At 30.0% G+C, this 72,089-nt stretch overlaps 2 protein-coding genes across 15 annotated transcripts; one reads left to right on the top strand and one right to left on the bottom strand.

Annotated features, from left to right (window-relative positions):
* The first annotated feature begins 10,171 nt into the window (after positions 1 to 10,171).
* Positions 10,172 to 19,135, top strand: LOC111278799 (protein TOPLESS-like). 2 transcript variants are annotated; one of them, XM_022865436.2, is made up of 26 exons: positions 10,172 to 10,332; positions 10,684 to 10,826; positions 10,973 to 11,152; positions 11,255 to 11,368; positions 11,455 to 11,613; positions 12,065 to 12,242; positions 12,329 to 12,452; positions 12,589 to 12,698; positions 12,826 to 12,991; positions 13,109 to 13,218; positions 13,294 to 13,363; positions 13,476 to 13,549; positions 13,641 to 13,736; positions 13,807 to 13,902; positions 14,020 to 14,147; positions 14,272 to 14,506; positions 14,586 to 14,744; positions 14,848 to 14,946; positions 15,098 to 15,244; positions 16,552 to 16,662; positions 16,777 to 16,956; positions 17,107 to 17,235; positions 17,323 to 17,418; positions 17,764 to 17,952; positions 18,034 to 18,200; positions 18,621 to 19,135. In XM_022865436.2, exons 2-26 carry the CDS (start codon positions 10,747 to 10,749, stop codon positions 18,829 to 18,831), a joined length of 3,408 nt encoding a protein of 1,135 aa, XP_022721171.1. In that variant the 5' UTR covers positions 10,172 to 10,332; positions 10,684 to 10,746; the 3' UTR covers positions 18,832 to 19,135. The 2 variants fall into 2 exon arrangements, with proteins under 2 accessions (XP_022721171.1, XP_089620726.1); XM_089764600.1 differs by having other exon boundaries at positions 14,586 to 14,747.
* A 2,245-nt stretch (positions 19,136 to 21,380) lies between these two features.
* On the bottom strand, positions 21,381 to 30,181 carry LOC111278800 (uncharacterized). 13 transcript variants are annotated; one of them, XR_016343990.1, is made up of 16 exons: positions 30,082 to 30,181; positions 28,723 to 29,017; positions 28,512 to 28,640; positions 28,192 to 28,399; positions 27,739 to 27,885; positions 27,195 to 27,269; positions 26,421 to 26,492; positions 25,646 to 25,717; positions 25,219 to 25,290; positions 25,056 to 25,127; positions 24,712 to 24,783; positions 23,986 to 24,057; positions 23,157 to 23,300; positions 22,591 to 22,808; positions 22,155 to 22,301; positions 21,381 to 21,990 (listed from the first exon to the last, which is right to left on the bottom strand). XR_016343990.1 is itself a non-coding variant. In XM_022865439.2 (16 exons), exons 2-16 carry the CDS (start codon positions 28,918 to 28,920, stop codon positions 21,806 to 21,808), a joined length of 1,752 nt encoding a protein of 583 aa, XP_022721174.2. In that variant the 5' UTR covers positions 28,921 to 29,017; positions 30,082 to 30,181; the 3' UTR covers positions 21,381 to 21,805. The 13 variants fall into 13 exon arrangements, 12 of the variants coding, with proteins under 12 accessions (XP_022721174.2, XP_022721178.2, XP_022721176.2 ...); XM_022865439.2 differs by having other exon boundaries at positions 22,722 to 22,808; XM_022865443.2 differs by having other exon boundaries at positions 22,737 to 22,808.
* Between the last annotated feature and the right edge of the window lie 41,908 nt (positions 30,182 to 72,089).

Below are 72,089 nucleotides of genomic sequence, written 5' to 3'. Positions count from 1 at the left end.
CAAGAATTGATACATGTAGTTAAGAGAAAAATAGATAGAATAGATTATATGGTAGTTAAGCTAGAACTTAATAAGGTTTATTATTCAATGAAATAGAGCTTCATCAGTAAAATCCTCACATTTTTTAACCTACCACAGCCTTAGATTTCACTTATAATGAGTTGCATATCTTTATCATCAATATCTATCTCAATGAATGGTGGATTGTTGAAAAAGTTCAACTATCCAGAGGTATAAGATAAAGGGGATCCCTTCTCTTGTACATGTTCATTACGCGTATGGAATTTTTTAGCTTAAGGATCTCCGAAGCTAGTAAAGACAAAAAGTGATTTCCATGTAGAGCTTTTTGTAATGGCTCAATCATTTTTCATATTATATTTGCTAATGACATCATGTTATTTAAGAGAGTTGATAAGGAAATAACAATGTCCATGAAGATTATGCTGACATCATGATATTGCTAACCTACTAGAGATATGAGAGATTAAAAATATGGGCAAACATTTAAGTTTCCTTCTCTATAAAGGTAAATTCAGTAAACATGATTACACCTTCATTATTGATAAGATAAGAGCTAGCTATTTGAATGGAAAGCCAATCTACTATCATTAGCAAATAGACTAACCCTAATAAACTCATCATGGAATCTATACTTGTATATTATATGCAATGTAAAGCCCTACCTACCAGTATTTGTAATAAGCTAAACATGATAACTAAAAGCTTTTTATGAGCAGACACTAAGTAGAAGAAGAAAATCCATTTGTTAAATTGGCAAAAAGTCATATGGTGCAAGAATGATGGTAGCTGGGTGTGAAAGAAACTAAACTCTAAAACCAAAACCATATGGCAAAACTAGTTTAACGATTCATCCATGAGAAAGACAGATTATGGGTCAAAACATTACAAACTAAATATCTCCAATAAGGAAACACCACCAAGATAAGCTCTACTATTTTGATAACTTGAAAAGCTATAAGAAAGGTTGGTGGGATTGTAGAGAAAGAAATGGGTTGGATAATTAGGGATGGCTTAACCACGGCATTTTGGCAAGATAATTAAACTGAGTTGAAATGTATAAGGTCTCTTATCCAAGGGCATTTGAACATCAATAAAGAGATTAAGTAGGCTATTTATTAGGCTACATCTAAAAGTGGAAAGTTTATCATTCAATTTAATTACGATATATTAAAAAAACCTCAACCAATCATAGAGAGATTAAGTAAGACTAGATTTGGAAACTTAGAACTCTTTCTAAGCTTTAATTCTTTATTTGGGAATGCATGCATGAGATCTTTCCAATGCGATCATTTTTTATCAATAGAGGGCTTAACATATAGGATAGGGGTAAGTAGATATCGGGTTAAACCAATTTGGTCAATCGAAATTAATGAAATATGGTCATTTCAATTTAGTCTAGTCGATTTTCGATTATAGTCGATTTTGGGAGTGATTAAATTGGTTAAATCGATCGGTTATCATTTTTCAAAATTGATAATCGAATTAACCGATCTTATAATAACTAAGGATAAATATGTATATTCCCCTTAAAAAAACCTTAAATTTAACTTACTTTTTTTAACCCACCCCACCTATATCGTGCTCATTTTTTGTTATTTGACTCTCTCTCAGTCTTTTGTATCTTTGCCTTCTTCTTAGTCTTTTGCTTGACTGTTTCTCTCTTAGTCTCTTGCTCCATCTAATTTACTGTGCAAGATTTACACAAGATCAGACAGTTGTAGAGATTTTCTTTTGTTGCATAAAACTTAAAACCATCATAAGTTCTTGAATCTTGATAACCTTTATTTTTTTTTTACCATAATACTATAACAGTTGCCAAGATAGGATAAATTTCTTCTTGCTTCTTGAAGCTAGTGAGGAGTAGGCAAAAGTTTTTTCATACATGTCCTTATTTAGAGCTATATTCTTTCTGTCTGGTCTAAGCTAAAGCATAAAAGCAAGAGGTGCCAACCTAAACCCTAGGGTGTGCCCATAAAAGGTCAAATTGAATTAAATAAAAGCCTCATTTTCTTTATTGGTGCTCTTCAGCACTTTTGGCAGAATGAAATAAAAGCCCCATTTTCTTTACTAGTCTTTTTAGCCTCTTTGGCAAACCTCAAATGTCTCGACTTGCTTCATTGGTTTGGGTATTCTTTTCTCTTTTGAGTGAGATCTCTTAGGAATTATAGTTCCCAGTAGTGATTGTCATCAAAGCATAAAATAAACTCTTGAAAAATACCATACTCCTCAAATTCCTCAAAATATATTTCCATTTTTTCATACCTTTTTAATTTTGACATAATTTTCAAAAATTTACTTTTTATTTATATTTAAAGTTATCATAATTTAAATTTAAATCAGTGAAATTAATAATATTTCATTTTTTTTATATAAATGAATTGAAATGTTGAATTTTTTAGTGACATAAATGCAACTACCACAATTCACAACAATTAATGATTAATATAGAGCTTATGAATCATTTAAATCAAACTTTGAATGGTTAAAAATTATAATCCCTACAAATTACTAGTAATATCCAAAGTCATTGAATTCTGAGTTGTCAATAATGGACATAATAAAGAGTTTTTGACTTCTTATTTCTTACCTATACTTTTTTGCCTTAAACATTGAATACTAAGTTATCATAAAAGCTAAAACAAGCAACTAATTAATTTAAATTGTGCTAGATACTTAAATTAAAGGCTAAAATAAATTAACCTAAACTATGCTAGATACTTAAATTGTTCGTTGATAAAACAAGCAATTAATATATAGTTTGATCAACATAGTATTTCATTATTTGAATATCTAATGTGTTTAATAATTGTGTGACCACTACTTTATTATTGTTTCATTATTTGAATATAGTTTTATTTTTATTATTATTTGAATATAATTTAATTATTTATTTTTTATTGTTTGGATATAATTTGATCACTTGTTTTTTTTTTTTTTTTGAAGATGTCAAATGAAGTGAATGATATGACTTTGAATTTTACACTTAATCAAATACAATCAGCCTCTCAATTTTTTGCACATAATGAAGTAATAAAAAGTGAAACTGTAAATTCTAAATTGATGATATGAGCATCTAAGCCATGGTCAGATGTATAGGATCATTTTACTAAATTTGTTAACAATGAAGGTAATTGTAAAGTTAGGTGTAATTATTGTGATATAGAATTTTTTGCTTATCCTAAAAAGAATGGAACCACTGCTTTAAAGAATCATATGAATTCTTGTAAAAAGCTTTCTCGTGTTAGTGGGGATGATGGTACTCAAATGGAATCTGTGTTGCTATCAGGAGGAGCGAAATCTTTAGGCACATTGAAATTTAATTAAGATGCTATTAGAAAAGGTATAGCTAAAATGATCATTTTAAATGAGTTATACTTTAGCTTTATGGAGTCAGAAGGATTTAAGTATTGCATATCAGTTGCATGTTTTAGATTTTTTGTACCATCACGATCGACAGTTGCTAGGGATTATTATCAACTTTATATTGATGAAAAGATTCATTTGAAGCAATTCATGAAATCATTTGAAGCAATTCATGAAATCATCTTCTACAAGAGTATCTCTTACCATTGACATATAAACCTCATTACAAATGGTCAATTATATATGTTTTACGGCTCATTTCATAGACAAATATTGGAAACTAAATAAAAAGATATTAAATTTTTATCCCATTTCTAATCACAAAAGTGAAGTTATTGGTAAGACGGTTGAAAAACGTTAGTGTGATTGGGGGATTGATAAGATTTTTAATGTTACACTTGATAATGCTAGTTCTAATGATGTTGTAATTGCATATTTGAGAAAAAATTTTAACAATGTTGGAACTAGTATTTTGGGAGGTAAATATCTTCATTTGAGATGCATTGCACGTACTGTTAATCTTATTGTTTGTGATGGATTGAAGGAAATGAATGAAACAATTGCTCGTGTTAGAGAGGCAATAAGATATGTGAGACAATCACCTTCTAGGTTAGCTAAGTTTAAAGAATGTGTTGTGAATGAATATATTTAGAGTAAAAGTTTATTCTGTTTGAAAGTTAGCATTAGATGGAATTCTACTTATTTGATGGTGGATGCAACTTAAAAGTTTGAAAAGACATTTGATACATTTGATGATGTTGATCCTTATTATAGAGATGAGCTTTTGATAGGAGATTTGGTGCCCGATCAAAATGATTAGGTAATTGTTAGAAAGTTTTATCTTTTTTTACAACAATTTTATGATTTCATCGTGAAAGTTTCAGGTACTTTTTATGTCACATCTAATACTTTTCTTGATGATATATATGATATTTATTTCACTTTGCGAGAATGGCAATTAAATCCTGATGTTGAGTTGAATCCAATGGCAAAGAAAATGAAGGATAAATATGATAAGTATTGGAGAAATATAAAAAAGATGAATATGTTGGTTTATATTGCTTCTCTTCTTGATCCTTAAAAAAAGTTTTCTTTTATTGAATATTACTTCATGAAAATGTTTTCTTCTGATGAAGCTTCATTGATGATTAAAAAAGTATAACCAATAATAGAAGACTTGTTTAATGAATACAAAAAAAATGTTAGAACCTCAATCTGAGCAAGTTGGTGAAAGTAGTCAAGTAAGCCAAATATCACAGCCCACCGATGATGAAAGTGGAAATGGAATGACAAAAAAGAAGCAAAGCTTTAAGTCAAAGTACAAGAGGTATATGATTGAGCATGGCAAAGATGAACATAAATCAAAATTGCCTAAATATTTGAGTGAGAAGCTTGATGATGATAGTGATGACTTTGATGTTTTAACTTAGTGAAAACTGAATAGCCATAGGTTTCTTATCATTTCCCATCTAGCTCGTGATGTATTGGCGATTCCTATATCCACAGTTGCTTCTGAATCTGCTTTTAGCACTAGTGGTCGTGTACTTGATGCATATAGAAGCTTTTTAACTCCTAAAATTATGCAAGCCCTTATTTGTGCTCAAGATTGGTTACGTAGATCTTTTAATCTTGATTCATTTCAACCTGAAGATGATTTGACACAGCTTGACAAAATGGATTTGGGTAACATTTTATTTATATCATCATTTATTTTTTAAGTATTATTATTTTTTATTTGTTTAAAGCTTATTTTTGTTATTTTTTGTTTATATTTTTAGATTTTTCAAAAATTGCTTTAGATCCAGTAATTGATTAAGAAAAAGGTGCATAAAGCATTTGAGGTAATTTCATTATTAATTTCTATGAATATTTGCATTTAGAAAATATTTATTTTATTCTTTGACAAATAATTAAGGTTTTGATCTCTTTAACATCTTAGGAAATAATGAAGGATGTGCACTGAAGCTATGGGGTTCATGTATGAAGAATGTTGTTAGAACTTGGAATGTTATTTAATTAGCTTGTTTTATGTTTTTTATGAACTTTTATATCTATTTGCCAACGCGGAGTGTCTTTAGTTTGTTTATGTTTTGTATGAGCTATTAGCTCAATTTGCCGACTTAAAATATCTTTTATGTTTTGCATCAAAGTTATGAAAACTATATTTACTTGATTTGCATTTTTAAGTTGGCATGTTGACCCTTGAAAACTTGTTTATGTGTTGAAATGACAATTATTAGGTATTGATGGCTTTGTTTTTTATTTGATATATGTTAGAGTAATACTTTTTAAAACTTATTGTTTAATTTATTTTGATTAAACAAGTTTAAATGAGTATTTATTTATCTTTTTTCTTGCAAAATATTGTAGAAATTATTAAATTCTTTAGTGATTTAGTTTGAATGGTATGTGAATTTAAGTTTATTGGATTGAATTTGTAGCTAAATAATTATTCAAAATAAGAAAAAATGATAAAAAAAAATTCGGTTATTTAATCGAATTAATCGAACCGAACCGATTTTTGGTCGGTTCAATTAAATCGATTATTTAAAATTTTATTGGTCGGTTCGGTTACTGGTAGAATAAAAATCGATTAATTCGGTTATTAATTTTTTTAGATCGAACTGACCAAATTGATCGACTACTCACCTCTAAATTATAGGATATATAAGAGGGATTAACATATAGGATGTATGCATGTGCCTTTTGTAATCAACATTTAGAGGATATCAAACATATTTTCATGGAGTGTCGGTGGATCAGGAACATTTGGAATGGTTTGAGAGAAGTAGGACACCTTGTTACCACCCCTGATCTAGATGTGGGAACTTGGGTTAGAGAAATGCATCATGCAAACATGGATTTTGCCATAATGGGATCCTTTGGGACTTGAAATTCATACTTTATGGGAAATTTGGAAGGAATGAAATAATATAATTTTTAAAGGCACTATGAGCAAAACAAACATTATTTGGAAAGTGTCCGAGAGTGCAGGAAAGTACTTTGCCATGAATCAAAAAGATGTTAGGATCACTTCTAACTCTTTTGTTCCCATCTGATGGGTTTCTGCAAGAGTCCGTTGGTGTAAGTTAAATACTAATAGGTCTTCTTTCGGGAATCCTAGTAAAGCTGATGCTAACGTCCTTATTTAAGATCATAATGAGAAGTGGATTGGGGATCTTTTAGATTTATTGGTTTCGGAACCAATATCCTAGCCGAGACATGGGCATGTAAGGATGGCTTACTCTTAGTCAAGAACCTTAACATCCAAAACCTTGAAATTTAACTTGATGCTTCTGTTATCATCTCTATGGTTAAAAGTCAGAGTTTGCTTAACCCTATGTTTCAACTTCTTATCTTTAATTGCGACAGCTCCTGAAGGAGCTTGGTAACCAGAAGGTTCTCTATGTCTTTAGGGAGAGCAATAAATGTGCGAATGCTCTTGTTGTGTTTAGTAGTTAAGTTTGTAATAGTTTAATTGGCAATGAAGCCACTTTGTTACTTTTGTGAAACCTCCTAACTTTGTTAAAGACTTGTTTTATGTTGATGCAACGGACACTTTTATGTACCGTATGATGTTTTAATATTTCTTTATTTTAATACCTTTAACTTTATCAACTCATGCATGTCCTTTTCTTTTTATGTTGTTTTGTTTTGGTTGGAGATTTCTATATGACCTTTATGCATTGAAAGGAAAATATTTTTTTGGAGAATAACTTTAACAGATGCTAGTGCCTTGCTTTTGATTTTTTTTTTTTTAAATTTCTTTTAACATTTACTATCCATTAGGCATTAGCTATGGTGACTAAGGTGAGATAAATATAGCAAATAAACAATATTTTTATAACTAAGTATTTTGCGGACAAATTTCCTAAATATTTTTTAAGATTATTGCACTAAGTAATATCTTCAATTAATGAGTTGAAAATAATTATAAAAATTGTCAACTCTTATATTTCATGCTAGTACCTTAACAAATGTTTTCAAAATACTCTAGAAGTGTTTATAAGTTGAATTGGATAGGAGTCGATTGGCACCTCAAAATGCTCGTCTATGACCTTATCCAATTTGCCTATTAAAATTCATTTAATTTAAATTTATTTATTAAAATATTAAACTACTTTTATTTTAATATTTTAATAATTTTAAATATATATTTAAATTAACATAAATAATATTAATTATTTTATGAATTGAATCAACCCAAACTTAAAAATTCGACTCTATTTGTATAAAAAAATGATTTCCAAAAATAAATTTTACATTTTTTATATTTGTTTAACAAAAAATTGACTAATCAATGAAAAATTATTTATTGGTCAATAGAAAATGAAGCTAATTTTCTGAAAATTATTTCTTATTTAAAAAAAAAAGATAATTTTCGAAAACGAATTGTTTATGAGTAGGACCATATATCAAACTTATAAGCATAGTTTAATTTAAGTTTGACCTTAAAAATGATTTTTTAAGCTTGGACTTAATTTGATTCGTTCTAAAATATTATTTTATTAACAAAAATATTCTATTTAATTTTAATTAAGAAATTATTATTTTTTAAATATTAAAAGTCTTTTAATATTTTAATTTTAATTTTTTTTTAGTTTTAATCAAGCTGAACTTTGGATATGATTGTTTAAACTCGAAATTAATTTGATTTGGCTCAAAATAATATTATATTAATAAAAAGTAATTTTATTTTATTTAAATTAAAAATCAAAATATTAATATTAATATTTAAAGGTTGCTAATATTTTAATTTGAAATATTTACATTTTGTATATTATTAAACATAAATATTTTTAATATTTCAATAATAAATATTATCATATTATTATTTTAGTACTAAATAATAAATTTTATATAGTAAATGATTTCTTATTTGTTTAATATAATAATATTATTTTACTATTATGACTATTTTAAATCATTTTTTAATATTTTTAATTTAAAATATATTATTTCCATATTCTATTGACAAATGTATTTATATTACTATTTTAATAATAAATAAAATAAATAATACTTTAATTATAAATTAATAATAAACATTTTCAATATAAAATATATCTATTTTAATAGTAAATATTTTTATTATTTAAATAATAACTAATAATATTAAAATATTATTATACTAATAGAAACAATTTTTCAAGAAAAGTAATTCTATTTTAAATATTTTAAAATATTAATACAAATAATAATTTAATAATTTAATATTAAATATTATTATTAAAATAAATAATAAATTTAATAATAAATGATTTCAATATTTTAATAATATATAATTTCGAATATTTTAATATTTATGTTAATATTATTTAAATGAAAAGCATTTTTTTGTGTAGGCTCATTATGATTATTGTAGATTTATTATGTCTAAGAATAATATTAACTATTTTGTAAACCTAAAAACTATTTTATTTAGATAAAATCTTACCATTTATATTATTGTAGACATGCTTTGTAACTTTTGTAAGATTATTTTTTGTGTAAGAATAATATATAAATTATTTTATTATATTTTAAATTTGTAAGATTTTATTACAATGATTTTATTGTGTTGTATTTTTTAATTATGAACTATTATTTTATATTTATAACATTTATTATTATTATTATGGATAAATGTAAAAATATTAAATTTAAAAAAAAAATCTATCTTTTAAAATTTATTTTCAAAAAATTATTTTCAATAAAACAAACAAGCTGCATGTCCAAAATTGGTTCAAACCAGGCCGAGCTGGCATTTGTTGGGCAATGATGATTTTAACTTTGGATGATGGAAAAGAGTTACGAGACAAACAAATTTCAAAGGATTAATTTCCATAAAAAGGAAGTGTTATTCACAAATACAAGTGAAATATAGTAAAATAATGGAATTCCAACGGCAAATGGACATTGGATTGAATTATTTTGGTGGAATAATTGATTTTTTGCCATAAATAAACTAAAGTCATCTTTATGGTTATATTGTTTTTCCATGTTAGAACCAATCAAGGGTAGACTTTTTTACTCCTCTGATTATGAAACCAACCTAAACTTTTTTCTTGTGAGAAAATTATCTCATTTTAAGATTATAATATATCTAAGATTTCAACAAAAAAAATAATATTAAATTTCCATATTTTCTATCAAAGAAATTATTAGCAGTCGAAATTAAACCTAACTCTTCGAAAAAAGGTGTATGACTCTTATCGGTTCAATTAAATCCCATTTGTTTGAACAATATTCAATGAATTAATTATTGTTTGCTTTCCAAAAGCAACTTCTCGCTCCGATATCTCACGATAAATTCATGATTGACATGATAAAAAATCAGTGTTTTCAACTTTCACGTGATATTTTAAGTACCACATTTTTTTGTTTTTCCATTCTTCCGTTGAAATGGCAGGTTCCGTAATACTAACCAACATCTAGGGTCAAACTTCCTGGGCCCCCCTCAGAAAAAAAAGGCTGTCGCTTCTTTAGGATTGAGAAAAATATCGCTTTCCTAGTTCTTTCCCCCTACTGCTCACCCTTACCTTCATCTTTATTATTACCGTTCGATCAAAATCCGAGAAAAAATATTTTTAATCGACGGTTTGAAAGAAAACTGGAAGTGAAATAGCCTCTCATTCCGCGCCGGCTAAGTGGGGTCATCTTTTCCACTGTATTTGTAATAAGCCATAATGGTTATCACTGGACTTATAGTTTTCAATAAGCGCTCATCTGATAAGCACGTTGACTTATCATCTTCTTTACATAGTCTCCTCTTTCCTATAAAAAATCACCACTTCTACAAGCATCTAAGTTGGGTAATATATGAAAGGAATATAATTTTCTAGACAAGAAAGACAATCTCTGGCAGCCTGGTTTTTTTTAATGGAAGGGTTATTTTTTTAACCCAGAGAGAGGAAGCTTGTTCTTTTTTCTTTCTTTGTCTGAAAATGGATCTTTTCAAAGTATAAGGTAAGTTTCTAAAAAAATCTTGTGTTTTTTTATTCTCCTATTTTGCTTTAACATGTTTTTTTATTAATTTTTTTACTTTAATTTTTATTGTGAAAAATTGCATCTTGCATTTCTGGTATAAGAGTTATGTGTTTTTTCGTTTTTTGTCTCTTTGATTAAAAAAAACCCTAGAATTTACCTCTTTCTTGTTTATTTCAAAGTTTTCTTTTAGAGCTGAAGATGGTTGAATGAACTAGTTTCATGTGAAAATTTTAACTTTTAGGTTTTTTTTTTTTTTTTTTTTGAATTTTATGGGATTTTAAAGGTGTTTTTGACTGATACTTTTTTGTATTTTTTGGAATTCTTTTGCAGATCAAGTGTTTATATTTGGTGATTTTTGTTTCATCGTTGGAAATTGAAGACGGGGCGGCTACGATGTCATCTCTCAGTAGAGAGCTTGTGTTCTTGATCTTACAGTTTCTAGATGAGGAAAAGTTTAAAGAGACTGTTCACAAGTAAGTTTTTTTTTTTAAAGGGAAAATAGCATGTTAATTTTATTAGTTTTTAAAACTTACTGAGATTTAGAATTTGTTGTTAACTGATAAATTGAAATGTAATGATTTCTGCTTATAAATGGTTTTTATTATTTGAATTTAAATAGGCTTGAACAGGAATCTGGGTTTTTCTTTAATATGAAATATTTTGAGGATGAGGTGCATAATGGAAATTGGGATGAGGTTGAAAAATACCTCTCTGGTTTCACCAAGGTAGATGATAATCGATATTCCATGAAAATCTTTTTCGAGATAAGAAAGCAGAAATATCTTGAGGCATTGGATAAGTAAGCTTTTGCATACTTTTCAATTTTGATTTGTTTTTATTAATCATTGAAAATTTGTAAAGTTTCACTAATTCAGTGACAATTGGAATAAATCTTATTTAGGCATGATCGGTCCAAGGCTGTGGAGATATTAGTAAAGGATTTGAAAGTTTTTGCTACATTTAATGAGGAACTTTTTAAGGAAATCACTCAGCTTTTGACGTTGGAGAATTTCAGGTATGGGGCTTTTGTTTAATTGTTCAAGTCTTGATGTAAAATAAATAACAGTGAATGTACTGAAGACTGCATTACTTTCATAACAGAGAGAATGAACAGTTGTCAAAATATGGAGATACAAAGTCTGCTAGAGCAATCATGTTAGTTGAACTCAAGAAGCTTATCGAAGCAAATCCTTTATTCCGTGACAAATTGCAGTTCCCTAACCTTAAAAATTCAAGGTTACGCACTCTCATTAATCAGAGGTAATTTTTCTTCTATTGTTAGATCTTTATCATCGATGTGTTAGCTGCTTTGAAGAGATTGGGGGGTGGGGGGAGGGGAACTTCTAGTTTTCATGTAAATTTTATTTATGCAATGAACTCACATATATGGCATGACATTTAAGGTTAGTTTTTTATTGCCTCAGCTTTTGCATTTAAACTTTTTACCTTTTTTTGAGGGGGGGTGGGGAAGGTGGGGGGCCTTCTATTTTGCAATTTACATTTTACTTATGCAATTAATTCACACGTATGGCATGTCATTCAAATTACTTTCCTATTGCCTGTGCTTTTATTGCTGTTCTCTCAAAAAAAGTCAAACTTTTATTGCTGCTCTTCTTGAGTTCTTAGTTCTTACTGGCACTGATGTTTTTAATAAGGCCAAGTTATTATAGTTGTGGCTTTAGGGGACAGCTGATTTCTTGTGCGATTACAGCTTGAATTGGCAGCATCAACTTTGTAAAAACCCCAGGCCAAATCCGGATATAAAAACTCTCTTTGTGGATCACTCATGTGGACAGCCAAATGGTGCACGAGCACCATCACCTGCCAACAATCCACTTCTTGGATCCTTACCGAAAGCTGGAGGATTTCCTTCCTTAGGTGCTCATGGGGTGGGTATCCATATTAGATAGTAGCATAAAAGTACCTCTTTCACTGTCGAAATCCTTCTCTTAATGTTCTCGATTTACATCTTCAGCCTTTTCAACCTACGGCAGCACCAGTGCCAGCACCCCTTGCAGGTTGGATGTCTAATCCTTCAACTATAACTCATCCAGCAGTTTCTGGTGGAGCTATTGGTCTTGGTGCTTCTTCAATACCAGGTAGTTTTTTCTTCCTCTTTTGTTTTCTTCTGTTGTCACTTCCTCTCTAGGTTTCCTTTCTAGCATGATGCTGATATCATTCCTCCTCCTAGTTCTTTTCTTTTAACTTTAGGCATGTTTCATTGTTGACTTGTAGCTGCATTGAAGCATCCAAGGACTCCTCCAACTAATCCGTCTGTAGACTACCCATCTGGGGACTCTGATCATGTTTCCAAAAGGACAAGGCCCATGGGGATTTCTGATGAGGTACCCTGGTTTTACTTTAATAAATTTAATTGATATGCATTCTAGCTGCTGGCTTAGGTGTCTGGTGATTAAAGTCGTGTTTCTTTCTGCCTAGGTTAATATACTGATCTTTGCTCACTTTGTGCAGGTAAATCTTCCTGTCAATGTGCTGCCGGTAACATTTCCTGGCCATGGTCACAGTCAAACTTTCAATGCACCTGATGATCTGCCGAAGGCTGTTGCAAGAACTCTGAATCAGGGTTCATCTCCTATGAGCATGGATTTCCATCCTGTTCAACAGACTCTACTTCTAGGTCTGCTATATTTCTGCCTTTTGTTATTTATATTTGCATCTGTTTTCCTGCTTTTAGCTGGCTGGTGTTTCTATCATGGGTAATCGAATTCTGAGTATTCTGAATATGATGAATTAGTTGGTACCAATGTTGGAGACATAGCATTGTGGGAAGTTGGCTCTCGGGAGCGGCTTGTTTCAAAGAACTTTAAAGTTTGGGATCTTAGTACTTGTTCATTGCCTCTTCAGGTTTGTGCCTTAAAGTGTTGTTTAGTGTACTTGCTAATTAGACATACTAAACATGACTTATATTCTTGAATTCAGGCTGCTCTAGTCAAAGATCCTGCTGTCTCTGTAAATCGTGTAATTTGGAGCCCTGATGGTTCTTTGTTTGGTGAGATTGAATCCGTTAAAATTAGTTTATGTTTAATCTGCTAGAACCTATATGTATATCTCTAGGTAGTGTGGGAACATTGATTGACATGTCATACCTGTTCGGAAAACAGGAGTTGCTTACTCAAGGCACATTGTGCAAGTATATTCTTACAATGGTGGTGATGAGGTTCGACATCATCTGCAGGTATTAGAGCTAGTTATCTTGGATATTTTAGTCCTCTTGCTGAGTTTGAGTTGCCTGACTGAAATTGTTTATTTTGAAATTTCTGGTCTAGATTGATGCTCATGTTGGTGGAGTAAACGATATTGCATTCTCTCATCCGAATAAGCAACTTTGTGTAATAACTTGTGGTGATGACAAGACGATTAAGGTTTGTTTATCAGTTTACATGGTTGATAATTATTCTTGGACAAAAATCTAATTTCATGTTGTAATTTTAGGTGTGGGATGCTACCAATGGTATAAAGCAGTATACCTTTGAAGGTCATGAGGCTTCTGTTTATTCTGTCTGCCCTCATTACAAGGAAAGTATTCAGGTAAGGATATTGCTTTATTACTTTAGATGTCTTGCGCTCTTCACATTTGTACCATGGGCATGTACCTATGTCCATTCTTTTGCCTGATATGCCTCCTTTTGACTTTTTCTGCCTCAGTTTATCTTTTCAACAGCTCTAGATGGAAAGATAAAGGCATGGTTGTATGATAATATGGGATCACGGGTTGATTATGAAGCTCCTGGTCGTTGGTGCACAACCATGGCCTACAGTGCTGATGGTACAAGGTTAGTTTGCTTACAACATAACTCATATATTAATCTTCCGCTAATTGTCTATAATTATCAGGATAAAGGAAGTTGTGTTTCATTTTTCTACTTGCCTTTTTGGTTTGGTGGCTGTATATTGTAGGCTATTTTCCTGTGGCACCAGTAAAGATGGGGAGTCATTTATTGTAGAATGGAATGAAAGTGAAGGGGTTGTGAAGAGGACCTATCAAGGATTCCGCAAACGTTCTTTAGGTGTTGTGCAGTTTGACACAACTAAGAATAGGTATTTGGCTGCTGGTGATGATTTCTCTATCAAATTCTGGGATATGGACAATGTTCAACCTTTAACCAGTTTTGATGCTGATGGAGGCCTTCCAGTAAGTTCATTATGTTCAATTAAGTTTTATACCATTGGAAGATAGTAGCTACTTACATTTGTCCTTTCCTAATTCCTAGGCAAGCCCACGCATCCGCTTTAACAAGGATGGCTCTCTCTTGGCTGTTTCCACCAATGATAATGGGATTAAGATTTTGGCCAATTCAGATGGTATTCGATTGTTGCGCACTTTGGAGAATCTTTCTTATGATGCCTCAAGAACACCTGAAGGCCCCAAGGCAGTATTATTACCTCATTTAATTTCATTAGTGGATTAGAATTTGCTATAGTGGTTTTAATATCTTAATTAAATCTTCTCTTATTATGTGTTGTTTTCTTCAGCCTACAATAAATCCAATCTCAGCTACAGCAACAGCTGCCGCTGCTACTAGTGCTGGACTTGCGGACAGAAGTGCCTCTGTGGTTGCTATTGCTGGAATGGTCGGTTAGACATTTTTTTCTTTTACAACCAACATCAAAATTTTATACCACCAGCACTTCACAATTTTGTGTTATGTCGTCATTGTTTTTCCTTTGAGTAGCGTAGCTTGTGTGCATGACTTTGTGGTTTCTCCTTTATGTCTTCTTTCAGAATGGTGATGTCAGGAGTTTGGGGGATGTGAAACCCAGAATAACAGAAGAATCCAGTGATAAATCAAAGATTTGGAAGCTCACTGAAATCAGTGAGCCATCTCAATGCCGATCCTTGAGGCTTCCTGAAAGCTTGAGGGTGACCAAGGTATAGAAATTTTCACATACCTTAGTGCATCACAGATTTTCTAACATGCTGGTATGCTGACTACTTGATAACATTTGTGGCCCAGCCAAGTAATTGTTTTATTTTTTTTGCATCTTTTTCAGTGCCACTGTTCTTTGGCCAATTGGTGGTATTCCCTGATTCTGCTTTATCTACTTTTCTCTTTCATGCATCCAGAGGTTGGCAGGGTCCAATTGAATTATAAATAAACTTAAGCAATACCTATTAATTCAGAGGTGCAATATCAATTAGTTCTCAATTATTGATTTCAGTTAATTAGCATCCTCAGAAAAAACCCCAAAATATTTATAATTTGACAAATTTGTTTTATCTAATAGTTACCATTTTCAAACTATCTCATATATCAAGAACAAAAAATCCAAGTCTTCTCGCTTCTATCTTTTGTTGGATCTAAGAATTTGACTATTTTAAGATATCATTGCTTTGCTGAGAAGTTTCATGCTCTAAATTGTTTCTCCACTAAAGTTAACAGTGCAGGATTGTGATTAACAGTTGTGTTAGTCTGTTAAGGAAAAGAGTAGAGAATGAAATGAAATGCACTTCTGAGAGAGGAGCAAAACATGCAAACAAATGTATCATCTTTGGTGCATGAAAAATTGTGTAATTGCATCCAGCTTGATAATATGAACGTATGATATTGGTTCCTACTATCTTAAGTCCGGAATTGCTGATGCAACTTTTAAGTAATTGTTGGGTGAGTTGATTAATCTAATTTAGGTCAGCTAAATGCTACATAAGGTTACCTAGTCCTAGGAGATTTAAAAGAAGATGGACGCCACAATTGTTTGAAAATGATTATCCTATAACTAAGATGGTGATTTAAAGTTCTATTGCAGACCTTGGTTTGATGGAAACATCACAATGAGATTTAATTCAAAATGAAGCAGTTTGCTGGAGTAAATTTAAGTGAACTAACACATTTGGTTAGAAACAAGAGGCATTATTCTGCTTCCCTTTACAAGATGTGTCTAATTTTGAAGAAAGAAAGTCAAATTATTGAATAAATGCCCTTGATATTGCATAAAATGTGCAGTGTTCAGGACTTGTATACTGTTGCTCTCCTGTTTCTATTTTCTATAGTTATCCCTATCAAAATTACCCTTTGAAAATCTAGCCTTGCAATTTTTTTTTTATTTTTTTTATTGTATTTGCCTATTTGGTTCCATTCACTTTGATAAAGAGCAACTCTATTCCCGAAATTGGATTCATCTTGATTCATCTCCTTTAGTTGGGTCCTATCTTATCAGCTTTTTCTGTGATTGTTACAGATATCAAGGTTAATCTTCACAAATTCAGGTAATGTTATTTTGGCATTAGCATCAAATGCTATTCACTTGCTTTGGAAGTGGCAGCGAAGTGATCGTAATTCAAATGGCAAGGTACAAGTACATCAAAATGATTTCCACTCATCATTTGTGAACTTTTTTTCTTAATAAAAGAATACTTTGTAATGACTTGTATTGTAATTTTTTTATTGTCGCTTCATTCTCTAGGCAACTGCAAGTGTACCACCTCAGTTGTGGCAACCATCAAGTGGCATTCTTATGACAAATGATGTTGCTGATACAAATCCTGAAGAGGCTGTACCATGTTTTGCTTTATCCAAGAATGATTCTTATGTAATGTCAGCATCTGGAGGAAAGATTTCATTGTTTAATATGATGACATTTAAGGTAACCCATGAAAGCTGAATACCTTTTCTTTCTTTATTTTTTCTGTCCCATTTAGAGTTGGGAGCAAGAAAGATTTTCCTCTCTCTCTCTCTCTCTCTCCATTTGTCAATGATTTGAATAAGCATATAATATTTTTATGGACACATGCAGACAATGGCAACTTTCATGCCACCACCACCAGCAGCGACTTTTCTTGCATTCCACCCACAAGATAACAATATTATTGCCATCGGCATGGACGATTCAACAATTCAGATATATAATGTCCGTGTGGATGAGGTATGATGCATCTCATGGAGGATTACGTATCTAACTCTTGTTTGAAGAAGTACCACTCCTTATTTATTTACCATTTTCATCATCTAGGTGAAGAGTAAACTTAAAGGCCACTCCAAAAGAATAACTGGCCTTGCCTTCTCTCATGTACTGAATGTGCTTGTCTCATCAGGAGCGGATTCTCAGGTATTCCTTTTTCTTTTTTACATGCATGCTTTGATGAATAAGCTTCCTCTGAGAGTATTAGCTGGTTTACTTGATTTATTTCCTCCAATAAATCTTCTTAATATTGTCTTTGTTTTATCTGCTCCCTAACAATTCATTGTCTAGTGCTGCAAATTTTCAAAATTTCTGAGCTTTTACAAATAATCTCAGGATAACAAAATCTTGTCTGCTTTCTTCATAGGAAGAATTTAGTGTTGCTTCTGGAATTCTTAGCTAATTAATCAATCAATCTCATAAATTGAAGAATTATCATCAATGAAAATTTTTTCTTTTGGTTCATTGATCACATTACCATTCTTTCTCCAGCTTTGTGTATGGAACACTGATGGATGGGAAAAGCAGAAGGCTAGATTCTTGCAGGTTCCAGCTGGGAGGACACCAATAGCACAGTCAGACACACGTGTTCAATTCCATCAAGACCAGATACATTTTCTTGTTGTACATGAGACTCAGCTTGCCATATTTGAAACAACAAAGTTAGAATGTGTGAAGCAGGTACCTCTGTTGTGATGTGGTTGATTTGTTGTGGAATAACATTCTCTTGTGATGTTCTAATATTCTTCTTCTCTGGTTTAGTGGGTCCCTCGTGAATCTTCTGCTCCAATAACTCATGCGACATTCTCATGTGATAGCCAACTGGTGTATGCCAGCTTTTTAGATGCAACTGTTTTTGTGTTTACTGCTGTGAACCTTAGACTACATTGTCGTATAAATCCTTCTGCTTATCTTCCTGCCAGTGTCAGGTATTTTCGCTATCTTCTTGACTCTGGAATTTGGATTTTGCCTGGCTAGGTGGTCTTATAACTTGGGTTCAAGCAAAAATTTTGGGTACAAATGATTCCATGACATGCTCATTTTGATGCGCTGAATTCGCACGTAGTTTTAAATTACAAAAAAATACTGTTGGAAGAGAAGTATGAATACATATTCTAGTTACAAGCTCCATTCTATTAGATTGTCTTAATGTCTTTTGTTCTCTCTGTCTCTCACTGGTGTTATTGATACAGTAAATGACATAATAAGTCAATTCTGATTGTAATTCATGTGCAATTTTATTTGCGTCTCAGTATTACTAGTTATCATTTGAATTTAGAATGGCCACTACACTATCCATCTGGGATAACCGTTCTTATTTAAAAATGGTCTTTTCCTGTGTGTTGCAGTTCCAATGTTCACCCACTTGTAATTGCTGCACATCCATCAGAGCCAAATGAGTTTGCATTGGGACTCTCAGATGGTGGGGTTCATGTCCTTGAGCCCCTTGAATCTGAAAACAAATGGGGTGTGCCTCCACCAGTTGAAAATGGGTCAGCCAGCAGTGTCGCAGCAGCACCTTCAGTTGGAGCTCCTGGATCAGAACAAATCCAGAGATGATGAAATGGCTGGCAGAGCACAAGTTCTTTTATATGCTTGACTTGCAGGCCCATCCCTAATTTAGCTATGCTTTCCCACTGTCTAGTTTGTTAAGAACAGTATTCGCGAAAGACGGACATGCCAAACTAGTTGATCCGATACTTGGGTCGTTCACCATTTTTAATTAGAAATGAATTCGAGTAATTGTAACATTTGATCGTGCTTGTTAGAACAGCAGAATAACAACATTTGCTTGCCTGATTGCTCTACTGAATGGCAGCATTGCCTAATTGATAATGCCAGTTACAAATCTCTTTGAAAGTTATATTGTGGTTTCATTTTTTCTAACAATTGGCAATGGCACGATAAAAAAAAGTTTAGCAATCTATTCACTTCTTACGTAATAATTGGACCATTTCTCACTTTAAAGCACAACAATGCAATTTATTACAACTATTTGAGTTAAATACTATAAAGTAGTTTTCTCTTTTTGATATGCAGTTAAAAGAAATAAACAAGCATAAGCCCTTCCAGCTGATTCATATATTAAATTTTGGTAAATTGTGGGCCGTTCGTTTCGGTGTATCGTGTCAAGCCTTGATTGGTTTTTGTTTTTTTTTTTAATAATAAATAATTTTTAAAATTATAGAAAAATATGTTTTTACAAAGATTATATTTTTGTGTTGGATCCATTTATACCATATTTTTTATTTTTTTATTTTTTCCTTTTTAAATAAAAAGTAATTAAGATTTATTTATTTTTTTTAAGACACTTAAGTGATGTCCGGTCAACAGTCCCATTTCCTGTGATTATGAAATGTCATTTTCAGGGTTTTTTTTAATATTTTCTTTTAAATTTTTAAATAAATATTTTTAAATATTATAAAAAAATATATAGTTTAAAGATTTTATTTTTTATGTTCTGAACCCAATTATATCAATTTTTTGTTTTTCTTTTTTTATCCCTTTTAACTCTTTTTTTCATTTTTTAGTTTAAAAAAATATTTAATAAAGATTTTATTTTTTTATAAGACTGACTTAATATCAATTGTATGTTACATTTCTTCTTTTTTCTTTACTTTTTCTTTTTTTAATTTTGTTAAAATTATAAATAATATATTTTTAAAATAATTGTATTTTTTATGTGTAGAACTCATTTATACCAAATTTCTTTTTATCCTTTCTGACTTTTATAAGATTTTTTGAAGATTTTTTTATGCCTCAATTGAGTAATGTATGGTCAAGAGTACTATTCTCTTAGGTCATCTTATATCATTTTTCAGGTTTTTTCTTTCTTTTTTTGGGTTTTAAAATGTTTTCTTTTAAATTATTTAATAAATATTTTTAAAATGTTAATATATATATATTTTAAAGATTTTATTTCTTATGTTTGAGATTCAATTATACTAAACAATCTTTTCAATTTTACATTTTTATCCTTTTGTCCTTTTTTCTTTTTTAAATTTTAAAAAATATTTAATAATTTTTTTTTTAATTTTAGTTTTTATGTCGGACTCACTTAATAACAATAATATGCCATGTGTTTTTTTTTAATATATACACTTTTTTTCTTCTTTTTATTAATATATTTATAAATAATTTTTTATATTTTTTAAAGACCCATTTAATATCAATACTACATGCCACTTGTTGAATTAGTTATTTCCTTTTATTTTTCTACTTTTTTGTCATTATTTCATATTTTAAAAAATTATATGTAAAATTTTTTTAATATGAGACCATTTGATATGATTATTTAAAATATATATATTTTTTAATTTGATGATGTAAAATAAATTATTAATGGATATGTTGATATTATACTTGAATTTGATTTAATTTTTTTTTTCATTCTTCTTTTAATTATATCAATTTTACAACAAATTAAATAGATTAATAGAGATGACAAAATAATTAGTATGGGATAAAAATATGAATATTATTATAAAATAAATTAATATCTAATCATTTCAAGATAATTGATTAATTTAAATATTCGCATGTTATCTTCACTTGAGTTTTTTTATTTTAAAAAAATTAAATATATTTTTTTTAACAATAAAACTAATAAATATGAATGACAATAAAAAAATTTTATCCACGGTAGCGTCTGAGTACACACCTAGTATACATTAAACATTATAGGTGTTTCTAGACCTCGCTCAACCCGTCTGCCCCAAGACTCAAAATTTAAAAATAAAAAATTTTAAATATTAAATGCTATTAAAATATTAATATTTTAATATATTTTAGAATTAAAATTAGATTTAAAAATATTTTTATTAATAATTTAGTACATTAAGCCGAACCACCTTAATAGAACGTCTCTATCCAAGAATGGCCTAAGTCAAGGCCCATGGGCTAAACGGATAATCTGCCCGACATATTAAAGACACAGTCAAATTCTTGAGAAGTGTTGGACCATCTCGAAAGCAAGTATCTTATTGAAAGAGGCCATTGCTGAGAAAATTCATCGTCAAATACATGCCAAATTACTCCCATACGCTGGTTCTCATAAAGTAGTAATGAAATAGAGAAAAGGACACTCACCGGCAAGCGTGTAAACGACATAGAATAAGTATGAATTCCATTCATTCATGAATCAGTAGAACGATGGACAAAGTGCAATGCAGTACATCACAAACTGCTCATAAATCATCCAAATTACATTTAAACCATTCTTCCATCTATTAACCTGCAGCAGCTCCTCAAAGGACACCATTTTAGACCCTCCTTTCGCATCGAGGTACGGAGCTAATTTTAGGGTTCCATTCGAACCTTTAGTTCCTGAGCCAGTTGAATCGCCATCGCCTTCCGTTCACCCATATGTACAAATACATCAAACATCTGCTTAAACTTACAAACATAAATAGCAGTCCTCCCCTCTAAAACAAAAGCTATTTACAGAATATATCCCGACGGTCATAGGCATCACCCAGGGCGGAAGTTCACCAAATTAGGCTATTTACAGAATATACCCACGCCACCATAGGAATTACTCGGGGCGGAAGTACACCAGATTAGGGAGGTCAGCTGACTGAAGCTTCTTAATGTCATTTGCTGTGACCCTGCAAGACTCCATCGTCAGAGATCTTAAATTTTTCAGTGGCTTTAAATGTCGCAATCCTGCACTGGTTATTCGAGAATTCGACACGTTCAAAGAGACCAATCCTGTCAACCCTGCATTTAAATGAATGTGCACTACATGTGTCAGACCTCTACCACTTTGTTGCGATTAGTCTACAGTCTACAAGATGAGCTTCATTCATCATTCCTCCCCATCTCCCACCCCCCACCCTCCATTCAGCAAAACAAAAAGAAAATGTGCAAAGTCACGGCAATACCAGAGATCATCTCCAATGTTTTATCCGTTAGGTTGCAGTTCTGCGAGAGGTTTAGCAATGACAGGGATGAAAGATCTTTAATATTCTTCACACCAGCATCAGTCAATCCTCCACCACATATTTCCAAGGAGCGCAAGTTCTTGAAGTCTATTAAATAAACAAACAATTAATTCTTAAAATGAAAACGTATCCAGTGTAAAGTTAGCCCAAAAGCATTGAGGTCACCATGAGAGTACAAAAGTTGATTTAACACGCCCACAAGGCCAAAGTAAATAGTGATAACAGAGGCACAGGATGCATCTCTTACAAGCAAATAGAAGGGGTTCAAAAACTGTTACATGGATTCTTCACTTTATCTTAATTTATGGATATAACAATTGGATCCTAATTTCAAAAATTAGCCGAAAACATAATCCAGTTCACGTAGGACACATACCCTTCTCTTAAGACCCTATGCCAAGTCCATGTATCATATGCTAAAATTATCAATAATATGGTGGTTCTTAACCATTCAGAAAGACTAGTTAGTAGAATATTCTTTTCCTCAAAAAGGAAATTGAAAAATACTGTCATATATCATACTCCGCAGGTAATTTGTCCCAGAATCAGTGATACGTGCTCCGAAAAGATCAAGATGAGTCAATCCAGTCAAACCTGTCTCAAGAAGAGAAGAAAATACAAGCAGTTAAAAAAAAATCTACAAAACTGTATATATTTATTAATATGCACATGATCCAAGGTACAGCATCCTAAAGAGCTTGCTAAAGCTCAAAAGAAATAATTATATGCTTTCCTGCATTTTTAGATCTTTAAGATCAATAGAAAAATATGTTTTTTGTTGACAGGTTTTTAGACAACTAAATTGTTGACCAGAAACATTAACACATTACTTCAGAATCAATCATATTAGACAAATAAAAAGGCTTATTCAAAGAGTTAAAAAAGCACTTGGAACAGCTTCTAGACAAAATTTGCGTTCTTAATCCTTTTGCACAGTCTTACTTGTAAGAGCCGCAAGTCCAGCATCTGTGATTTGACGAGCATCCAGGTTAAGTGATTTAAGAGATGACAGTCCAGACAGTTTTCTTAAACCACCATCACTAATTATGGTGAATGACAGGTTTATACTCTCCAGATTACACAAACCTACAAGAAGTAAACCAATCAAAAATTGGATGATCATGTAAAAGAACCATTAGATTGTTCAAGGAGGTATCATTCTCAATATGCATATTAAATAATTAAAGTTCCTTAGACTACTAAATGAACAAGTTGACTGCTGTCTCACAACTTAATTCCACAGGTTTCTCCCTTGAGCACTAAAACGTATGAAATGGTGTCGAAAGCAAACTAGATACAAACAACTCTTACTCCTCTTTTTCACTTTTTAATTAAAAAAATCAGTAACTTAACAGCAAAAACCAAAGAGTAAGAAGAATATTCCAGTAAATATTTTAAAACTATCACCATAGCATGAGAACTCCACTGCCTATAATGGCCTGGAGATACTTGCACCACCAGATTTTAATATGATTTTCATCACTGCCAAGAACCTTTAGGATCTTACCATATTGACAATGTTAAGGTTCTTAATTTCGAAAAGTTCCCTACACTACATAACCCATATCAGAAAGGAAAATCATCTAAGCTTCAAGAAGGCTTCCAAAGAAGGATAGCAAATGGGGGAAATGGCAATGAAGAATCAACTAAAAAGATGGTGACAACAGAGAGTTAAAGGAGCATTTTACCAACAAAACTGGAAACAGATAGTAACAGAATGAAACTACAAACTATAGATGATGTCATACTATGAGAAAGGTGGATATCTAACCAGAAAGATGGCTAAGGCCATTGCTTCCAACTTCAGTATCAGACAACTCCAAACATTTCAAACGTTGAAGACCTAAACAAACAAAAGCAAGTATTTTCAAACATCAGTATTTTTTTTTCTGATAAGACAGCAGCATTATTAAGGACTGAGGTAATTGGATGGTTTAATGAAATGAATATAGTGAAAAGAAATAGATGATGCCAGTGTTATCCCAATTCCAACAGGAAAAAAAAAAAAAAAAAGCAAAGCAAGGTAGGAACATATAGTTAAATTATTTCTACCTAAAAAATGAAGCAATTTTAAACATTCAAAGCACTTGTGCTTTTCATAACCATATATTGAGTATAATTAATGAAATTCTCGTGCACATCAATTAAAATTGGCAGCATCCTCACCGCATACATCAAATGCAAAGGTAACCTTACTTACAAGGTAATCTGACGAAAAGAAATCCCAAAAGTAAAACTAAAATATTCCAATAAACTCATTCTAGCCTTTCTATTCCTTATGAAAGCTTACAAACTAATTCCACTAGATAACAAAAATAATTTCAAATATTATGTGATAGCAATTCCAACAATTTTATGATTTATCTCATGTTCTTTATGTTAGCTTTCATATCTGCATGTTTCTATGGTCCTCCATCAGCTGAAAACAAATGTTGCCATAGATCAGAAGAACAAAACATAAATTATGATAAAAGATGATAGCAATTTCAGCAATAACCTGTCAAATGAACCAACCCATCATCACCAATTCTACACGAATCCAAGTTCAAGCTCTCCAAATTTGTCAAACCTGGATCAAGTATAAAAAATTAAAAAAAAAAAAATTATGGACTGTAACTACCATTAATAAAAATTATGAAGAAATTTCCCCAAAAACAAATAAATCACAAGATCCTATAATTGTTTTGCAAAGAATAATCTCTCATTATTAAGGTAAATAATTTCTGTTCTATTAATATCCTCTTCATTATTAGATCTCCCAAATAGTGGAGAACACATATATGAAGCAAAGATATATGGTTTATTATTCTAACAAACAAAAAAAGAGAAAAGAGAGAGCACCTTTCAGGTGCATCAAACATGCATCACTGATGTCATTGAAACCCAAGTTTAATACCTTCAGATTACCAAGCTCTGTCAAAATAAATAAGCAATAAGTCAAAGGCCATCTCAGAATTTTTTAACTCTACAAACATGGAACGCAGAAAGTATGAATCCAACTTACTTGAAAACTTCTCACATCCATCATCAGATAAATTGCATCTGCTAAGATTCAAATATAACAGAGATGCAAGAGCTTTGCAAAAAAAGGCCAAGTCAATATCATGTTTAACGTAAAGGTAACCAAAATGTAATAAAGTTTATACAATCAATCAATTATTTTGAATATTTCCTGAGAATGATATAAGTTGAATTGAAAGAGAAATCATAAAAGAAAACACCATCAGGAGATTACCATACTGATTTCTAAAACCAAAATGCATGGGTTACTTTAATGAACACCAAAATACTAAAATGCAAATGGGAAGGGCAAAGATTATTTAAATGAAACATCAACTCTTAGCAGCAAACGCAAAATTGCAATTTGCAGTTCAGGATGGAACCATCTAAAGAAGAAATTGATTAGCAGTATGGATGCCAAGAATAGCTACCTGAAAGAGAATCCAAGCATGAAGCTGTAACTGGGCAGCCCTCCAAGTTCAAAATAGAAAGCTTTTGCAGACCTGAAACAGATTTGAAAATATATACAATTTCAAGGAAATAAAAGTTCAGTTTACTGACAGCCAATTCCAGAATTCCTACAATCTGCTAATAAGTAGAAGAATGCTTAAGTGTTACCTATCAAATTGAACAAGCCATAACATGCACAAAAAACCTCAATCAAATCATAGTGAAGAAAATTAAAAGTATGTAAAATTTCCTCAAATCCAGTTTTCATAGGACAAAAATTCAACATACCACAGCTAACATGATAATTGAAAAGATTAAAAGAAAATAAATCAATGGTTCCCAGCGAGAAAAGGAGAAGAGGTAAACTAAAAAAATAAAAGAGAAAAGACATTAATTCTGGTTCCTATCTAGTTCTAAGGTTAAAATTTTGACTTTCTTCGATCAATAGAATGGATTTCTCAACAACATAATACATGCATATGGCAAATAAAACCTTCTTCCTCTAAGGTAATCCCCTCTAGTTCAGATTGAAGCCATTGAGGCAAGGCTTTGTTGAGAGGATGTATATTCGTTGTTGAATGGTTGCACAACTTCAGCATAACATTCTACACCATGCAGTAAACTCATAAAAACCTCCCACAATCACAATAGTCCAACATCAACTAACTATCTGTCTTAGATGACAAATAATTTATCATCCTTAATCCTAATACCAAAATGTTATGCATGACAGCAAATGAAATAGTAACGAAGTACCTTTTAAATAAGCGATGCCAAAATCTGTGACCCTACTGCAGGAGATCTGTAAGCTTTTCAAGTTTGTGAGCCCTAAAACATGATAAGAGAAGTTAGCCCAGATACATAATTGAATAAGTAATTCATATTACTCAGCAAATTGAAGCATTAGCAAAAATAAAAGAAAAAATGCACAAGTTTAATCAAGTTGAAGTGTCCTTATTCTAAATGTGATTCATTAATCAAGTGATATGCAAATAAAACATAGGGATTAAGGATACTCAAATGAAAGAAAAAGCTTTCAACAAGTTTAGATATTTTTGATTGCCTATTGAAAGTTAAAATGCAGTGCTATATCAAATAGAGATGTTCCTAAATTGATACATAAAGGTTTGAACAGTTAGATCCTATGACAAAGGTAGCACAGTTGAGTAATTGGGAAACATATATAGCCAACTAGAGGTCAAGAAAGCAGAAGATTTCTGTCTAACAGAGATAACGTTGAAGAGGCATACTTTGTTTCAGCAGTTTGTAGGTCCTATAATAAAGAACACAGTCGGATTATTGGATATAAATATGTATATATATATATATATATATATATATATAAGCCAACTGTAGGTCAAAGATTACACAAGTTTCTTTTGAAAGAAGATAAAAGAAGAATTTATTGATGTGAAAAAACAGTAATATATACAACTATATTAAAACTAAGAGGTAAAGAGAGAGAGTTAAGCTAAGACTATGAGTGTTGTGGAAAAATCTACCAAATGGAAATGGCAATGGAAGAATCACCTGAGAGAGCCTCCATATCAGCATCTGTTATGCAATTACACCATTTAATATTAAGAGACTCTAACTTTTTCAAACCTGTAGATTGATAAACAGTGCTCATGAGTCAAATATTAAATAATTGCTGACACATCATCAATAATTAGCATGCAAACATCAATGACCGTAGAAATGCATCTCACTATATGCCAACTAGTTAAGAGAAATGCCAGCTAGATCCACAAGAACTCATCTCTTTATGTGTTGTGTTCTCTGTTATTCAAACATATCCACTACTAAAGAAAAACACTGTGAGAAACAAACAATTGATCAGAACTCAAATCTACTCTGCCATCATGTACCCCTCTACACAGAGAAAGAGGGGAGCCGGTTCAGACTGCCCACAATGCTACCCTTCTAAACTATGCTCCTCAGAGGAGCTTTCTGCCTCAGGATCGGTGCAAGTAAGAGAAGGAATGCATATTCATGTTTACAAAAACCAAAAAGTAAAAGACAAAGGCAAACATACAAGTCATAACGATATAGTGCCTTCAAAGGAGAAAATTACCTTTGATATGAACAAAGCCCCCATGAATCCAAGGACATTTTTCCAGGTCCAACTTCAACAAGTTTACTAGGCCAGAGAGGGCAGTCATTCCTTGTGCAGTAATTGCACCATTTCTCCGAAAACTCAGACTGGTCAAATTGGAGAGACCTGAAAGATTTTATGTCACATGTTGGCCCATAGGAACTTATCAAGAAATGCAAAATGGTTGAATGTTACTTAAACCAGATGGTTGGAAGGAAGAAATATGCAAGAAAACAAAATGAGAAGGAAACAGTAAAAGAAGAAAAACCAGGTAGGATGGCAAAATGTAAACAGAAAAGCAATTGAGAATTAATAAAATTCAATTTGGCAAAACCTTAGGCCAGACTTGCCAGGTTATGTCGCATCACATTTTGCCTATTATAAAAATTTGGCATTTGACTACATCGGAATAGTAGATCAATAAAAAGTTACCACTGATGTGTTGTAGCCCACGGTCAGAAATCTGGTCACAGTAATTTAAGTTTAAAGACAGAAGGTTAGCGCAATCTTTGAGATATATCAACCCAGAATCAGTGATATCAGAACCAGAGAGGTCCACCAAAAGCAAAGATGACCCTTGTGAAGAAATGACATCCATCCAATTGTCATTAACCCCAGGGTAGTCTCCCAGGTACAGGTCCTATTGAAAAGAAGATAAGACTTCACAGTTCAACTACAATAATTAACAACTAAGTAAATCATGGATAATAAAGATTTTGAAATTCAACTTGCCAAATTTTTTCACTACTTACCTGAAGAGCACAATTTCGAAAAGCTTTGAGAGAAATATCAGTCAGTCGTTGCGAATTCACTAGTTCATTAAAGATCTGCTGACTTAGATCACTTGGGAGCGTAGAAAATGAACCATAATTATCTATATCCTGCTCATGAACCAAGCTTAAAAGATCAGTTCAGACACAGGAATTAAGGATTTGACACAAGCAAGGTATAAGCAAGCTATACCTCTCGTATTTTGTAAGTGCATAATTCCATAAGTGACGGGCATTTTCCTTTTTCCCTTTGAATTTCAACAATAGGTCTAGTAAAAGTTGTTGCCAACCACTTCGAACTCCCACTTTTGCAATATCTTCCAGAAACCCCTCTATGCAAACCATCTTCATTGTCCATTTGGTCTCTCTTCCTAGAACAAGCTCCCCCCATTGAAGAAATGGCTTGTGGTCAAACTATGTCATGAAAACAGCATCATAACACTAATCCATTCAATTACCAAACATGAAAACATTCACTTTACTTCACTCTGTAAAAAGGAAAGAGTGCAGAAGAATAAGTATTCAGCTGACATGATCATCAATTAAAAAAAAACAAAAAAAAGTCTCATGCATAACAATTCTCAATAATGTCTTGGCTATAATAACACAGCATTTAAACAACAATTTAAACACCAAAAAATGTAGCTTGTAAATCATATGGAAGATGTCAGCAGCCAAACTTAGAGGTTATTCATCCAACAATTATGTAAACAACTGGTCCCTGTTAATCCTAAACCCAATTTTATGAAACTATGCCAACAATAAAAATCAATATGATTACCAGATATAACCAAAAGTTAGATTCTTATTCACCCCAAAATTTGATCCTACCGTTCACAATATAATTAATGCAAAACAAAATTGGTAATTATAACTAAAAGTTTGATTCTTTTATTATTATTATTATTATCATTATTATTATTTTGAGATGAAAAGCAAAACCCATAAGTTACCAGATAAAATTAAAAAAATGGCTTCTTAAGATTCACTTCATCCTCGTTTTTTAAAATTAAAATATCTTCAACTTCTAACTAAAAAAACTAAACTCCAAGCTATTATATCGTTACTTCAGGTAAAGAGTAATCAAAATACAAAAAAAAAAAATAATAATAATAATAAATAAATAAAATCATACACTGTTTTAACCTAGAAGAAAAAAGAAGCCAGATATTATTAACAACATTAATAATTAAACGGGTACGTTAAATTAAAAAAAAAAAAAGAAAAAGAAATATAGAGCGGGGGACTATGTGCGTCAACTACATACTCCGATTTTCAGGAAAACATTTCTACCAAAAAATTTCCTGCCAAAAAGCCTAAGTTCCGTTTTCTTTCGGAAATAACTAAAGAGAACGTTCCTATTACTATAATCTAACAAAGATGATCCAAAGAAAATGATATAAAGCTCCAAAAATCACAGTTATGCATCGATTCTGACCATAAAAAGCAAAAAAATTGTACACTCTCTCCCGATTTCCTTGAAAACGAAAACAAACAGAAACGAATGGCTAAAAATAATTAAAAAAAAAAGAAAAATCATCTCCATAAGTACCTTATCATGATCAAACGCTTGAATTGATTTTCTACAGAGAAAAAAAAATAAAACCAAAAGGTTTAAACTAAGAGAGAGAAAGCGAGAGAAAACTGAAGCTAAAAGAGAAGAGTAAAGAAGAAAAAAGCAGAGAGTTAATAGCCAGGAGAAGCGACGTGGCTGCTAACCGGAGCAGAGTCCAGACCAACGGATGGTTGACACGTTGCTTTGGAGTCAGGTTGGGTCAAATTAGGTGCACTGAAAAAGATAATGGGATAAGAAAGAAAAAGAAAATATGTTGGGATTTTTTTTGTTGCGTTTTATCCAAAAGTGGGGTGAGCGTGGGGCCCACGTGGCGGGATTTAGGTTATCTGTTTTGTACACGCAACGTTTTGGATTAGTTCATAATTGTTATTAGGATTAATTTATTTAATGATGGTCATTAGTTGAAAGGATTAAAATAATTAATCACGAAAATTTTGCCCGTTTGTGGAAGGCTGGTGACCTTTTTTTCGCTGGTTTTGGTGAGTGATTGAACCTGGTTTTGGAAATATGTCAATTGGAAAAATAGTTTTTTTTTTTGTTTTTAAAAATTTATGTGAATAAAAATTATTTTATTTCAAAATGCGTGTTTTTATTAAAAAATTTATATTGAATTTATATATATCATAATAAAAAATTATTAACAGCCAATTAAAAAAGTAATTACAAAATATGGCAGCGAAATGAAACTTGGTTTTGCTTTTGGTTTTGGTTGGTTTGGGTTTCGGTGGGTGATTGAACAAATGGTTTTGGAAACATGTCAATTGGAGAAACAGTTACTAAAGTGTGATGGAAAAATTAGAATGAAATGAGAACTTTAAATTCCATGATCATTGAATAAAACCATTTGACCATATATAACCTGACTCCTCTCCTCTCCTTTGCATTTATAAATGCAAAAACTACCCGAATATGCAACGTAAAGGTCAGGTGCTTGCCAATGAATATATGCTAATGATAGAGACCCAGGCGGGATTTCTCAAGTGAAGAAAGTTGATTTTTGCGTTCCACTGCTTTCATTTATCTGTATTATGGAAAGTTTGCCGTTAAAGATAAGAAATGGTAAATTAATTGATGCCAGTTTTAAACACCATAGTTTGTTGAGAACAATGATTTTTTCGTTTCCCCTTTTCCGGTTTTTGTAATGCATGGGCAAGCCCTCCAGATAAATTCATTGGGTTTATACACGCAAGAGTCCAAATTAATGAATAATAATTTGTCCTTCAACCCAATTCACCAAAATAAATTAAGGTTCAAATCGTGATCAATTTTGGAAAAGTTAATCACATATTGGAGAGATAATTAACTAAAGTTTCAGTTAGGGATGGTAAAATAATGGTTAAAGTTAATTTGATCGGAGAGAATTTTTTTTAAATCAGAGATCAAGTTGGAGTCGGGTTGGGTATTTTCTTTTTAAAGCTAGAGGTTGAATCAAAAGCAGATTTTAGTGTATTCCACTTTGACTCGCATATATTTTATTTATTTAATTTTATATTTATATATATTAATAAAATTATTATTTAATATCTTAATTTAAAATATTAATTTAATAAAAATATTATATTTATATAATTAAAATATATTTTTATTTTTAAAATAATATTTTTATAAATATAATAATAAATTAAAATCATTAAATTAATTTCAAGTTGGATGTAAATTATACATATATATGTCAAATCATAGTCACGCATAAAAAATAATAACACAATGTTGGGTTGGGTGAAAATCATGTATAATTTTCTAAGAATCGGAATCAAGACGTATAAAAATCTACTTTGACCTTTCCCATTATCATCCTTAGATCCTATTGATCATTAAATATCCTTTGAATGCCATAATAATTGCTGGAATTAATGTCTTGGAATAATATTATTTTTAGCCTTTAAGAGAATCTATGAGTTTATGTTTATATGATTCATAACATTATAATTGTGTTCCTAGTATTATAATTGGGTTTATTTTTTTTGACTTAATTTTTTTTTGTTCTTGAAAGATGTTCTGAATCTAATTATAAATACCTCTTCATGTGATGTATAATGGAGATTGCATTTTGAGTAAAAACAAACCTTGTGTATTCTTGCTTTAAAATTTTATATCATTTGGGTGAAATTTTTCAGAATGGTGATCTTGTTTAGCTCTTTTCTTTAAAATGGTGAAATTTTATATCCCCATAGTTTAGGATTATCTTTCTTGTTTCTTTAAGGTCGTAAAACTTGTATCCTCAAAAGAGTATGATTGTTTTCCTTTTTTAGTGTGATTAAGATATTCATTTCACTTTGTTCTTTTAATTTGATATCAACTTGGTATCAGAGCTTTGAAACATGCTAAACCTGATGTGTTCAAAAGTTCTGTAATTTATTCTTTACCAATTACGAAGCTTATTACTGAAATAATGCTTATCAAAGAAAAAAATATGTGAAAAAGTAACTATTGATCAACAATTTGATGACATGAGAAGAATGATTCAAGAATTTTTATAATATCTTGAATGCTTAACTCATCCAACAATGAAAGGAATGATGAAAACTCTTTTTATCAATAACATGCAATTAGTGATTTTGGCGATGATTCTTCCCATCATCAATGGAAACATAAAATGTGTTATAATTATAGATAGTAACGGGTCGGGTCGGAGTAGGATTTTGCTCACCTTGAACGTTATCCAACTATATACATATAATACCTGAACCCGATCTGACATGACATTATATAAAATCATACCCGATTCGACTCGATATTAATTAAATATTAGTTTTTAAATGTAAAATATTATTTTTTAATATAAATATAAAATTAAATAAATATAAACGCATATATAAATATAAAATTAATTAATTAATTACAAAATAATTTATATATATTAAGTTGAGTAATGTTGGGTTTGCCTAAAACCAGATCCCGACCTCGACCCGAATATGATTTTTTCCTTCTATCACCCGACTTAACCTGATTCAATACTCGATTAAAAAAAAATAGCCCTAAAGGATTGGGTTGAGTCGGAATCTGTCGGATACGGGGCAAATTGCTTTCTTTACTCATCGAAATGATGTCAAACTTGACATTCTAGAATTTGAAAGCAAAATGAAATCTGATGAGTTCATTGACTTGGTTTACATGGTTCAAAGAGTTTTTAAATTTAAAAGAGTGTTATGATAGTTGCAATGTAAAATTGGTTGTTATCAAACTGAAAAAATGTGTTTCATTATGGCAGGAAAAACTTGAAAACATGGCAAAGTTGTGATGGAAAAAGAAAAATCAAGACATAGGAATAGAGAATTGAAAAAAAAAAATTCTTGCTTAAAAATTAGAGGCAAGATAATTTCCTTTAACTTTATAATTTAAGGCAAAAGGAACTATCTATGGAAGAATACCAAGGAGTTTGTGCCTTTTATTTTTAAAAGTGATGGGATAAAACCAAAAGAGCTAAAAAATTGCTCTTTACTTAGGTGGTTAAAAGGAAGAAATTGGCATTGCGATCTTTTATAGTTGTATTAATGAAGCTTTAATGATGTACGAAAGCTTGCTATGAATATAGAGAAGCAACAATGAAAGGCATAAAAAAGTAGTTTCAAACCAACCTTTCGTTTAAATCCTATTAATCATAATGGTGCTTCTACCTCTTTCTTATACACTTTTGCTATGAGTACATCATCAAAAGTTTTCACCTAATTTTAAAATGGAAGCCAACTTCAAACAATCTAGTTTTTTTAGTTTTAGCTCATACATTTGTTTTAAATGCTAAGGGTTTAAACATATTGCATTTGAAATTCTAACTTAAAAATTATCATTTTGGTGGAAACAGAGTATAGAGATATCTTCAATGAGAAAAATGAGTAACTATAACTAAAATATGATCAATATATGAAGTATAAAGATGAAGGTCAAGCTTTTGTCATTTGAAAGAGCCTTAAAACTACTGCTATAAAAAAAGATGAATGGTAACGTGATAATATCTTTCACACTGGATACACATCTCATGATAAGATGTATGATGTTATTATTTATAGAGCGAGCAATAAAAATGTGATGTCAACAACAATGATAGAAGAGCTAAAATTAAAATCGATAGAACATCTGCATTCTTACAAAATTAAAATGGTTGAGAAAAAAAATGAATTGAAGGTAACAAATAGATGTTTAATTCAATTTTCAATCAACAAACACTATCATGATGCTGAGTGGTGTGATGTTACTCTAATGGATGCTTGTTGTAATGGTTTTGAGACTGTCAGACATAAATGAGTTTTAAAATCGAAGTAAATGAGGGAGTTACCACCAATCTTTGTTAGGGTGTGATTGTCCACCCAAAAGTTTATCTTTTCAATAAAACTATAAAAGCGGGTTTAAAGTTTATCGAAAAGATGAATTTTGGTCTTCAAAAATTAGGTTGGGTTCGGGAGTCGATTATGTGTAGGGAAGGATTAGCACTCCCACAACGCCCATAAACTGGTACCATTTAATTATGCGCTATTTTCGATGTTGGATAAAAATAGTTTTAATTTAAAATTTAACATTAATTCCCTTTATTTGCAAAAATAAAATTTTACTAAAGCTCATTATTTAGGAATATTGAGAAAATCTTGAAGTTAAAGAATTATTTTAAAATTCTCCAACATCTAGGCAGAATTTAAAATAACTCTTTTCGCTTAAGATTTAACACGATAATCCTTAAAATGAAATAACAGTCTTTATAGAACATAATTGTTAGTGACTCTCCAACATCTAGGCAGAGTATTAAGAATTATTTCTTTCGGAATGTTATTTTTATTTTATTTTATAATATCAAAAAAAATTTTTTTTTTAAGAATTATTCTTTTTTATTATAAAATATTTTATCATTGAACAATAAATTGAAGAGAGAATAATGCAGACAATTATCGATGATAGCATGTTAACGTATGTACGCTAATGAATGTTATGTAGGATGAGATGCAATTTAAAAGTTGGACTCTTAAGTATAATGAGACCACCCCGACTCTCTAACATTTAGGCAGAGCTTAGGTGCGACTGTTTATATTTAAGATCCCAATTTATTATTATACTTTTTATTTATTAATCTTATTATTAACGTGAATTAAGAACTCGTGTGAAAAACTTAATGAAACGGAGTTTCCTAAATACCTCATCATTTAGGCAGCATTCGGGAACAAACCATTTCATGTGAGATTTTCACACGTATCCTTAAAGTTTTGAAAATATTTTGAGTAAGGGCTTAAGTAGAGGTTTTGAAGGTTTGGTTTTAAGGTTTGGAGTGTTTTAAAGCTTGAATTTTAGGATATGGAAGGTTTAGGGTTTTGATTTTAGAGTTTAGAGATTTTAGGGTTTGGGTTTTGGGGTTTGAGGTTTTGATTTAAGGGTTTGAATTTTAGGGATTTTGAATTTTAGGGATTTGGATTTTGGGGTTTGGATTTTGAGGGTTTGGATTTAAGGGTTTTGGATTTTTTAGGGGTTTTAGATTTTAGGGGTTTGAATTTTAGGAGGTTTTAGAAACTTAAGATTTTGAAAATTAAGAATTAGTGTTTAAGATTTCGCTTTTAAGAAAATACGAACATCTCTAAAAATTTCCAACATCTAGGTAGATTTTCGAAGCAAGTTTGATTTTAATTATTTTTGAAAATTAATTAAAAATTAATTATATATTTATTTTTATGAAAATTTATTAATAATAATTTCTCAACATCTAGGCGAAATTATTTCTTTACGAAAATATTTTTTATTCCCTCCAACATTTAGGCAGGAAAAATAATAATTATTATTCTATTACTATTATTATTATCTATTACTATTATTATTATTATCTTAAGCATTTTTAATATATATGTTTAATTATTATCCTATATTGTTTTCATTTTATTATTATTAAAATAATTAAACACTTATTCTAACAAATTTAAAAATTTATCATGCAAGAAAAAAATACTCAAAATAACAAAAATAATAATATAAAAAAATTAGAAAAATTTTTTTTTTTACTTGAACCGGACCGATCAACGGTCCGATCAACGACGGTTTGGTTGGATCGAAATAGGATCGGTTCGATGTGCGGTTCGATTGAGCCGGTTGAGAAATGGTTTAGACCAGTTTACATAGCGGTTCGGCCCGACTCAGTTAGACGATCAGTAGCTGTGAAAAGGAAAGGGTCAACGGGTCGGGTTGCACGGATCCCGGGTCAGGTCTGGGTCAATGCACGAATCCTCCTTGGCCTGAAACGGCGTCGTTTTGGCCCTATTCTCAAAACGATGTCGTTTTGCTTTTAACATTTTCTATAAAACTCAGATCTTTTTTTCAGCTCACTTTTCTGTTTTCACACAAAAAAATTTTTTCAGAGTTCTGGGTTCTCTCCGGCCCCCACCGGAGTCCGATCGCCTGACTACCGCTCGACCGTCGCTTGAGTCATCGTTGACGGTCGTCGACGATGGTGGAAAACACCAAAAACCTTCCAAAAGCTCCTTTCAACGAGATCTTTCCAGATTCGACGTCCATTTTACCAGAAACAGCCCCGTTCGGCTTAGATCAGGGCTTGAAGCTTGCAGTTTCCTTTCTTTCTTCTTCTTTTTTCTTTTGAGAAACTGACTTTTTGTTTTTGGTTTATTTTGCAGGGATGGCTAAGCGCTGATGGTTCCTCACCGTAGGGAGGACTGTGTTGTTTTTTTTTGTTTTTTTTTTTGGATTTTCGTAGATCTGTTTTGGTATTTGGGGGGTGAATTTTTTTGTCAGAGAGATTTTTGGTAGGGGAGCATGTTTCTGCCTTTCTGGTGAGAGGATCCAAGAGTTTTTCATCTCCCTTCAAAGGAGGGAGAATCGAGTGTTTTATATGGTTGAAACAGTGGTTACGTGTGTTGATGGAGTGAAAAGACTAGACGAAGGGGGTGTTATGATGGCTGGGGTGGTGGCAGGCATGGGTGGCCAATGGTGCCGTGCACGGCACCCACTGGCACCAGCCCTTAGTTTGTTTCTTCTTCTGTTTGGCTTTTTTTTGTTTATCTTCTTTCTTTTTTCTTTTTTCTTTAAATTTGATTTAAAACTTTAATTAAAATTTTTTTTAATTAATTAATATTTTTTTAGATTATAAAAAATGTAGACTTAGATAAAATTCGGTGTCTACAGCTGCCCCTCTTTACACATTACTGAAAATCAGTAATAAGACAAAGATAAAGATAACGATTTTGTCCGAAGCAAATCATGAATTTTTTAAAAAAAATTTTCTTTTCTTTTCTTTTATTTATTTTTTAAAAAAAACTACAAGTTAAATGATAACGAAAATGATCAGGACGACACCGCAAGTCGAGACGTAAACAGAAATGATCGGGATAACATCGCGAGTCGAGAAGTACCGTGAATCGAGAAATAAAAAATCAATTGGGACAACACTACGAATTGAAATCATGCCTGAAGGTCTTACAGAAATCATGCCCGGAGGTCTTACAAAATCGACTGGGACAACACCACAAGTAAAGAATAATGAATTGATCGGGATAATACTGCGAATCAAAATTATACCTAAAGTTTTTATAGAATCAACTAGGACAACACTACAAGTCGAAAACAATGAATCGATCGGGATAATACCGCGAATCGAAATTATACCCGAAGGTATTATAAATCAAGATCTTTAAATGCTCCTCTCAATAAGAGGTAATAGAACTTTGAAAATTTAAAAAAATTTTTAAAAATGGCTTTTCCCCAATCAGAGTTAATGAATGCAAACAATGATACAAATGTCTATCTTGATCAAATGATGCTAATGCAAATGTTGGTAAAAATATAAATCTCAATGCAAATGCAAAAATACAAATGCTTGATGCAACTATATTTGATAATGACAATGTTATTTCATGTAAATGCTCCTACAAATACCTTTTCTTAAGATACGGATGCCATGGTAGTGCAAATGCGAATTTTCTTATGGTGCGAATGCAAATATCTTGTGCAAGTGCAAATGCAAGTGATGCAAATGCGAATGTCTCTTTTGTGGAATAGATGTAAGTGATGCAAATGCAAATATCCTTTATGATGCACAGATAGCGATGCAAATTTGAATATCTTTTTTTTTTAGGTCAAATGTCTTTTTCATGATACAAGTAATGCAAATGCAAGATCTTTCAAAAGGTTATGCATCCAGAATTTTTTTATTCTCAATAGAACTTTGAAACTCTAAAACTTCTTTTGGGGCCAAATAAACTGGGCTTAAATTTTATTAAAGGCCAACTAAACTAGGCTTAAATGTCATTGATGGCCAGATAGACTGAGCTTAAATGTCATTGATGGCCAGATAAACTGGGCTTAAATGTCATTTGAGGCCAGATAAACTAGGCTTAAAACTTTATTAATGGCCAGATAAAACTGGACTTAAAACTTCATTGATGGCCAGATAAACTGGGCTTAAATTTCATTGATGGCCAGATAAAACTGGACTTAAATGTCATTGATGGCCAGATAAACTGGGCTTAAAACTTCATTAATGGCCAGATAAATTAGGCTTAAAACTTCATTGATGGCCAGATAAACTGGGCTTAAAGTTTCATTGATGGCCTAAAACTGAGCTTAAAATTTCATTAATGGTCAGATAAACTGGGCTTAAAATTTCATTGATGGTCAGATAAACTGGGCTTAAAACTTCATTTAAGGCCAGATAAACTAGGCTTAAAGTTTCATTGATGGCCTAAAACTGGGCCTAAAATTGGGCTTAAAACTTCATTAATAGCCAAATAAACTGGGCTTAAAACTTTATTGATGGCTAGATAAAACTGGATTTAAATGTCATTGATGGCTAGATAAACTGGGCTTAAAACTTCATTGAAGGCTAGATAAACTGAGCTTATTTTTTTTTAGAATTTGGCGATCCCTATCAAAAATGAAAAAGGTGAGGATTTTCTTTCCAAATGGATGTAATAGTTCTGTAGATAATGATGTTTATTCAAAAGGTTCCAACCCTTGAAGGGAGTGAAAAAGGCATGCAAGCTCACTAATGAAACATAAGCTTTTCTAAAAGCATGAATTCCTTGAAAATCAAACATATTCAACATTTTTCTTAGTTTGTAAATGCAACATTTTGATATATGTCAAGATCAGCTGTAAGGGCTTGGGATTTTAAAGGTTATTTAGGAATAATCAACCCATCTCAGACTTCTATGGCTTTGATATTTCAAATCTTTCAAAAAGGTTTGGCTTTACTTCTATTTAGCATCCACCATACTTAGCATCAGGAGTGACCTTCCAGGGTTGGCTCTAGACTGCCCTTTTGAGGGTTTTCATCTTAAAGCCGTTTTTTTCTTTTTTTTTTTATACACCATGCACTTGAGAATTCAAATCTAATCCAAAAAAGGAAAAAAAAATTTTTCAAAAAGGTTTAACGATTCAAACACGAGATTAGGTTATAAAAGAAAAACTCAAAAGATTCATGTTCATTTTTTCAAGAGAAACTCTTCAAGTTTAAGCTTTCATACCTGATCCAATATGGACTTTTCAAAGGTTGTAATGTAGGTTAAGGTTCACGGTTGCCAAAGAACAGGATAAAAAGGCCCAAAACAAGTATTTAAGGGTATTTAAAACTAAGGATCATTTTTCATTGGAAGGATACACTCTAAGGTATATTATATTTTATGCTTTCCACCCATTCATTTTTTTTTCATTTTTCCTTTCTTCCATTTTTTTTTTGCATCCTTTCACTGAGTGGATTCAAAACTTTTATGAACTTTTATATTGGGTTTCTGCCCCTATCACATGAGATTCCATTAGACATTTTCATTCTTAACCTTCAAATGCATTTTTTTTTACCCCAAATGTGGAAGGTGATCCTTAGTCAGGATTTATTTTAAAAGAATTCAATTAGGCTCAAAGGGGTAACAAGAGATAAATTTTTATTTTTGTGAAGAGATAATGAAAGATGGTCAATTGTCATTTCAAGCATAAACACTTAAATTGAAGACTACTCTTCAGGAAAATGAACTTGGAAAAAGGTTTTTTTATTTCAAAAAATTTTTTTTGGTTTTTTTTGTCTCTTTTTTTTGAAACCTTGACTTTGTTAGGATCTTTTTGGATTTGCTCAAGAAAATTTTTTTAGTGCATGATATCATAACCATTTTTTTTCGCCCTTTTTTTTGTTGTTATTTTTTTTTTGCCCTCATAGCTCACACCTATATTTATTTTTCCAGTAACACGTTTCATGGATGATGCCCCATTTTAGCAAATCACCCATAATGAAAGTAATTACAAGAGAATGGTCATATGAAATGGACGAAAAAAGAATTATGTGGGGTAAACATGTTTAAGGTATCAAATAATCTAAGTTACTCCACAAAAAGAGAGCAAAAGGGTTAATCACAACTCAAGTTGCCTTAGAGGTATGAGGTATTTCTTTTCTGACAAATATACCTCAAAACAAAGGATCAAATCAATTTTGAGACAAAAAGCTGAAAGGTAGTATGCTTGAGTGCATTTTACAAGACTTGGATTAGAAAATTTTGGAACTATAACATAATCTTGTCATATTAAATTATCGCATTTGAATTCTAAAAAAAAAAAGTCATATAGACTTAATTTTCTATGAACCACACATTTTTTAATGGTTGTTTCATTTGTTCATTGCCTTAGAAAAGAATATTGCCAACAATATCAAGTGAAAATAAGGTTCACAAATTCGAATTCAAGGCTATCAAGGGGTTATGACTGATGAAATGGGGTCAATTAAATGAGCAAATTGGTATTTAGGTATTTGAAAAATTCCTAATAGCGATCGCCAATTCATTTTAGACTCAAGACTTCATTTTTTTTCTTTTTTCTTTTTTTTTTCAAGATATTTCTCTAGCCTCGGTACTTAATCACATGGGGCTTTATTCATATCTAACATCTTCCTTCTTTTTTTTATTAAAAAAAAATAACTATATATCAAAACTTATACAAAATAAAACACTATGATGCACAATGTTTACTCATGCAATCAGACCTTAAGACTTGGCCAAAAAGAATTTATCGTTTTGAACATACTCTTGAGATGATATTCAAAGTTACATAAACAAAAGTTTCCCCCTTTGATGTTTTAGCATCACTAACGTGTAACTTTACTACTATCAATCATCAAATCACCAACTAGCTCTTTAAACTTTGCATCATCTACATCAATCAAAGCTTGAACTTTATCTTTGAAGATAGTACAATCTTCTATGGAATGCCTCTTAACTTCATCATGAAATTCATATTTAGCATTAGGATCATACCACTTCGGGTACGAAAGCTTTTTGGGTCTTGTAGGAACAATAGAGATCATATGATTTTTTATCAGTAAAGTAAAGAGCTCAGCATAAGGTATTGAAAGTGAATGATATACTTTGGCTCTCTTTCTCTTACGACTCTGTGAATGGCTTAAGTTGATCCTTGATTCCATTCGTGGTGAAGGAATTTGAGCACACAGATGAAGTGGTCAAGGAAAATCATCGATTGAAAATATTGGTTGGGGATAATATGGTAGCCATTGTGAATAATCATCCGTTGGATCTTCTTGTATCATGGTGAGATTTTTCTCATTTTTCTCTTTAACAATTGTTTGAAAAATATCTCATCTTTTTTCATCATCAGTATTTATAATTTTTCCCCTTCTTATCCCATCTTCAATTCTACCCACAGCAAACAATAAATTCATAAACTCTGATAAAGTATTGCTGATCAACTTATCATAATAGGGAGAAGGAAAGGTATCCACAAGCAGGGAATTCAACTCTCTATTGGTAAGAGGTAGTTGTACTTGCGATGCCATATTCTTCCATCTAGCAGCATATTCTTTATAACTTTCATTGGCGTTCTTTCTCATATTTTGGAGGGTTAATCGGTCTGGAGCCAATTCCAACATATACTGGTATTGCTTCAAGAATGCCCGTGATAAATCCCTTCAAGTATGAATTTAACTACTTTTCAGACTATAATACCAATTAGCTGTTGCCCCGGTCAAACTTTCTTAAAAGACATGAATAAGCAGCTTTTCATCACCAGTGTACCCAACCATTTTGTGACAGTATTGAGCCAAATGTATTTTAAGACATCCAATTTCGTTATACTTTTCAAGATCAAGCACTAGACTAAGTTCATTGACGTCAACATTCTCGTACACATCATGATCTTCAATTACCTTTAATCTCTCTTTCAACAGATCAAATTTATCTTTCATTATTGTATCTCTTGATGGATCTGGTACACTATTTAATTTTTTTAATTCTTTAGAATCATCCCTATTAGGTAGAGTAGTGGAGTCGTTAAGAGTGCACTTGAGATCGACATTTGTCTGAATTGATGGCATCTTGGCAGAAAGGCCAATATAAGATTGATGATTTACTGGAGGTGCCTGTAGGATATGAGAGTCTTGAATATATGTGAACCCAGATGGATACAATGATATCTTAACAGCTGTTTCCTCTCTTGTCTTGTGTGTTTAAACAATTCTTTTTCCTTTAGTCAACTCTACTAATATCTGTTTTAATTCTGTCAACTGTCTGTTCACATTTTGTTGCAGTCCTGTAACTGTTTCACTGATCTCTCCTTGAGCCTTTTCTACTCTGTCCATTAGACTGACATCTTCATTTTCCATGATTTTGGTACTGACTCGAGTGCTACAAGTGTGCAGACTCAATTGACCTTGTTTCTTAGAATAGCTATCCTTGAACTTTTTATTAATTACCAGAAGTAAAAAATGCATGGCATAATTCTATTATATATAAAAAAAAAATTACTTCGAAGGTTTGACAAAAGTATATCTACAATTATCATTCCTTGTCCTTAGCTGGCATGAAAAGCAATGAATTCAAGCAAATGATGCATGATATACAAGTCAAATTTTGTTACTTTGGTGAGGGAAAACTAATTTCATCCTATATTCAAAATGGGTCATCTAGATATATCCCTTTTGTCTTAAAAGTTTGATGAAAACATACTTGCAACCATCATTCTTTCTCACACTCTTTTAGGCATGCCAATAAAATAAACAGATGCATCAATTCATAGAAACTCTAGGTTAAAAGAAGTTTTCATTCATTTTCAAAAGCATCAAGTTTACACATCATGAACCATTCTAGGGTTGGGGCCAAAAAGTGCCAAACCTACTTCCACTTCCCTTTGTTTCTCCTAAAAAATAGTTGACTATGATTATTAAGGAGGACAACTCTTTGTTTAAAAAGCTTTTTATTCATCATCTTGACCAACCTTACTGTTACCTGCAGCACTGCCTACCATCCTGGCATTGGTCAAAGAAGGGTTCTCATGAATAACTGACTTTCTTTTGGCATCAAAACTCAGATATCCAGCTTTCATCAATCCTTGTACCTTATGTTTCAAAGCTGTGCAATTTTTCAAAGAATGGCCAATAATGCCAAAATGGTATTTACATCGAGCATTGGGGTCATACCATTCGGGAAAGGTGGTTTACGAGGTGCCAAAATGGTAACAATTTTGAGACCGTCAAACGTAAATGAGTTTTAAAATCGAAGTAAATGAGGGAGTCACCACCAATCTTTGTTAGGGTGTGATTGGCCACCCAAAAGTTTATCTTTTCAATAAAACTATAAAAGCGGGTTTAAAGTTTATCGAAAAGATGAATTTTGGTCTTCGAAAATCAGGTTGGGTTCGGGAGTTGGTTACGTGTAAGGAAGGATTAGCACCCCCACAACGCTCATAAATTGGTACCATTTAATTATGCGTTATTTTCGATGTTAGATAAAAATAGTTTTAATTTGAAATTTAACATTAATTCCCTTTATTTGCAAAAATAAAATTTTACTAAAGCTCCTTATTTAGGAATATTGAGAAAATCTTGAAGTTAAAGAATTATTTTAAAATTCTCCAACATCTAGGCAAAATTTAAAATAACTCTTTTCGCTTAAGATTTAACACGATAATCCTTAAAATGAAATAACAATCTTTATAGAAGATAATTGTTAGTGGCTCTCCAACATCTAGGCAGAGTATTAAGAATTATTTCTTTTGGAATATTATTTTTATTTTATTTTATAATATCAAAAAAAAATTCTTTTTTTTAAGTATTATTCTTTTTTATTATAAAATAATTTATCATCAAAAAGTAAATTAAAGAGAGAATAATGCAGACAATTATCGATAATAGCATGCTAACGTTTGTACGCTAATGAATGTTATATAGGATGAGCTGCAATTTAAAAGTTAGACTCTTAAGTATAATGAGACCACCCCGACTCTCTAACATTTGGCAGAGCTTAGGTGAGACTGTTTATATTTAAGATCCCAATTTACTATTATACTTTTTATTTAGTAATCTTATTATTAATGTGAATTAAGAACTCGTGTGAAAAACTTAATGAAACGGAGTTTCCTAAATACCCCATCATTTAGGCAGCATTCGGGAACAAACCATTTCATGTGAGATTTTCACACGTATCCTTAAAGTTTTGAAAATATTTTGAGTAAGGGCTTAAGTAGAAGTTTTAAAGGTTTGGTTTTAAGGTTTGGAGTGTTTTAAAGCTTGAATTTTAGGATATGAAAGGTTTAGGGTTTTGATTTTAGAGTTTAGAGATTTTAGGGTTTGGGTTTTGGGGTTTGGGGTTTTGATTTAAGGGCTTGAGTTTTAGGGATTTGGATTTTGGGGTTTGGATTTTGGGGTTTTGGATTTTTTAAGGGTTTTAGATTTTAGGGGTTTGAATTTTAGAAGGTTTTAGAAACCTAAGATTTTAAAAATTAAGAATTAGTGTTTAAGATTTCGTTTTTAAAAAAATACGAACATCTCTAAAAATCCCAACATCTCTAAAAATCCCCAACATCTAGGTGAATTTTTGAAGCAAGTTCGATTTTAATGATTTTTGAAAATTAATTAAAAATTTCTTATATATTTATTTTTATGAAAATTTATTAATAATAATTCCCTAACATTTAGGCGAAATTATTTCTTTAGAAAAATATTTTTTATTTCCTCCAACATCTAGGCAGAGAAAATAATAATTATTATTCTATTACTATTATTATTATCTATTACTATTATTATTATTATCTTAAGCATTTTTAATATATATGTTTAATTATTATCCTATATTGTTTTTATTTTATTATTATTAAAACAATTAAACACTTATTCTAACAAATTTAGAAATTTATCATGCAAGAAAAAAAATACTCAAAATAACAAAAATAATAATATAAAAAAATTAGAAAAAAAATTTTTTTTACCTAAACCAGACCGATCAACGACGGTTCGGTTGGACCGAAACGAGATCGGTTCGACGCGCAGTTCGGCTGAGTCGATTGAGAAATGGTTCGGACCGATCTACAGAGTGATTCGGTCCGGCTCAGTTAGACCGATCAGTAGCTGCGAAAAAGAACGGGTCAATGGGTTGGGTTACGCGGATCTCGGGTCGGGTCCGAGTCAATGCGCGGATCCTCTTTGACCTAAAACGGCATCGTTTTGGCCCTATGCTCAAAACGACATCGTTTTGCTTTTAACGTTTTCTATAAAACTTAGATTTTTTTTTCAGCTCACTTTTCTGTTTTCACACAAAAAAAGTTTTTCAGAGTTCTGGGTTCTCTCCGGCCTCCGTCGGAGTCCGGTCGCCAGACTGTCGTGCCGACCGCCGCCTAGGTAGTCACCGACGGTCGTCGGTGACGATGAAAAACACCAAAAACCTTCAAGAAGCTCCTTTCAACGAGATCTTTCCAAATTCGACGTCCGTTTTACTGGAAGCAGCCCCGATCGACGTAGATCGGGGCTTGAAGCTTGCGGTTTCCTTTCTTTCTTCCTTTTTTTTTTTAGAAACTGACTTTTTGTTTTTGGTTTATTTTACAGGGATGGCTTAACGGTGATGGTTCCTCGCGTAGGTGAGGACTGTGTTATTTTTTTTATTTTTTTTTTTTGATTTTCGTAGATCTGTTTTGGTATTTGGGGGATGAGTTTTTTTGTCTGAGAGATTTTTGGTAGGGGAACGTGTTTCTGTCGTTCTGGTGAGAGGATCCAAGAGTTTTTCAGCTCCCTTCAAAGGAGGGAAAATCGAGTGTTTTATATGGTTGAAACGGTGGTTACGTGCGTTGATGGAGTGAAAAGACTAGACGAGGGGGTGTTATGATGGTTGGGGTGGTGGTAGGCGTGGGTGGCCAGCGATGCCGTGCACGGCACTCGCTGGCACCAACCCTTAGTTTGTTTCTTCTTTTGTTTGGCTTTTTTTTGTTTGTCTTGTTTCTTTTTTTTTTTTAAATTTGATTTAAAACTTTAATTAAAATTTTTTTAATTAATTAATTTTTTTTAGATTATAAAAAATGTAGACCCGGGCAAAATTCGGTGTCTACAATGCTTGTCACATTTTGTTGGGAAAGCCTTGACAATAGATAAAACAGCTTTTCATGATGGCTATAAAAACACCTATACCTTTGTAAAAGATAAAGTAAGGATTTTTTTACCTATCATGAATTTAGGACCTACTTACAAACACACACACAAAGAGAAAATAATGCCTTATTATCTAAAATGCAAATGCAAAAAGTAGTTATTGCTAGTAAGATATTCCATATGCTTATGCTGAAAAAGGATGCAAAAAGCAAGTTTTAAGTTATTAACCCCTTTAGTTCAATCATTTTTGAAAGAGTTTGAAAATGTTCCCAAGAAAGATGTAGACATTGAAAACTCAAAATTGAGTCCTTTTCAACTAGGGAGAATGATGAAAGAGCAAGCCTACAATACAATTTCATTGATTTTGTTCACATAAGAGCCTAAACTAATAAATAAAAACTTACCCATCAACCTAATTCATCACAATAAAGTAAAGCCTAAATATAATCTTTCACATGGTCAATTTTGGAAAAACCAACCATACAATGGAATGAATAATTAACCAAAGTTTTAACCACATTCTTGACCATTTGATGCCATAGTAGTTGGAATTAAGGCTACAATAATATTAATTACAACCACCAAAGAGAATCCTATGAGATTTTAGAATTTGTGGTCATAATAATATCTAACATTATAATTATGTCCCTAGCATTATAATTATGTTTTTTCTTTTGACTTGACTTTCTTTATTCTTAAAAGGATGTTCAAAGGCCAAACATAAATACCTCGTCATGTAATGTACAATGAAGATTGCATTTTTAGTAAAAACAAACCCTGTGTTTTCCTTATTTAAGTTTTGTATCTTTTGGGTAAATTTTTTTTAAAGTAGTGAACTTATTTAACCTTTTTCTTTAAGGTGGTGAAATTTTATATCTTTTGAGTTTATATTTATTTTTTTTAGGTTTTTTTTTTTTTTTGTGAAACTTATACCTTTAAGGAAGTGAGATTATCTTTTTATTTGTGAGTGTGATTAAGAGATTCATTTTACTTTATTCTCTTAGTTCGATATCATTTGGTTAGAGAAAGTTGGTTGAGATAATTATGTAAGAATTAAAAAATTGAAAAAAGAAATTGTTAACCTTGAATTGATAGTTATTTTGAAATAACAAAACATTAAGGTTAAATTTCTTAATTTATTTGGTACTTGTTATTAAATTAATAAATTTATTTGTACTAAATAAAAACAATGAAAATGAATTTGTAAAAGTGAGTTAAATTATTTTGAATTAAGAAACAAAATTTTGCAAGTAAGTTTTTAAATGAAAAATACTTGGAGACTAAAACCAACCTTTTTTCTTCACAAAATCAAGTATATACAAAATTGAGAAGAAGGAAATGATCCCATTTAGGATCAAATTAATCCTTTCTTGAAATAGAAACTAAAGATTTGGTTTAAACCCTAAAAGTAATCGATTTGTTTAAAAATTATCCATTGGTTTTTTATACAGAAAGTTATTGAACTCAAATATGGCAAAAATGGATTAATCAGTTTTGAAAATTGATAGTTCCCTTCCAAAATTTGAACAATTGTTTATTTATCCAAAAAATTGATTTGGCTTGAAAAGCCAAAACCGATCGATCCCCTTCAAAAATGGATCAATCGGTTTGACCCTAACAACTTCAAAGGTAATATTTTTCTTAGTTTTGCAATGCATTAAATGCATTAAATGAAGGCAATAGCTTTTTTCTCATTTCTACCTACATAAAAGGGTTTCCTACCACATTATGAAACATCAAGAGCAAAGAGAATGTATTGCTATCTATTTTTCATCTTCTTCAAGCATTAATGAGTTTGAAATCATAACTTCCTATCTTTGTACTCAAACTCTCTCGTTATTGATACCCTTTATTTGTATTTAAATTAGCAAACTTCCAAACTTAGTAAGGTTATTAAATTTACTAAAACACTTGCATTTAGTTTTAAGATTATAAGCTTGAAGTGGAGTGTAACCCTTGAGTGGTCCTTTGAGGAATTTAAAAAAATCATTGAGAGGTTTATTGGTTGATTGTGTTAATAGCTTTGAAAAAACTAGTTGTAACATTCAACAAATAGTAGATTAAATTCTTTGGCAAGTGATTTAAATTTTAATTCTAATTCTAGTAATTTAATAAGTTCATACAAATTTGATGAATTGCAAGATGCCTTTAATGATTTAATCATGGAATTTGAGATAATAAACATGAAGTATAAGAAAATGATTGTTAAATTAAAATAAAAAATGAGTTTTTGCTATTGGCATTTATATGTTTTAAAATTTTTAAATGTTTTCAAATAGATGTCAAGAGTGTTTCCTAAATAGTTTTATAAATGAAAAGGTATTTGTAGATCAACCTTTATTTTTGAAAATTCACATGATTTAATTATGTGTTTAAATTAACAAAAGCTTTATATAGTCTAAAACAAGCTCCTAGAGCTTAGTATAAAATATTGTCAAAAATTTTTATTGAGAATGGTTTTAAAAAAGGGAGGTTAATACTATTCTTTTTATTAAGGTGAAAGACAAAGGTATTTTCATAGTATAAGTATATATTGATGATATTATTTTTAGTGATACTAAGTGAATTTGAAATGAGCATTATGGGAGAACTCACATTTTTCTTGACATTACAAATGACGCAAACAAAAGATGACATCTTAATCAATCAAGCCAAATACATTAGAGACTTACTCAAAAAGTTTGGAATGGAGAACTCAAAGCCATACTCAACTCCTATGAGTATTTCAATAAAGCTTAACAAGGATGAATGAAGTAAATGTGTTGATTTCAAACTATATAGATATATGATTGGTTCATTGCTTTATCTTATAGCAAGTAAACCCAATATAATGTTTAATGTGTGCTTATGTGTTAGATTTTAATTATTTTTTTAGAGAATCATATTTACTTTTCATTAAACGTATATTTAGATACCTTAAAGACACTCATAGCCTAGGTTTGTGGTATCCAAAAGGATCATCTTTTACTTTGCATGCATATTTCGATGCAGATTTTGGTGGTTGTAAAATATATTAAAATAGTACTTTCGATACATGTCAATTATTTAAGAATATGTTTATATCATGATTTTTTAATAAACAAAATAGTATTTAGCAATCTACAATCAAAGTTGAATATGTAACTATTAGTATTTATTGTGTTTAAGTATTGTGGATTAAATAACAATCAGAGAATTTTAATTTGACTATGGATCACATTCTACATTGCATTAAATGTGACAATACTTGTATTATAAATCAAACCAAAATCCAAGTCAACACTTTAGAACTAAATATATTGAAATAAGTCATCACTTGATTAGAGATCATGTTAAAAAATATGATATTGTGCTTGAATATGTTGATATCTTGCTTCAATTAGTTGATATTTTCACCAAGCCTTAAAGATAAATTTTGTTCAATTAGAGATAAACTAAGCTTAATGAATGCTCCTTAAATAAATATATATAATGATTTCATTGATTGTTGTTAGTATACTTGTAACTTGAATAAGTTTGTCTATACTTGAATATACTTATTAGCTTGTTCAAATGATGATCGAATGAAAAATTTTTTATTTGATCTCTTAAGAGTAGAAATAGTTGATTAGATATTTTGGTGTGCAACATTAAAAATTCAATCCATGAGTCTTTAATGAAATCATGCATTATGATTATGTTTGTTTAGTTATTTGAACTTGTTGGAAGTGGTCATATTGCATACATAATGCCCAAACAAATTCTCGTGCCTAAAGTAATAAAAAATGAACCTATTTGCATGTTTTTCTAAAATTTGCTCAAAATGTGTTTTTGATCAAAACTTTTTGTTACTCAAGTCAAAAATGATGTTTTTAATATGTTTAAAGCCTTAAAAGAAGTCAAAACATCACATTTTCAAAATTTGGCTCAAAATGTTTTGCAAAAAAATTGGTTTAGTGAAGAAATTGCAAAACCAATCGATTCGATAATATACCTAATAAATTGGTCCAACTACAAAAAGCAAAAGTTTTAAGTGAAACCCAGAATCAATTGATCCCCTATTGGGCCCAATCAATCCATTTTGCTAAAAACATAGTTATAGGTCTTAAAGCATAAAAGTTCTCATTTTTTTTCAATCTCATATAACCTAATTCTCTCTTTTTTTCTTCTTCTCAAATATTCCTCTTAAAACCCTAAAATTTCATCTATCAAATCCATTCAAATTCATCATCCTTTGCTTAAATTTATTCAAAATGTCTTCTTCCCCGCTTGTTTTCTTGCATTTCCATATCACAAAGTCTTTTAAAAATCATAAAATTCATCACTCATTCTTCTCTCTCACAAAAATCAATCCTATTTGTGCCTCTACACAAACTTCTTCTTTACTCATTAGTTTTGGTTATCTTCAACATATATACACTATTTTCAATTTGTATTACTCAATTCTTTCTTTACTTTCCCTTAAAACCATCCCTAATCGTCAAATCTATTTCTGACCTTTTTTAAGCTTATATAATGGCACTAAAGACAAACCACCCATTTTTCTCATGCTTTACACATAGAAATCCCTTTAGAGAGGCTTCTAGCACATCTTCAAAACCTCTTTTCAATCAAAATTTTGAGAACTCAAATGCTAAAGTTCGATATGATGTAAATTTTACCCAATAAAAAATGAAAGGTAGAAAGGATAATCAATCTTGACTTTCTATGTTCTATTGAATTTTTGTATATTAATACATTTAAGGAAGTTGGATGGATTAATTACTCAAGCTTAGATGAAAGTGTGTTTGAGAACTTAATTAGAGTGTTTTATAGTAATGTTACATGTATTGAGATTAATGGTCGAGGGAATAGATATTATGGTAATAGGTTTAGGTCTTACGTGATGGGAAAAGAAATTATGGTGAACAAACAATTATTGGATGAAACTTTTATGTTAAAAGAGAAGAGAGACGCCAATACTAGATGTAATGTAGTTCATCAAGCATAAGATCTTTTTAGAAATAATTCTATAATGGTTGTCACAACTCAAGCTTCTAGGTTATCCATGCATAATAGGTTGCTACACATTATTGTTACTCATGTCTTAGCTTTGTTTGGCACATAATACTCTATAATTATAAACAAGATTATTGCTCGATGTACAAGATCAAACATAGACAACTTATCAACTTAATGATATGATAAGGGTAGTCGAACATAAGGAATATACGTTGGTCTATAGAATAGCCATTAGCAACCTTTTCAAGAAATTGGGCATAAACACTAAAAGTGATCAAGAGAATGACTCCAATTATCATTGTAGCATTTTAGGACTCTGCACTTTTTTATAGTATGGGATATGTGCAAAATGCAAATAGTGTGTGGATTAGGAAGCATGAGGTTGCACAAGAGCAAGAAAAAGAACAAAAGATTGATGTTGGTTATGAAAAAGGTACTCTACTCTAACTTTTGATACACAAGGTGCTTTAGAGGTTTTAATGGTGCAAATCAATAGCTCACATTCACTTGTTAGGAGCATGAATACTAAACTTAAGAACATGACACTTAGGCAAAATGAGATGATTTATCAAATTTAGTACATGAGGTTATTTAAGACAGCTTAGAGCAAGGCTTTCAACATTTTTCACCTTTTCCTCCTCTATCATAACCTACTCGTGTTGCCTAGCTAATTTGAGTTTTACACATAACAACAATTTTCTCATTTTTACATCTTTAATTTTCCATTTGGACAAAGTTTTTGTAATTCCTAACTTTGCACTTTGAACATCTTCTGATCAATGGCATGTTGTGATAGTGATATTATGGTACATTATGTCTTATTGTGATGTTTTACTGCATTATGTCCTTAAATGTCTTGTGTTTTGGTGCTCATGTCTTGCTTTTAGGATTTTATTGTGGTCTATTGAATTGAGCTTGCAATATAAGGAGATATTACACAGGTATGAACTTAAATTCAATGAGCTTTTGGTTTTAAATGTGCTTATATGCTTATCAGTTATAAATGGTAATGATATGCCTTATGATAATTTTTGAATTAAAATATTTACACTTAAAGATATTGTGATTACATGCACTTGTGTTTACTTATATGTATTTAGTGGTGCTCTTAATTTTTTATGACGCTTAAATACATAGACTTTCTATGCCTTGAATTGTTCTATTTGCTATGACAAAAAGAGAAAAATAGTTTCCATGATGAAAATTTGCTTTAACTATGTATAACCTACTTGGTTTAAATGATAAAATCTTTATTCTCACATAGCATATGGCTTAAAAGGCTTTATATAAATTGTTGAAAATACTTATGCCTATGGAAAATTGTTTATGTTAATTATTCATAACTTAAGAGTTTTTCTTCAAGTAAATTTACCCTTAAATTTTGCTATATCAAAAAGAAAGAGATTGTTAGTCTTGAATTAATGCTTATTTTAAAATGACAAACCATTAAGGTTAAATTTTTTAATTTATTTAGTACTTGCTATTAAATTGATAAATTTAATTGTACTAAATAAAAAACAATATCGTATACTTGAAAAATAAATTTGCAAAATTGAGTTAAATTGTTTTGAACTTGAAATGAAAAATTTTGCAAGCTTTTAAATGGAAAATGTTTGGAGACTAAACCAACCTTTTTTATTCATAAAATAAAGTATATACAAAATTGAGAAGAGATTGATCCCATTTTGAGATCAGTTAAATCCCATTTTGATATAAAAACTAAGGATTTGGTTTAAACTCTAAAGCAATAGATTTATTTAAAAAGGATCAATTCATTTTTTATACAAAAAAGGTATTGGACTTAAATTTGGCAAAAATGGATCGATCGGTTTTGAAAATGGATTGATCCCTTCCAAAACAGGATCGATTGGTTATTTATCCAAAAACTTGGTTTGACTCGAAAAGCCAAATTTGATCAATCCTTTCCAAAAATAGATTAATCAGTTCAGCCTGACATCTTCAGACAATCATATTTTTTTTAGTTTTGTATGCCACTAAATGCATTAAATGAAGGCAATGTACTTTTTTTTTCATTTTTTTACCTATATAAAGAGGTCTTTCACCACATTATGAAGTATAAAAAGCCAAAAGAATTTATTGTTATACATTGTTCATCTGTCTTAAGCATCCAAAGAATAGTTAAAGAGTTTAAGAACATAACTTCTTATCTTTGTACTCAAACTCTCTTGTTATTATACTCTTTTATTTGTAATTTAAATTAGTAAACATCTAACCTTAGTGAGGTTATTAAGTTTTCCAAAACACTTGTATTTAGTTTTAAGATTGTAAGCTTGATAGAGAATGCAACCCTTAAGTAGTCCTTTGAGGAACTTGGGAAAACCATTAAGAGGTTCTTTGGTTGATTGTATTAATAGCTTTGTAAAGGCTAGTTGTAACATTCAATAAGTAGTGGATTGAGCTCCTTAACAAGCAAGTTTAAAGGAGAGGACATAGGTGATTTTTTAAAAAGACCGAACATTTATAATTCTCGGGGTTTGATTCTCTATTTCTATTATTTTACCTTACAAAGTTATTGATTTATTCATATATATTGTCTACATTAGGTTAGAAATTTATATTTTGACTTTTGTTAGATTTGGTGATTAAATTGTTAAAATTTTTAATGAACCAATTCATCACTTTTTGATTTATTAAACTCTTTAAGCTAATAAAAAAACTATAATGAAGAAACTGTTGCAAGGGCATTTTGAGTTTTTCTAAAATAAAGTTTTATAAAAGAAAGAAAAGAGTACATGTACTCTTTATTTGGATAGCTAAAATTAATAAAAAAAATTTTAAAAATCATAACACTTATTGTTTGGTTAAAAAATGAAAAAAAAAGGGAAAGAATTTATTATAACATAATTTTCCAATTATAACATTCTTTTTATAAAATAACATATAATATCAATATATTTTCTAAATATCAAACTAAACTATAAAATAATTTTGTTAACATTTGTAATTCTCATCTGTGGATATGTTGGTGCATCATCTATTAAACAAAAGACTTTTTAATTATTTGTGACCATAAGAAAAAAAGAAAAATATTAATGTAATCCACACATAAGATTGTACTTCCAAATTATATTAAGCAAAAGCATTGTAAGACGTTATTAATACGCTTATCTATGTCTATTGAATGAAGAGTTTCATTCTCCTAGAAATCTAGAGGATTATAACCTTTTAACTACACTTTTCAATACTCTTTCTTTTGATTTCAAGTTAAGAATTTAAAAAAGAATATGCTTTGTTTTGCCGCATCTTGAAAGTACTAAATTCTCTTTTCGTATATTAGTAAAAAGAGAAATATCATGAGAAATATAAAAAAGGCTATATTAGACTTTTTCTTTTCGATTTCCATTCCTTCTTATTTCCCCCAAACTGGATATTAAAAAATTATGCATTTTAAAGGAAAGCAGTATATGCTCTATTTCCCTTACTCTCCTTTATTAAATTTAAATTTTTTTCAAACAAAAGAATGATTTCTTTTATTTTTTCTTGGTTCTACTTGTAAAGTTTAAATACTTTATTTTTAATATTTCAATTTAAATTTTGTTGTTAGTATTTTTTTTCTAAGTGAATTTGTAAATTTAATATGAATCATCTTTAAAATTTTATAGTTTATTTTAATCTTATTCTAAAATGAAGAAGTCTTCCTTCATTTTTAACCTTTTTTGTAATACAAAAAAAGCCCACTACTACAAGAAAAAACAAGAAAAAAAAAACTCATCTAATTTCCTTATATCCCTACTTCAAATTTCTCTAAAGTCTTTTGACTAATGGTTTATGCTTTTATCGGAACTTTTTGTCCAAATTATTCTAACTTTTTTAAAGTAGTGACATTATAATCATCACTAATCCCAACATATAAACTCATTATTGTATGAAAATTGGTAGAAAAAATTGACATAATGATTCTTTACCTATAAATTTGGTAGCAAAAGTACAAAAATTCTTGACCACACACTTCAAGAAAATAAAAGATTAATGGTAGTTTTAGAGCGGTGTTTCAGTTATAAACACCGCTAATTTTCATGTTTTTATAAAACTTAAGGCGTTTAATATGAAAATGCCATTAAATATTCAAATAGTGACGGATTTACTTCTAAACGCCACCTAGGACTTGATATTAACGGCATTTTCCAAATACAAACACCTTGAATAATCTTGCCTTAAAAATTTGAGTGAATACTAAAGGCATTTTCTGCCAAAAATGCCTTGAATAATCTCGTTAAAAAAATTGATAGGAAATTACTGAAGGAATTTTTGGTAGACAATGCCTTCAATAATCCCCTCGTAAAAAAATGTATGCGATTATTGAAGGTGCTTTTCTACAAGAAACGCCCTTAATAATTCCACTAATAAATTCCATAGGCTTATTGAAGGTGTTTTTAGTCAAAATTACCTTCAATAAATATCATTTCAAAATTTTAGGATTGTACAATGTTAACCATAATATGGTAGGTTCAATCCATCATTTTAGCCTTTTTATGGGTTTTTGTAGAGATTATTTGTAATTGATTATTCTAGGCATTTTCTTGGCAAAAATGCCTTTACGAATTGCTTTAAAAAATTTTGGAAAGAGTATTGAAGGCATTTTTGGTAGAGAAATGCCCTTAATAATCGATAGGAAAAATATGAAACCAATTCTTAAAGGCATTTTTGGCTAAAATCACCTTTTATAATCCAATCAATAAATTTTTTATTTAGGATTATTAAAGGTGAATTTTGTCAAAAACACCTTTAATAATCCATAGACAAAAGTTGAAACAAATTCTTGAATGCATTTTTAATTTAAAATGCCTTTAATATTCCAGACGATTAATTTGAATGGTCGGATTATTAAAGGTGATTTTTTTCAAAAATGCATTCAATAACATTTTGTTAGGGATTATTCAAGGCATTACCAGTAGGAAAACGCCCTTCATAATCCATTAAATTAATTTGTAGTTTGTATTATTAACGGTGGTTTTTTTAAAACACCTTCAATAATCCATACAAAATAGTTAGAATGGATTCTTGAAGGCATTTTTTGCCCAAAATGCCTTTAATATTCCACATAATAAAATTTATGTATGATTATTGAAGGCAGTTTTGGTAGGAAACGCCTTTAATATCATTTTATTATAGATTATTCAAGGGGTTTTCTTGCGTAATATGTCCTTAATAATCCATAGAAAAAATATGGAAGGGATTCTTGAAGGCATTTTTTGGTGAAAGCGCATTCAATAATCTAATAAATAAAATTTTAATAGAAATTATTGAAGGCAGTTTTTTTCAAAAATTCCTTTAACAATCCATACACAATATTTGAAAAGGATTCTTGAAGGCATTTTTTTCCCAAAACACTTTTAATATTCCACACAATATATTTTTAGATGGGATTATTGAAAGCGGTTTTGGTTAAAAACGTCTTCAATAATATGTTATTAGAGATGATTCAAGACATTTTCTTACTAAAAATGCCTTCATTAATCCCATCAAAAGAATATTTTTAATATTTTATATATCAAGTCAGTTGTAAGTTTATGCTAAAAAAATATTTGGTTTATATATGTGATACTACGAATTATATTTTAGAATTTACATAATGAAATTGTTGTATTTCAATAAATTAACCACACACTCAAAATTAAAACTGATAACGTTGCCATATTAATATACTTTTATGAAATAATTGTACTCAATAATATATTAAGTGCACATAGTGTATTCATATTAAGTATACCAATAATATTAAACCAATACCCTAATGTACAAACTTAAAGTTTCCATTCAACATGGCATGTTAAACACATTATAACAATATGTTCCTCGTATATTTACATTCAATCAACAATGTCTAACTTCAAGGTTTATCAACATTGATAAATGATAATACATAGTCACACCATTCTTTACGGACTTCATCCAATTCCTCTTCTGTGAAGTTTTCTTTACTCTTTCACTAAAAAAATATCAGAAGTAAATGTTAATAAATGATAACATAATATACCTTTTTATTTTTGTAAAGATATAACGAGCTTATGAAATTTATACTAACCTTGAATAGTGTGGTCGTAAAATCATTTAAAACTATCTCACGCATAAAATGAAGAACATAATATCCACATTCAGTATTACCGGGTTGACGAGATACCTGAGAATTAAATTGAATGAGTTTAGGAAACATTTATCTACACTAACTCAGCATAAAAGAATAAATTTGACATTTACCGATAATAACACCCATTTCGATTTCTTTTTCTTCTTATCGAATGCAAATATTACTTTAAATTAAAAAAAAAAACTTAATACATAAATAAAATTACTTATGAAGAAATAGAAGATATATAACATAATAAAGTGCAATACCTCTTTATAAAAGTTTAAATATTGGGGTTAGGCATTGTCATTGGATTAATTAAATTAAGTATGACGTTAAGGATTTAGTGTCAATGACAATAAGCACCCAATGACGATTGCAAAATAATAACAATGATATACTTAGATTATGCATCAGATCAGATTTAGGTAAGGTTGAAATAATTAAGTTTGGAATATAACTTACTGCATATTATATGGGAAGCAAATAATAATTAGTCGATCTTTTCATGCATTCGATCACATGATTAGCACGATAAGCGATTGAGCCACTCTATTCACTAATGAAGTTGGGGTCAATGAACCTAAATCTGTTGGTCAACTGTCTCTCCTTGAGCTCTCTATATAAGAAGCTGCACGATAACAATCAACATTACTAATTAGTATTAAACCTTAATATAGATTAATACATATTGAATGTGCATATTTGTATTTATAAGCTAACCTTATATAAGCAACAATATCAACAGCTGATAATTCATCCAATTCACAAAATTTTTTAACCTCCTCTAGACTAATGAAAGAAAATGATGGTTTATCAAATAACCCTTCCTCAGATTCAATGGTTATGAAGTTTCTTTTGGATAAATGCTCCAGCGAATATTTGGATAACTTATTAATGGTAGCCTAAGCAAGGGTCATACTATGAGTTCCAACATCCTGCTATAATATTGAATGAAATATAAGTATTAAAACTAAATCAATAAATATAATAAACAAATTAGTATTAAAATTATAAACAAAATCATACTTCTTGAATGGTAGCAGAGGATAGGTTCACTTCATTACTTGCAACGGAAGCTTGTCTTATGTGGATGATGCTACAGACTGGCCTACTGGTAGGTTATACTATATTACTACCAATATGGACTCCAATGCAATGAGTTTTGCTGTTGGTCATTGAGGCGTTGCTTCTGGTCACCAATTCGTTGTTGTTGTTGCTTAATGATTGCTTCATATTGTGCATTTCTCATTCGTGAGATTTTGTGTTGATTACCAAAAAACTTTGATGGCAAGACAAATCTACCAACCCCTTGAACACGACCAGGCCTTTCTTTAGTGCTTAATGCTAAAGACAAAGGATCTTTCACATACTGGATTATCGGTTCATTAGATCGGATTTGACTTTGGCAGCATAATCATCATGAAAGACAATAATAAGATAAGCTATAACAACAAACTACACAAGCTACTATACAGTGATGCATACAACTATAATGCCATCATACATTATATTAAAAAAGTAGTTACACATACAATGTTTTTTGTCATTTCTTCTGTTGCTTCATCGGTAAATGATCCATTATTCCGTACAAGTCTTTGTTTCCAGACATCCCATTTGGAAACTTTAATGCCAGAGCTCGCTGATTCTTATTAAATTATCGTAATACAAGAATTATAATGTATGAAATAAATGTTCATAGATATTCATTAATGATGTTAAAATAAGTGTATGAATAAATACAAGCTCATACTTCACATTTGCATATCCCTTTCTCGCTGTCTGATGATGATATTGTTGTTTAGCCCAAATGTTCTATTGCTTTTCTTTGATTTTCTACAAAAGAAAGAAATTACGTCAATCACATATGAAGATGAAAGGCTATATTGCATAAAGACTTATAAACAATATTTTTGGTGATGGGTTTGCGTACTAAGAAATCTTTTAAAAGCTGATATCAAACAAAATTTGTCCAATCTTCAACACTTATCACATCTCCATATATCGCACGTGGAATAGCCAATACATCACCTTGATCAGCCAATGGTAAATATATTGGGTTGTCAATTTGCTTTTAAAGTATTTGAATGCTTTTCCAGCAAATTGTAACACAATCTTTTTACAGTCAATTAGGATGTCGAATGTTTCTTAAATTATTTAACACAATTAGTAAGAACACATAGAATTTCAATTAAATGATCATTTAACAAATTTGATGAAATAGTTGAATAAACATACCACAACTGACTGCCATATATCATTCTTTAGATCATCAGGAACTTATCGCTAATTGTTATACGTAACTGAAATCCTACGATAGATGATGGCTCCAATATGGGTAGCCAACTTGACAGCTTTTTTAGACACAGACTGTCTACTTTGATTGAAGTTAACCTGAATTTTTGTGTTATTAAATTTAATTTGTTTATTTAGGCCCCTTTCTTTTCTTTTTTAGCCTATAGTTGTGTCTTTTGCATGTTCAATAAAAGGAGAATGATGTTGTTCGAAGTCCATAATACCTACGTACAGAAACACCATTTAGCAAACCTATCAGTAATATGCTCAGACACACCTTTCAGCAAACCACTTAGAAACACCATTCATCAAACCATTTAGAAACACCTTCACCAAACCATTCAACATATGATTTAGCCTACCAATATCATACAATACTATTCAACAAAATAATATCACACAACAAGGTTTAGCAAACCACATTATTAACAGAAAACTACACAGAAATAGCATACATACAATGATAGGTGCTTCGACGACTATGCTTACAATGAAATGAATAAAAATATATATCTATATGTAAATAGTAAAGAACAAAAAAAAATAGCTCTATCGAATAATATAAATAATATAGTAAAAATAATTTATAAAGACATACTAGTTAATAGAGAAGTGCGCGCTGGTGATTTGGTGAAGGTCGGTGGTGACAATAGGGATAAAGAAAATAAAAGTCTAATAGGAATGTGTTTGTGGGTTTGGTTTGGTTGATTAATGCAGCTTTTAATCATTCTATGTATTAACAGCTTTTAAGTCCGATTCCAATACAGGGAATGAATATAAAATTTATTATTAAAAACGTTTTTCTCAAAAAAATGCCTTCAATAATCCCCTTAAAAATTTTACTTAGAGATTATTAAAGACATTTTTTTTTACTAAAAGATGCCTTTAGTAATCTAAAAAATAATTTTGAAAAGAAATTATTAAAGGCATTTTTCCTTAAAAAATACCTTTGATAAATCTGAACAAAAATTATTAAAGGCATTTCTAGTAGACAACCACTGTCAATAATTATGTACGTAAATTAGAAGGAATTAGTGAATGTATTTTTTTTGGAATAAATGCCTTTACTAACCGTTTCCAAATTTGAGTTATGGAATATTGAAAGCGTTTTTCACTGGAAGACGCCTTTAATAATCTCAAAAATATTAAGAGAAAATTATTGAAGGCATTTATTATCAAAAATACCTTCAATAATTATGCATGTATATTAGAAAGAATTAGTGAAAGTATTTTTGTAGAATAAACACCTTCACTAACCATCTCAAAATCTGAGTTGTGAAATATTGAAAGCGTTTTCTATTGGAAGACGTCTTTAATAATCCTAAAAATATTAAGAGAAAATTATTGAAGGCGTTTGTTGTTAAAAAATACCTTGAATAATTATGCATGTAAATTAAAAGGAATTAGTAAAGGCATTTTTGTAGAATAAATGCCTTCACTAATCGTCTTAAAATATGAGTTATGGAATATTGAAGGCGTTTTTCCCTAAAAGATGCTATTAATAATCCCAAAAATATTAAGAGAAAATTATTAAAGGTATTTTTTGTAAAAAAAAACACCTTCAAGAATAAACGCTTTCACTAACGATCCCAAAATATAAGTTGTGAAATATTGAAGGCATTTTCCACTGAAAGCTGCTTTTAATAATCTCAAAAATACTAAGAGAAAATTATTGAAGACGTTTGTTTTGAAAAAACGCATTCAAAAATTATGTATGTAAATTAAAAAGAATTAGTGAAGGCTTTTTTGTAGAATAAATACCTTCACTAATCATCTCAAAATTTGAGTTGTGAAATATTGAAAACATTTTTCACTGAAAGACGCCTTTAATAATCTAAAAAATATTAGGAGAAAATTATTGAAGGTATTTTTCAATAATCTTAAAAATATTAAGAGAAAATTATTGAAGGATTTGTTTTCAAAAAATACCTTCAAAAATTATTCACGTAAATTAGAAAGAATTAATAAAGGTGTTTCTGTATAATAAACGCTTTCATTAACCATCTCAAAATTTGAGTTGTGAAATATTGAAGGCGTTTTTCACTGAAGACGTCTTTTATAATCCCAAAAATATTAACAAAAAATTATTAAAGGTGTTTGTTATCAAAAACCGCCTTCAATAATTATGCACGTAAATTAGAAAGAATTAGTAAAGATGTTTATGTAGAATAAATGCCTTCACCAATCGTATCAAAATCTAAGTTGTGGAATATTGAAGGTGTTTTCCACTAGAAAACACCTTTAATAATCCTAAAAATTTTAAGAGAAAATTATTAAAGGCATTTGTTCTCAAGAAATGCCTTCACTAATCGTCTTAAAGTTGAGTAACGAAACATTGAATGCATTTGTCACTAGAAAATGCCTTCAATGAATCCCTTTAATAAAAAAAAATGCATTATGCAAGGTATTTTTTTGGAATAAATACCTTTAATGACCACTTAAAATTTTAAAAGTGTAAAATTATTGAAGACATTTTTAGTAGAAAACTGCCTTTATTGATATTCATATATAAAAAGGAAGAAATTATTCAAGGCATATTATGCAAGAAAACCTTCAATAAATACACCATAAAAATTAGATGAAATTTCTAAAGGCATTTTTAGAGCATAAACACCTTTAATAATCCCAAAGAATTATACTATGACTCTGTTGATGGCACCTATAATATATTCAAAAAATATTTAGGAGAAAATTATTGAAGACGTTTTTCTTAGTAAACGCTTTCAATAATCTTGTCAAATAAAATTGGCCTCAAACTTAGCACAATCAATCACCAACTTAAAGCTTCATCTTCATTGTTTTAGTATTTCTCTTTCCAAACCAACTACAAGTTACTTCCCTTTCTTTCAGCTTTTACTATTTTAGCATTGTCTTTTACAACCCTATTTTGACTATTCGTTAGTTATTTACTGATATTTTTACTTAATTCGACTATTCCTTCAGCTTTTGCAATTGGCAATTTTCATTTTGGTTTAAACAATTTTTTCCCAAACCCACATTCCTCAAATACCCATTTGTAAACCATCATCCACTTCCTTGTTCTTTTCATTTTTTTCATTTTTTGGGTTTCTTTTATACCTGTTTTACCTTATTTCAACCCTAACTACAAAAACTTTTGGATACTGTCTATGTTAGCAGTAGTTTTTAACATTCATAATATCAGGTACCTGATAAAATACTTCACAACAAAGAGTTCTCATTTTCTGTAAGTATTGGTCATGTTATTATCTTTTGTTTAAAACATAGTCAACTTAAGTATTTGACATGTTCGTTTTCATATAAATTATTTATATACATATGGTCTGATAATGTAGCAAGTATTAAATAGATAAAAGTTGGATGCAAAAGTCAAGATTAAGTTAAGAGTATAGAGATGGAGTGAAAATTTTTTTTAATTTTGTATTTGAGAATACAAGTGAAGATGATATAATATTATGCCTATATGTGAAGTGTGGTAATATAGATTGGCAAATACATCAAGTTATTTTTGAACATTTAAGTTGTATTGAATTTTTCTAACGATATGTTAATTGATATTTTGATGGAGAGTCTATACTGTTAAGGTATTCCATTAGAGTTCATTCAACTTCAAGGGCTCCTAAACACCAAAGTGATCTTTTGATAACAAATGACATTGAAGGCATGTTGCAAGCTGCTTTTAACATTCATAACCAACATCTTCATAATCTTTTTCCTCAAAATGAAGGATTTAACTAGTCCAATATTGAAATGAATGAATTTGGTAAACTTAAGATAGGTGTAGGTGACCAATAACCTAGAGAAGAAGCATCAAAGTTTTATAGGTTGCTTGAGGATATTAATGAAGAACTTTATGAGGGCTCGAAGCATTCAAGGTTATCTTTTTATGTTTATCTTTTTCACTTGAAATGCTTATGTGGATGGACAGAAAACTCTCTGACTTTATTATTAGAGTTTATAAAAGAAATGTTTTCTTTTGTAAAAATCTTTGAATCTTGTAAGGAATCAAAAAATATGATAAAAAATTTAGGTCTCGGATATAAAAAAATTCATAGTTGTCCCATGATTGCATGTTGTATTGAGGTGATAAAAAAATTTAAGAATCTTGTTATGTGTGTGGTATTTCTCATTGGATAGACAAAAACCTCGATGAATGGTTGAATGGGGATAGTGATAAGGTCAATGTAAAAAAGAAGCCTATTAAGGTTTTACATTATTTTTCATTAATGTCAAGACTTCAATGACTTTTCATGTCTTTCAAACTTGCAGATGCAATGAGGTGGCATTATAAGAAGCGGACAGATGATGGATCATTGAGGCATCTTATAAATTTTTTGGCATGGAAATCATTTTATTCTAGGTTTTCAGATTTTGCATTTGATCTTCGAAATGTTATGCTTAGACTAGCATTTGATGGATTTAACCCATTCAAAATGATGATTACTTCTTATAGTACTTGACCAGTTGTATTAATTCTTTACAAATTACCACCATAGATTGCTAAAAAGCAACAGTCATTTATATTGTCTATGATAATTCTAAAAAAAAAAGATCTGGTAATGATATAAATATCTACTTACAACCCCTTAATAAAGAGTTAAAGTAGTTATGAGAAGGAGTTAAGAGCTATGATGCATCAAAAAAAGAAAACTTCAATATGCATGCTGCTTTATTATGGACTATCAATGATTTTTTTACTTATGCGAATTTATCTGATTAGAGTACAAAAAGTTATTATGGTTGCCTATGTTATGCTACACAAACATGTTCGAAGTGATTACCTAATAGTAGAAAGTTTTGTTATATGGGATATTGTCAATGGTTAGATGATAATCATCGATTTAGATTTCAGAAACATCTCTTTGATGGAATTGAAGAGTTGAGGAGATCACCTTTACCCATTAGTGGGTCTAATATCTTGTTAAAGTTAAAAGATATTAATTTCACTTATGAAAAAAATGACTCCATTAAGAAAAAGAATAAGGGACATGTTTGAAGGTGTCTTGCCTCATATTACATAAGTTGATGATACTGATATTGACATTGGTGATCTTGATGTTTAAAGTATGAAAAGGACGATGTAGAAGATGACCCCAATGAATCTGAGTTGTAGAAAGAAAGTATTTTTTTAGTTATCTTATTGGAAATATAATTTATTACACCATAACCTTAATTTGATGCACATAGAGAAAAATGTTTACAAAAATTTTATCAAGACAATTCTCAATATGAATAGAAGATCAATTGATGACTTAAAGAGTCAGCTTGACCTAGTTGATTTAGATATTCGTCCTAACTTTCATCCAATGTTGCTTCTTAATGGCAAATATCGATTGCATGCTACTTGCTTTGGGATTTCTAAATATGAAAAAGATGTGTTTTGCAAGATTTTGAAAAATGTCAAAGTTTCAAATGGCTATGCGTCAAATGTATTGAGATATGTGAATCTGAAAAAGTGAAAACTTTCTTCATTGAAGTGGCATGATTATCACATTTTAATGCAAGACTTACTTTCAATTGTGTTATGTTCATCAATGTCAAAGCAGGTCACTTTTGTGGTAATTGAATTGAGTAACATATTTAAATATCTATGTGAGAAATGTATGAATGTGAAAAAGATTGACAAACTTCAAGATCGAGTCGCAATTGCTTATGCCATTTAAAGAAGATTTTTCCTTCAAACTTCTTCACTATTATGATGTATTTGGTTATCCACCTTTCATATAAAGCAAAAGTCGATAGGCTGATTTATTATTGATGAATGTATCCTATTGAAAGGTATTATTATTTAATGGATTGATTAGATTTTTATTGATGATCTTGGCATTCTAATTAAAAGATATATGACTAATATTTTATGCGATAGATATATGACTAATGTTTTAAATCTCTATATGGGAAATATATGAATGTGGAAGAGATTAACAAACTTCAAGATCGAGCCACGATTACTTTATGTCATTTAGAGAAGATTTTTCCTTCAAACTTCTTCACTATTATGATGCATTTGGTTATCCACCTTCTATATGAAGCAAAAGTTGGTGGGTCGATTTATTATCGATGGATGTATCCTATTGAAAGGTATTATCATTTAATGGATTGATTAGGTTTTTATTAATGATCATGCCACTCTAGTTAAAAAGATATATGACTAATGTTTTATGTGATAGGTTTTTGAGAAGGTTAAAGTCTTATTATCACAATAAACGCTATCCGAAAGGTTCTATTGTTGAAAGATATTTAGCAAAAGAATGTATGATATTTTTTTCTCGTTATTTGAAAGATATTGAAATGAGATTTAATAGATCATCGAGAAATGTCAGTATATAGCAACATGACTCTGCCTATTGGTATATTTTTCAAAGTTTTGGACAACCAATAGGCAAAGCTGAAATGGTGGAGTTAGATGATAAATTTTGGGCACAAGCACATCAATATGTTCTTTTTCATCATGATGCTATTAAATCATTTTGCACGTAAGTTTTTTAGCAAAGAAATTATTCATTACATTAACCATAATTTATTTATTTTTATTATTAATACTTTATCATGATGTTTTAGAGTGAGTATAGAAATAATTTGAGAGTTCCTACACATTATCGATGATCAAACCCTCGAGAGCTTGATAAGTTGTTTGTCGAAAACTTTCATGAATGGTTAAGAGCAATTGTAAGTAATGCCATACTTCCTTTTATGACAAATCTACATAGAATGCTTACGTTATAATTAACATTAATAACATATATATATTTATTCCACTTTTATAGGTTTTGAGTGGAAAGCTTGTTAGTGAAGAGGTGAAGTGTCTTTCACAAGATCCGTTGGATTGTGAAATGATATAAAGGTTTCATCATCAATAGATTTAGATTTCACACTAAATCCTGTGAGAGATTTAGCAGTACACAAAATTCAGAAGTTATTGTTACTTCATCAACTACTAGCTATACTAGTACTAGGGACACAAACCCTTTAAAAGGAGATGTTGACTATTATGGTATGATTAATGACATCATTGAGTTGGATTATTATGGCAAGGGGAAAGTTATCTTATTTTGATATGATTGGGCAAATGTGAATAGTACGAGAGGTATTAAGAAAGATTAGTATGGATTAATACTTATGAATTTTTTTAGATTAATTCACACTGGATAACAACTTATCGATGAACCTTATAGTTTTTCATCTCAAGTCAAATAAGTTTTTTATTCTGAAGATCCCAAAAAATTAGGTTGGTTTCTTATTCTTCGAAACACACCTGGAGACTTCTTTGATATGGGATTAGATATAAGAGATGATGTTGAACATGGAACTGAATGTTATCTTTTTGCTAAATAAAACTTGGATAAAAATATCTCCAGTACCTACGCTCAGTGGGTCTGCAAAGATGTTAATAAAGACATTTATGAACCATGACATCTATAATTTGTAATTTGAGTGTTTAAGACATAATATAGTAAATGATTATATGTAATTAATGTCGCATTCGCTATTGTATATTTATTGTATTTTAAATCATACATTATCTTTTTATTTAATTAAATTGATATTTTTTTTATATCACAGGTTATGATTTCTTAACTTTTCAATGTCTTTATATATGTTTTAAACTAATATATTTTATATAGTCACTTTTATGATGTAGATAAGCTACAATGCGGATGAGTAGATTGAAAGGAATACATATCAAAGATATTAATTTAGAACCATTTGTGGCACCTGTTGATATTGGCAATAGACTGAATCTTTTGGAGGGGAATGAACGTACTATCAGATCTAACTCAGTCAATTCTAACCTTTCAATTGATATTGGATCTAGCAATACGGGAGGTCTAAGTTTATATAGTATCTCGTCAATTGATTATGCTTTGAATTTGAATACAGGTATCATATACCCCATATTTACAAATCGATTATAATGATAAAAGTATTTCCATTTTACAAATTAATTTTTTAATTTTTGCAGTTGATAACAATGGTCAATGGAGGACCAAAGGCCGGACAACTTTGAAGGAATTGTTTGCACTACCTCAAATGAGCGTATTGTAGTGTTTGTAAACTTTGATAGGCAATCAATTGGTGAAAAAGCTCAACTATTGGCTGGATTTCTAAGCATGCTTACTCGTAATGGAATGAAATTGCCTATTCATTATGAAACATGGCATAAAGTTTCAGCAGAAGTAAAGGCCGATGCTTTAAACTTTATTAAAGTATTAGTACAATTAATTACATATAAACTAAATTAATTATTTTAAATTTGGTTTAATGATTAAAACTTTTCATTTTTGTATTATTCAGTCAAGATTTGTACTTGAAATATCAATCATTTGTGCTTAAGTCATTGAGAAAGAAATGAAAAGATTATAAGCAAATTTGAAGAATAAGTATTTTGATAGAAATACAACTGTAGAGGCGATGATGGAAAATCTACCTCGTAATGTGATTAGATGGCAATATGAACAATTACTTAGATTTTGGTTCTCAAAAAAAGGAAAGGTACTAATTTATAACTTTGTATAGTAGAATAAAATAATGAAAGTGTTTTCTACTTTAAGTTGGTAATATTTGTATTTGTATAATATACCCAATTATTTTTTATGACAGGAAAGAGAATAGATTGGGATTGATAGCAAAAAGCAACAAAAATATAGCCACACAAGTGGATCAAAAAGTTTTGCAAGAAAGTAAAAAGAAATAGTAAGTTTATGATTTAAAACTTATTCCAATGAATTAACTTTTTATGCCGTTAAAAGGTAAATACTGTTTTAATAGCTTTGATAGTTTCAATACATGATATTAAACTTATCAAAAGTTTTGAACTTAGTTAAAATGGATGATATGCATGAAAAAGTTCTTGTTTACGTCTATTCAAGTTAAATTACAAATTTTTTTGTTATTGTTATATTTAAACAGTTTGGATAGCTTCAATACTTGATATTAAACTTGTCCGATTGATTGAACTTAGTTTTTCCGGTTGATATGGGTGAAAACCAATCAACAATGTCTATTTGGGACTATTTTTGCCTTTAAAAAGCAAAAATACAAATTAAACTTTTGGATGGCTTTTAACAGTTTGAATGGCTTCAATCCATGATATTAAAATTGTCTAAATAATTGAATTTGGTTGCCATGATCCAAATGTGTGAAAGGCCAAAATGCTTTTATATACGTTTGCATCTATTTAAAACTATTATGTTGTAAAAGGGCCAAAATATAATACATGATATTAACATTATTCGAAATTTCTGAACTTGATTGACAGGTATGATATGAATGAATAAGTTATGATTGATATGTATCATATCAAATAATATACATTTTTGTATAGGAGATTGAGATGGGTTGTCAAATTGGACATGTGAAACTTTTTCACTTAACACACATAAAAAAAGACGGATCTTACATGAATGTTAAAACACAAGAAATTGTAGTAATTTGTAATTTTTTTAATAGAAAGTAAATATTTAACATATTATCAATTAATCATTAAACTTGATAGTTGTATATGACTATTTTATAGGAGAAAGCAAAAGAGAAAATGACTGCTGAGATTGAAGTAGCATTTGATGGTCTCTTAACATACAAAAATTAAAAAATTAGATATTCATAGAAGTTGTTGGAAAAGAAAGGCATCGACGAGTCTGAGGCCTTGGATTGAGTCTAATACTATGGACGAAGCTCTTAGCAATTTACATTCTCAGCAAGTCAGTCTTCATGAGACATTTTCGATATTGAAAGAAGAGTTACAAACTATGCAACAACGTTTCTAGCAAATGGAAGCAGAAAAAGAACATAAGCGTGCCAAAATTGAAGAAAAAAGTGCTAGAATAGACGAAAAGAGTGTAAAATTTTAGTAGTTACATGATCAATTCGATCATCTTATGAATTTTGTGCAACAACAATTTTCAAAAATTGATCCCAGTGGTCCACTAACTAAGATATTACATTTAGTAAATATTAATGTTTTTTAATATCATAATAGCTTAAAATGAAGTCTTAAAAATTGTATGCTATTATTTAATATGTTCTTGAGAACGTTAGTGATTAAGGTGAAAAAATTCCTTCATTAATTGGTAGCCTTCAAAATGTATGCAGTTATCAATTTTATACATTTTAATTTCTATTTTATTAATGTATTAAAAATTTTAAATGTTATTATACTAATTATTAAATTTTGTGTTAATTAGATGCATATTTGAATGTGAATTAAGTTTATATTAATTTTAGTATCTAAATTTAAACTTATTTATGAAAATAATAAATATTAATAAAAATTTTTATTTAAAAAATATATTTTTTAATTTCATGACGTTTGTGTTAAAAAATGTTGCTAAATGAATAATTTAGTAACATTTATACTATAAAATGCCATTAAAAGTATAAGCGCTCTTACTATAAACTGTGCTAAATTAACGATGTTTTTTCTGATACAAACGCTACCAAAATAACGATATTTTTTTTTATAAAAATGTCACTAAATTAATGGCATTTTTCAGATATAAATGCTGTTAATATAAAGGCATTTCTTTGATACAAATACCGCTAATATAATGACATTTTTCAGATACAAACGTTACTAATATAGCAACATTTTTCAGATACAAACACTGTTAATATAGTGACGTTTTATAAAAAATACCGTTATTTTTTGTAACACGTGTATAATCGACACTCTCACTAATATTTTTCGCAAATGCCATTAATTTTTTAGTGACATTTATAATATACTAAAAAGCAAAACCTTTTTATATTACAAAGTTTAGAGGAGTTGGAAATTGTAGAAAACCGAGAAAGAAACATGCATGTTCATGCAGGCTGTCATGAGAACATGAAGAAAAAGCAGACATTATCACCAGGGTTTTGGTTTTGTTGCTTAATTTACTTTATTTAGAAATCTTTGCGTCAAAAGTTTAGACAATGTTATTGTCAATTTGCTATCATTGATATTGTCTTTTTCCCCTACAATCGTTATTCACTGGACTTTCAAGTTTAAGCTCTTTATCATAATCAGATTTTTTCTTAAAAAAAAATTGAATTTCTAAAGTTTGCGCTTTTAGATTCTTTTTGATAGGAAAGAAAAGAAAAAAATAATCTAATAATTAAACTATAAAATATGATTTTTGTTATGTAATTCAATCCTTAGATTAAAACTTTTTCATTCATTTCCTTTTAAGTTAAAATCGATATAAGTGAGTTGTTAAAAAAAAAAAAACACTAGTTGTTAAATGCAGACGAAGAATTAACTTACGGACTGCATAATGTGTTATTTGTGTTAAAATTTGTTTCCAATGTATAAAGATTTTTTATTTGCATAATTTTTTTTCACAAAAAATAGTATTTAGTGTAGGTTAATATTTAAATTTGAAAATTTTAAAGTAGTTTGAAATTAGTATAAAGTGTAAATTTATCACTATATTTATATGAGTGGTTTAAATTTATAAATAATCATTCAATTGATGTAATTTTATCATTACATTTTTAAATTTGGAGCAAATTTATCATTACATTTCTAGTTTTGAAGCAATTAAAAATATTCAAGTTAGAAAATTTTCGTACAAATTCTTTTACAAAAGCAAAAATTTTAATTTTTTAATTTTATTTATTTATTTATTTTATCTTGATATTTTTATTAAATATAATTAATGGCACATGGTTAGACTTGCTCAAGGATCTAACTAGCTTCTCAATCTTGTGGGTACGTGGCTTAGGCTTAGTTTGGATGCAAAAGTAGGCGACTGTTTGCATAAAAAATGGAGTAAATGTGCGGAGATCCCATTTGGATTTTATGGTGCAGAGGAAATGTTTGGCTTTTTTCATGGGAAGTTACAGATGTGGTGAAGGAACGCACCATTCCATTCTTTTATTTTTACTTTTTAATCTTTTCAATTGTAGTATAAAGATAGTATTAACCGTACATTTTAACCTTTTCTTTTTTTTTTTTTTCATTTTAACTTTTTATTTAAAAATTTAAAATAATTTTGTTAATGTTTTTTGTCAATAAATAATTTTGTTAAGTTAATATAATAAAAATATTATTTAATATATTATTATTAGTTTTTAATTATTTATTAATAAATTATTATTGACCTAAAATTAATTTATTTATTTATTAGTTTTATAAATATTAAATAATTTAAAATTTTTATTACATATAATTTTTAATTTATTACAATTTATTTTATTGTCATCATTGTATTTAGATTAAAAAGTAATTTATTATTATTAATTTTAATTTTATCATTATAATAATTAATTTTATATTTATCATAATTTTTAATTTCATTAAAATTAATTTTATCTTTTATTCAAATAGGCTTTAATTTTGCTTCTATTTTCATT

Source organism: Durio zibethinus, chromosome 8 (assembly GCF_047325235.1).
Source record: "Durio zibethinus cultivar Kanyao isolate XHJ-2024 chromosome 8, ASM4732523v1, whole genome shotgun sequence".
Taxonomy (NCBI): Eukaryota; Viridiplantae; Streptophyta; class Magnoliopsida; order Malvales; family Malvaceae; genus Durio; species Durio zibethinus.
The sequence above is the reverse complement of the archived record's forward strand: the minus strand, read 5'-3'. Positions and strand labels throughout refer to the sequence as shown.

Coding starts and splice junctions, on each gene's coding strand:
- LOC111278799 (XM_089764600.1), top strand. CDS start 10,747: ATGTCATCTCTCAGTAGAGAGCTTGTGTTCTTGATCTTACAGTTTCTA. Junction 11,153..11,254: donor TATCTTGAGGCATTGGATAA/GTAAGCTTTTGC, acceptor AATCTTATTTAG/GCATGATCGGTCCAAGGCTG. Junction 15,245..16,551: donor AAAGCTTGAGGGTGACCAAG/GTATAGAAATTT, acceptor TGATTGTTACAG/ATATCAAGGTTAATCTTCAC.
- LOC111278800 (XM_022865439.2), bottom strand. CDS start 28,920: ATGGGGGGAGCTTGTTCTAGGAAGAGAGACCAAATGGACAATGAAGAT. Junction 26,493..27,194: donor TGATATGGAGGCTCTCTCAG/GTGATTCTTCCA, acceptor ATCATGTTTTAG/GGCTCACAAACTTGAAAAGC. Junction 25,128..25,218: donor TGGATGTGAGAAGTTTTCAA/GTAAGTTGGATT, acceptor TTATTTTGACAG/AGCTTGGTAATCTGAAGGTA.